This window comes from Oncorhynchus tshawytscha, linkage group LG13 (genome assembly GCF_018296145.1).
Source record: "Oncorhynchus tshawytscha isolate Ot180627B linkage group LG13, Otsh_v2.0, whole genome shotgun sequence".
NCBI lineage: Eukaryota > Metazoa > Chordata > Actinopteri > Salmoniformes > Salmonidae > Oncorhynchus > Oncorhynchus tshawytscha.
Window position 1 is genome coordinate 15817059 of NC_056441.1, and position 71523 is coordinate 15888581.

The window sequence follows — 71523 nt, forward strand, 5'->3', positions numbered from 1 at the left end:
CCACCACAAAACCACATGTTGGTAAAACAGTTCTAGCCTGTCTATAGGTAACAGAGTTGACATGTTATGCCCAACCCGCTCAGTGTTCCACCACAAAACCACATGTTGGTAAAACAGTTCTAGCCTGTCTATAGGTAACAGAGTTGACATGTTATGCCCAACCCGCTCAGTGTTCCACCACAAAACCACATGTTGGTAAAACAGTTCTAGCCTGTCTATAGGTAACAGAGTTGACATGTTATGCCCAACCCGCTCAGTGTTCCACCACAAAACCACATGTTGGTAAAACAGTTCTAGCCTGTCTATAGGTAACAGAGTTGACATGTTATGCCCAACCCGCTCAGTGTTCCACCACAAAACCACATGTTGGTAAAACAGTTCTAGCCTGTCTATAGGTAACAGAGTTGACATGTTATGCCCAACCCGCTCAGTGTTCCACCACAAAACCACATGTTGGTAAAACAGTTCTAGCCTGTCTATAGGTAACAGAGTTGACATGTTATGCCCAACCCGCTCAGTGTTCCACCACAAAACCACATGTTGGTAAAACAGTTCTAGCCTGTCTATAGGTAACAGAGTTGACATGTTATGCCCAACCCGCTCAGTGTTCCACCACAAAACCACATGTTGGTAAAACAGTTCTAGCCTGTCTATAGGTAACAGAGTTGACATGTTATGCCCAACCCGCTCAGTGTTCCACCACAAAACCACATGTTGGTAAAACAGTTCTAGCCTGTCTATAGGTAACAGAGTTGACATGTTATGCCCAACCCGCTCAGTGTTCCACCACAAAACCACATGTTGGTAAAACAGTTCTAGCCTGTCTATAGGTAACAGAGTTGACATGTTATGCCCAACCCGCTCAGTGTTCCACCACAAAACCACATGTTGGTAAAACAGTTCTAGCCTGTCTATAGGTAACAGAGTTGACATGTTATGCCCAACCCGCTCAGTGTTCCACCACAAAACCACATGTTGGTAAAACAGTTCTAGCCTGTCTATAGGTAACAGAGTTGACATGTTATGCCCAACCCGCTCAGTGTTCCACCACAAAACCACATGTTGGTAAAACAGTTCTAGCCTGTCTATAGGTAACAGAGTTGACATGTTATGCCCAACCCGCTCAGTGTTCCACCACAAAACCACATGTTGGTAAAACAGTTCTAGCCTGTCTATAGGTAACAGAGTTGACATGTTATGCCCAACCCGCTCAGTGTTCCACCACAAAACCACATGTTGGTAAAACAGTTCTAGCCTGTCTATAGGTAACAGAGTTGACATGTTATGCCCAACCCGCTCAGTGTTCCACCACAAAACCACATGTTGGTAAAACAGTTCTAGCCTGTCTATAGGTAACAGAGTTGACATGTTATGCCCAACCCGCTCAGTGTTCCACCACAAAACCACATGTTGGTAAAACAGTTCTAGCCTGTCTATAGGTAACAGAGTTGACATGTTATGCCCAACCCGCTCAGTGTTCCACCACAAAACCACATGTTGGTAAAACAGTTCTAGCCTGTCTATAGGTAACAGAGTTGACATGTTATGCCCAACCCGCTCAGTGTTCCACCACAAAACCACATGTTGGTAAAACAGTTCTAGCCTGTCTATAGGTAACAGAGTTGACATGTTATGCCCAACCCGCTCAGTGTTCCACCACAAAACCACATGTTGGTAAAACAGTTCTAGCCTGTCTATAGGTAACAGAGTTGACATGTTATGCCCAACCCGCTCAGTGTTCCACCACAAAACCACATGTTGGTAAAACAGTTCTAGCCTGTCTATGGGTAACAGAGTTGACATGTTATGCCCAACCCGCTCAGTGTTCCACCACAAAACCACATGTTGGTAAAACAGTTCTAGCCTGTCTATAGGTAACAGAGTTGACATGTTATGCCCAACCCGCTCAGTGTTCCACCACAAAACCACATGTTGGTAAAACAGTTCTAGCCTGTCTATAGGTAACAGAGTTGACATGTTATGCCCAACCCGCTCAGTGTTCCACCACAAAACCACATGTTGGTAAAACAGTTCTAGCCTGTCTATAGGTAACAGAGTTGACATGTTATGCCCAACCCGCTCAGTGTTCCACCACAAAACCACATGTTGGTAAAACAGTTCTAGCCTGTCTATAGGTAACAGAGTTGACATGTTATGCCCAACCCGCTCAGTGTTCCACCACAAAACCACATGTTGGTAAAACAGTTCTAGCCTGTCTATAGGTAACAGAGTTGACATGTTATGCCCAACCCGCTCAGTGTTCCACCACAAAACCACATGTTGGTAAAACAGTTCTAGCCTGTCTATAGGTAACAGAGTTGACATGTTATGCCCAACCCGCTCAGTGTTCCACCACAAAACCACATGTTGGTAAAACAGTTCTAGCCTGTCTATAGGTAACAGAGTTGACATGTTATGCCCAACCCGCTCAGTGTTCCACCACAAAACCACATGTTGGTAAAACAGTTCTAGCCTGTCTATAGGTAACAGAGTTGACATGTTATGCCCAACCCGCTCAGTGTTCCACCACAAAACCACATGTTGGTAAAACAGTTCTAGCCTGTCTATAGGTAACAGAGTTGACATGTTATGCCCAACCCGCTCAGTGTTCCACCACAAAACCACATGTTGGTAAAACAGTTCTAGCCTGTCTATAGGTAACAGAGTTGACATGTTATGCCCAACCCGCTCAGTGTTCCACCACAAAACCACATGTTGGTAAAACAGTTCTAGCCTGTCTATAGGTAACAGAGTTGACATGTTATGCCCAACCCGCTCAGTGTTCCACCACAAAACCACATGTTGGTAAAACAGTTCTAGCCTGTCTATAGGTAACAGAGTTGACATGTTATGCCCAACCCGCTCAGTGTTCCACCACAAAACCACATGTTGGTAAAACAGTTCTAGCCTGTCTATGGGTAACAGAGTTGACATGTTATGCCCAACCCGCTCAGTGTTCCACCACAAAACCACATGTTGGTAAAACAGTTCTAGCCTGTCTATGGGTAACAGAGTTGACATGTTATGCCCAACCCGCTCAGTGTTCCACCACAAAACCACATGTTGGTAAAACAGTTCTAGCCTGTCTATAGGTAACAGAGTTGACATGTTATGCCCAACCCGCTCAGTGTTCCACCACAAAACCACATGTTGGTAAAACAGTTCTAGCCTGTCTATAGGTAACAGAGTTGACATGTTATGCCCAACCCGCTCAGTGTTCCACCACAAAACCACATGTTGGTAAAACAGTTCTAGCCTGTCTATAGGTAACAGAGTTGACATGTTATGCCCAACCCGCTCAGTGTTCCACCACAAAACCACATGTTGGTAAAACAGTTCTAGCCTGTCTATAGGTAACAGAGTTGACATGTTATGCCCAACCCGCTCAGTGTTCCACCACAAAACCACATGTTGGTAAAACAGTTCTAGCCTGTCTATAGGTAACAGAGTTGACATGTTATGCCCAACCCGCTCAGTGTTCCACCACAAAACCACATGTTGGTAAAACAGTTCTAGCCTGTCTATAGGTAACAGAGTTGACATGTTATGCCCAACCCGCTCAGTGTTCCACCACAAAACCACATGTTGGTAAAACAGTTCTAGCCTGTCTATAGGTAACAGAGTTGACATGTTATGCCCAACCCGCTCAGTGTTCCACCACAAAACCACATGTTGGTAAAACAGTTCTAGCCTGTCTATGAGTAACAGAGTTGACATGTTATGCTTAACCCACTCAAGTGTTCCACCACAAAACAACACAAAATGTCCAAAAAGAGTCGAATCAGCTCACCTGCTTATACACTAGGATTTGACTATTAGCTATTCAATGTTTCTTTTAGAAAACTAATTTAAAAAAAGAATAGTTTCACCATAAAATGAAGGACAGACATTTGATGTGATTAGATTAATCACTAATCACATGGAATAAATAATATTCTTTGGAAATAACTATGGCAATGATGGTGAAAACTTGTTGTACAATGTTGGGGTTAAGTGGGTTCAAATCTTCCTAGAAGTCACAGAGGGACATGTAACAAATTTGCCATTTTAGCAATTCTTAATTAATATTAATAATCTGATTTATAGAATGTTCTATGTGGTCTATATTAAAGGCCATGTCATTTCATAAAACAGGCTTTTAAAATTCAATATTGGTGCACAATTCCTACTTAAAATATCAAAGGAATGCAAAAAGGTACTAATTTGGTGGAACGACCCATTTGTCTACCTCTGTAGGTGTTGCAGGCCTGCCATGAGTGTCCCAATGCAGTGGAAGTCATGATGAACTCATATGAGCGCATCAAACCCACCAACAAGTGGAGATCATCCATCCCTGAAGCCTCCTACAAGGTAACCCACAAAAATACAGTGTCAAATCTCATTGTTGGACTTTGAAGTATTCTAAAGTTAAACAAATAGAAATGATGCTGATTTAGTTGCACACTAATCAGGACCAGTCTTAGACACATTTATTATGATATAATCACCCCAAAGGGATCATGCACTGACGTTCATGTATGCGTATCCTCCATATTATAGTGAATTTGAACCCGGGTCCAGTGACTGTCAACCCAACACGTTAGTCGTTACGCCCAGAGATCCGAACCTTTTGACAAGGTGTTGGGTTAAGGTCACTGTGTGTTGGGTTAAGGTCGCTGTGTGTTGGGTTAAGGTCACTGTGTGTTGGGTTAAGGTCACTGTGTGTTGGGTTAAGGTCACTGTGTGTTGGGTTAAGGTCGCTGCAATAGGTTTCTGTTTTGTGTCTCCAGCAACATGAGGAATTCTATGAGTCCATGTTTGCTGTGTGCTCCAACACTCCTCGTTGCCTGATGCACCTGGCCCGGTGTGCTGTCAGGAGGGCTATGGAGCACCGCTGTCACACTGGGGTAGGGACCCTCCCCCTACCTCCCCCCATCCAGAGATACCTGCTACTGGAACCTGAGGGGACCTTCTATTGATGGACTTACTGACTAGGTGTTTGACTGAATGATCTACCTTTAGAGAACAGCTACCCCGAGTGATACAAGAGCCAGTATCTGATGCTATTGGTAGTAGTATATATGGTGGGTAGTTTAGGTTAGTTAGTGCTTAACTAGGTGTACAGGTATACAGCACACTGCCACTTCTACACTCTATCCCTAGGTGGCAGCACCAACCGGGTCAGGTGCTAAGCTCTGCCAGGAAGCCTTGATAAACAGTGGATTGCTCCCAGGCGGGGGCAATAAGTGACTGCAGGTGATTGCAAAGAGGGAGGTTGGCCAGCCAGCGTTTGTGTAAAAACTTGTTGTGGGCCTTTTGTATATTATTTTGTATATCACTAGTTGAACGAATGCCAACCACAAGTATAGAGTTGAGACAGAGATTGACCTGAACTTGGTAAGTTTGCTGTCTCCTCGGGTGTATTCAACACCTGGCCCGCTTAGTCTTTCTTGTTAATGCACACATTTAGATGAATTACAGATCATTTAGCCAAGCCTAGGACACCTAGACACAGAGTGTAATGATAAATGAAGTTTGGCCAGGTGCTTTCCTATCACTATCACTTAGGCCCAGTCATTGAAACAGGAAATAACAACAACAACAAAAAAGACTGTACTAAGAGATGCTGTAGCTGAAAGTGGAACCAAAAGAGATGACGATAGCACTGCCTAGCAGTCGAGGCTAACACTGGGTCAAACACACTGTCTGGATATCCTGATCTTACTGTAGACTCCAGTCTATTGTGATAATGACATGTGAGGACATTGGTCTTCTTTAGCCCGACGTGGTGGATTCATGGATGTCTGTTTGACAGATGGATGAATGGATGTATCAGTCTGACAGCTGAAGCTTCTTTCAGACATTAATACTGGATGTCCTGTTCTATGATGTCACTTGTTGGTGTGACACCAAGGATCCACTGCAGCACTGTCTGACTCCCTCTCCCCCACCCTTCCCTCTCCCCCTCCCTTCCCTCTCCCCCTCCTTTCCCTCCCTCTCCCCCACCCTTCTCCCTCACCCTTCCCTCTCCCCCCCACCCTCTCCCTCACCCTTCCCTCTCCCCCTCCCTTCCCTCTCCCCCACCCTTCCCCCCTCCCTCTCCCCTCCCCCCTCTCCCCCACCCTTCCCTCTCCCCCACCCTTCCCCTCCCTTCCCTCTCCCTCCCTTCCTCTCCCCCTCCCTTCCCTTTCCTCTCCCTCTCCCTTTCCTCTCCCCCACCCTTTCCTCTCCTTTCCCTCCCCACCCTTTCCTCTCCCCCACCCCTCCCTTCCCTCCTCTCCCTTCACGCTTTCTTCCCTCTCCCTTTGTATATTTTTCTCCTTCCCTCCCTTCTCTCTTCTCCCCCTCCCTCTTTCTTTATCACTTCCCCTCTTCTCCCTCCCTCTCTCTGTGTGGGTAACCCCATGACTCACCACAGTGGGTTTCACCCAGCAACCAGTGCACCCTGCTCTCACACGCTCCTTTCAAAAGGACAAATACTTGGCAGTTCACTCAAGACATTTCCAGTGTGTTTCCATTCACTTGATAGTGCTGACAGTGTGTTTCACAGACATCATCACAGGGACTCGCTATCTTTAGTTCTAAGACAAATGTTTTTGGAATACTCTGATAATGACTGCGTTGTCAAAGGTTGTGTTATTTTGAATCATTTTTATGCTGCTGCAATCTCTGTGTTTACATCTGCCCAAAGGTAGGCAGTAGACCAGCTGGGGGGGGGGAATGTATGACTTCTTGAAATAATTAGCATTGCATAGATGTACAGTATCCTACAGCATGCACTTGGAGACTTATAAGTTCAATAAAGCATCTATTCAATGGCAACACAGCACACAAGAATGATGTATGGTCTCTAAATAGCTTCCCCCTTTGTGTTGATCCTCTCCAGAGTAGTTAAGATGAAGTAGTTCACTCTTTATGACTGAGCTCCTATCACCATTAAGGCTTCGATGGCTCTGTATATTGTATTAAATGTAACCTTTACCTTCAAGCTCCATACCCAAATGTCTTTATAATGGTGGGTCTATTTCAATCAACATTAGGTATAATTTGCGATGGTGGGAATATAGATAATAGCAGAAAGCATAGAGGGAGCACTTCAGAGACTTAGGCTGAATAAAGCAAACCTTCTAAGCTATTAATCCTTATGTTAGAGAGGAGATCCCGAAGCGCGTCGCTGAGAGAGAGGTGAACTGGCAGCCGTACACTCAGAGGCTGAGCAACAGGGTTCTGTACTTTACATAATGAGGAGAGAACAAACACAATGGGAATGAATGGAGCAGCCAGCAACTCTCCATCTATATAGTCCTGTAGTCTCATAAACCAGGTATTATATATGAACAGATGAATTCTCTATAGAGAAAGAGCAGAGTGGTTTAGGAAGTTACACTAGAAAGGAGAGAGGATGTGGAGTAGTCAATCGTTTTGTTAGTAAGTTTGTGTGTGTAGGGGGATCTTGCAGTAACACGTGTCTTTTGGTCTAACATGTGAAGGGTCACTAGAGTGTGACATGTTCAATCCGCCAGTAGTCAATGGGGCTTCCAATGGTCTGGTAATGGATGGTGATGACTGTGAAAGGAGTCCTAAACAACCCAGTACACAGGGGCAGTGTTGTTATTGAGAATGGACTGTCAATTACTTAAGACGACTACTGACTTTTATATTCATATGTTCTTTATTCTTTAACATCTCTACCTGTGCCGTTTTACAGGACTTTGTTGTGTAATAGGAGCCTTGTTTGTGACAGTCCAGTCCGCGTAACATGCTGTAATGCAGGGATCATCAACTAGATTCAGCCGTGGGCCGTTTTTTATCATGAGCGGATGGTTGGGGGGCCGGAACATCATTACCATTCATTTGTAGACTACAAGGAGGCCTAACAGAGCTCCTACTAAATGATTTGGTGTAAATCTATGCATATCACTAAGAACCGGGGAAGGCAACCCTGTTCCTGGAGTGCCGCAGATACTGCAGGATTTTATCCCAACTAGGCACCACACCTGACCAACTGAGCTAATTGGTCAGTTCAGTGACTGCCTGAATTCAACACGCCTGGTCTTCCAGGTCAGTTTAATCAGAATGTATAAAGTGCCTGTGGCCCTCCAGGACCAGGGTTGCCTACCCGACTTATAATGAACCAATGTATTGAGAATATCCTATTCTTCACAATTCCACCTGGTTAATTGTGACAACTGGTGTTACCAGATGCTGTCCGTAACCCCTGATAAAAGGTCAGTTTTTCTCCATCTCTCTGATGGTTAAGATTGGGGTAGGATAATCTGGTCCTAGATCTGTGTTTCTGTGGGCAATTTCTAGCTCAAGTATTCAGTCGCCTATGTTCTAATTACGTAATGTTATATCTTGTAGCACGTGATGTCTTTGAGGGAGTAATAGCAGGGGACTGAAATTGTCTTGTTGCGTGTGCGTTTGGGGGAGTGTCTGGTAGCTAGCTACCCCCCTGCTCACTCACACACGCCCCCTTCTTTCCCACCTCCTCAGTGTCATCTGGCAGTAATGCTGCCCATATTTCCACTCATTATCATCAGGCCCTGCAGGGAAAACAGAGAACAAACAAGCCCTTCACTAGGGCCTCTCCACTACCATATCCCTTCACTAGGGCCTCTCCACTACCATAGCCCTTCACTAGGGCCTCTCCACTACCATAGCCCTTCACTAGGGCCTCTCCACTACCATAGCCCTTCACTAGGGCCTCTCCACTACCATATCCCTTGATCAGAGCCTCTCCACTATCAAATAAAATTGTATTGGTCACATACATGGTTAGCAGATGTTATTGTGAGTGTAGCGAAATGCTTGTGCTTCCAGTTACGACAGTGCAGCAAAATCTAACAATTCCACAACAAATACCTAGTACACACAACTATAAGTAAAGGAATGGAATAAGAATATATACAAGAATATTGCAGACCGCACCACCCTCTGGATTGCCTTGCTGTTGTGGGCGGTGCATTTGATTTACCAGGCAGTGATACAGCCTGACAGGATGCTCTCAATTCTGCATCCATAAAAGTTTGTCAGGGTTTTAGGTGGCGCTGTTGCGCCTTCTTCACCACACTGTCTGTGTGGGTGGACAATTTCAGTTTGTCCATGATGTGTACGCTGAGGAACTTTCCTTCTCCACTGCTGTCCTGTCGATGTGGATAGGGAGGGTGCTACCATAGCCCTTCACCAGAGCCTCTCCACTACCATAGGGGCTAGAGACTGGGTGGTATTCTGCACTCCCCTTAAGCAACCATCATTGATGTGTGTGTACTGTATAATGTAACAGGCAGGAGAGTTTTAAAAGTCCAGTTAACTGACTATATACACTGCATGACGTGTTAAAACCCCAATGAAACAGAGTGTAGTTCACCTCCGAACACACGTAGTTTAACCCTCCCAGTTAGGCCAGTCATCGCTGTGGCCCAGGTCCCTGTGTTGATGTGGCAGCCTGAGTAAGGTTAGAAGAGGGGATATTGTGTGGAGGAGGGGTCAGACAAGCCTCCATAAGGCCCTAAAATAGAGCAGGGGTTCAGGGGTCAGTGACAGGAACTGTAAATTGTGAGGAGCAGGTTAAACAGTGGTGGGCGGCATGCGTTCTAAAGTACCGGTACATTGGTCAGAAAGGCGGCGTTGAAAGAAAATAGAAAAGCAGCACTGGGGTGACTGGGTGCAGATTAGTGTTTTTTGTCATGAGTCTTGTTCTGGAGGCACCTTCACATAGTGGTCACAAGCTGGCACAGCCACAAAGTTATACAATCTGATGTCAAACCTAACCACACCACACACCGTAACCTAAATTTAAGATCAAAAAGCTAATTTTTGTTTTCATTAAATTTGGACTTTGCAGCTGGCCAGTCTAGCGGAAATCACTCAGTTCTGCCTCCAGGACAAGACTCATCCCAATGAACATCAACCTGCTGACTGGGTTGGCAGCTCTCCAGGAATGGACTCTGTTACTGAAAACAAGTGGTGAAAGGGGGTGGAATGGGGGAGGTCAGAGTCAGGGAGTACAGTGCCTTTGCAAAAGTATTCATCCCCCATGGCGTTTTTCCTATTTTGTTGCATTACAACCTGTAATTTAAATGGATTGTATTTAATGGACATACACAAAATAGTCCAAATTGGTGAAATGAAAAATAAATAAATATTAAAATACAAATACATTTTAAAACTGGGAAAGTGGTGAGTGGATATGTATTCACCCCCTTTGCTATGAATCCCCTAAATAAAATCTGGTGCAACCAATTACCTTCAAAGTCACAAAATTAGTTAAATAAAGTCCACCTGTGTGCAATCTAAGTGTCACATGATCTCAGTATATATACACCTGTTCTGAAAGGCCCCAGAGTCTGCAACACCACAAAGCAAGGAGCACCACCAAGCAAGCGGCACCATGAAGATCAAGGAGCTCTCCAAACAGGTCAGGGACAAAGTTGTGGAGAAGTACAGATCAGGGTTGAGTTATTTAAAAGTATCCTAAACTTTGAACATCCCACAGAGTGCCATTACATCCATTATTTAAAAAAATGGAAAGAATATGGCACCCAAACAAACCTGCCAAGAGAGGGGTGCCCACCAAAACTCACGGACCAGTCAAGGAGGGCATTAATCAGAGAGGCAACAAAGAGACCAAAGATAACCCTGAAGGAGCTGCAAAGCTCCACAGTGGAGATTGGAGTATCTGTCCATAAGACCACTTTAAGCCGTACACTCCACAGACCTGGGCTTTACAGAAGTGTGGGTGGCCAGAAAAAAGCCTTTGGTTAAAGAAAAAATAAGCAAACATGTTTGGTGTTCACCAAAAGGCACGTGGGAGACTCCCCAAAGATATGGAAGAAGGTACTCTGGTAAGATGAGACTAAAATTGAGCTGTTTAGCCATCAAGGAAAACACTCTGTCTGGCACAAACCCAACACCTTTCATCACCCCAAGAACACCATCTCCACAGTGAAGCATGGTGGTAGCAGCATCATGCTGTGGGGATGTTTTTCCATCGGCAGGGACTGGGATACTGGTCAGAATTTAAGTAATGATGGATGGCGCCAATTACAAGGAAATTCTTGAGGGAAACCTGTTTCAGTCTTCCAGAGATTTGAGACTGGGACAGAGGTTCACCTTCCAGCACAACAATTAACCTAAGTATACTGCCAAAGCAACACTTGAGTGGTTAAAATGTCTTGGAATGGCCTGGTCAAAGCCCAGACCTCAATCCAATTGAGAATATGTGGTATGACTTAAAGATTTCTGTACACCAGCAGAACCCATCCAACTTGAAGGAGCTGGAGCAGTTTTGCCTTGAAGAATGGGCAAAAATCCTAGTGCCTAGATGTGCCAAGCTTAAAGAGACATACCCCAAGAGACTTGCAGCTGTAATTGCTGCAAAAGGTGGCTCTACAAAGTATTGACTTTGGGGGGGGTGAATAGTTATAAATCCTCTTTGGGAGGCTGCGAATTTTCGCAGCTTTTTGTTAAAAATCGCGCAACATTTCAGCGCCCTGCTACTCATTCCAGGAATATAGTATATGCATATGATTAGTATGTGTGGATAGAAAACACTCAGACGTTTCTAAAACTGTTTAAATCACGGCTGTGACTATAACAGAACGTCTGTTTCATCGAAAAGCGCAGGAAAATCTGATCACTGGAGATGGAAAAAAATATCCATGCGCCACTTCCATGAATTGTTAAAGGTGAACCGTAATATATGGGGCCGAGCTTGCAGTACCTACAGCTTCCACAGGATGTATAGAGTCTCCTCATTTGAATCTGAATTGATTCTTGGTAGATCCGACCAAAGGGAACCGATTCCCTCCGACCACCAACCCGAGGCATTGTCTTTCTTTTTTTCCGGACATTTTTCCACACGGCAGGCTATCGAATTTACATCGCCCCCTGATGATTTTTATAGCTTATTGACGTGTAGTAATACCTAAAGTTGCATTAGAAAGGTATTTCGAAGTGTTTTGTGAAAGTTTATCGTCGACTTTTTAACTTTTAAAAAATGACGTTACGTTATGAAACGCTATTTTTTCCGTTTATCACACAGTCTTCATAGATCGATATCTAGGCTATATATGGACCGATTTAATCCAAAAAAAGACCCAGTATTGATTATGGGACATCAAGGAGTGCCAAGAAAGAAGATGGTCAAAGGTAATGAATGTTTTATATTTTATTGTGCGGTTTGTGTAGCGCCGACTACGCTAATTATTTTTGTTTACATCCTCTACGGGTCTTTTGGGGTGTTACATGCTATCAGATAATAGCTTCTCATGCTTTCGCCGAAAAGCATTTTACAAATCTGACTCGGTGGCTAGATTCACAACGAGTGTAGCTTTAATTCAATACCTTGCTTGTGTGTTTTAATGAAAGTTTGAATTTTAACGAAAAACGATCAGTGACGCTCTAAAATATCCGCTGACTACCCGCTGATTTGATCCCCCGAGGGAACATCCTCCCTAAGAAGTACGCTCAAGTTTATTTTTTTTGTCTTATTTCTTGTTTAACAAAAAAATATTTTGCAATCTTCAAAGTGCTAGGCATGTTGTGTAAATCAAATGATACCAACCACCCCAAAATCAATTTTAATTCCAGGTTATAAGGAAACAAAATAGGAAAAATACCAAGGGGGGTGAATACTTCTGCAAGACACTGTACAAGCAGTGGTGGAAAAAGTACCCAATTGTCATACTTGAGTAAAAGTAAAGATACCTTAATAGAAAATGACTCATGTAAAAGTCACCCAGTAAATAATACTTGAGTAAAAGTATTTGGTTTTAATTATACTTAAGTATCAAAAGTAAATGTAATTCCTAAAATATACTTATTAAGTAAACTTCAAACCAGATGGCACAAATTTATTTATTTTTATTTACAGATAGCCAGGGGCACACAACACTGACATAATTTACAAAATAAGCATGTGTTTAGTCAATCCACCAGATCAGATGCAGTAGGGATGACCAAAGATTTTCGTGAATTAGACCATGTTTCTGTCCTGCTAAGCATTCAAAATGTAACAAGTATTTTTGGGTGTCAGGGAAAGTGTATGGAGTAGAAAGTACATTATTTTCTCTTGGAATGTAGTGAAGTAAAAGTTGTCAAATATAAATACCCAAAATAACTACTTAAGTAGTACTTATGTATTTTTACACTACTGAGTCATTTTTATTAGGATCCCCATTAGCTAGCGCCGTAACGCTAGCTAATCTTCCTGTGCTCCAACACCAATTAACAAGACATTAAACAACCACAAATCAAGACTTCAAACATTCAACAAGTAGACAATACGGATAATTAAAATACCTGACAGGATGGAAGTACAAGCTGTTAGAACAGGGGGATGGTCTAGAAAGCAGCTCACTACATAACAGGGATAGAAAGGTTATGGACCACAAATAGAAAGGAATTATTGTCTTGAATTTCAGTGAACATTATTTTAATCCATGTAATATATTAACATTTGAAATAGTCAAACACCACTTTATTGTTAAAGGTGATATTGCAAATCTCTATCAAATTGTCAATATATTATTCAGGTTATAACACAAAACAAGGACACGCCAGTCACATTTCCTATTTTGTTTATTGTGGTTTTTAAAGAACTAATCTGGTAGGGTGCACTAGGAAGCATGCTCTCTAACAGAAAGCTCTAGAATAGCTCATAGCGTACTGTAGAACAGGTAGCAGCCAGGGCATTACTATACACATACAAGCAGTGATCATGAAGTTGTTTCATATACATCAGAACAGCTTTCACACGTCTTATTATCCCATACAGTAGATCAACTGATTGCATGTGTGTTGTCAACAAACACTGGGACACACACACTGGCTGCGGGTAGCCTGGCAGTACAGTACTGTAGAGTCCTTTAGAATTCAGGGTACATAGAGGGGACAAGTTCACCACTGACTGTCAGAACAGGATAATAATTGTTACATGCATTATATCAGTGTTCAGCCTGAATGACAGATAACTGTTGACAGTTATCTACAGGTCCATTTGACTGGTAAACTTGACTGTACTGTGAGAACCTTCCCCACGTTCCTAACGATCGGTGGTGAGCGTTTAAGTTGAGAAAAATATAGGATAAAATAACCACGAGGGAAAACACTGATCGTCAACCCTTACATTGGTTCCTTCTTAATGAAAACCTAACAACAAACTAAATCAAGCAAACACATTTGTACAGGAGTGCATTAATAATACTTTAGTTAGTGGATAGGATTATGGTAACAACAATTTTCTGACTAAAGCACATGCAAAAAGGCTGCTAAATGGAAGCACTGCAGGCACATTTGTTTGGCATTGGCACAAAAAGGCAGAGGGAGAACTTCATATTACATAAAGAGATGCATTTTATTGAACCTAAAGACGCTTAAAATATTCACTCAATTCCCTTAAAATTCAAATAGACTGAAATCCTGACATAAGATGGCTGCCCATAAAACAAATACTGTATATTAGTAAATCATCATTCATGTCAACAGGAATAGGTTATGTGCACCAGTCAGGACGTCGGCCCACAGCGTCAAGATGTCAAATCAACAGCTTCAGCTGATTGATAGCTCCTCCCATGTCAGTTTAATGACATCACACAGCACTTATGGTGATACCAGAAAAAATATGAAATGCCTTCAACATCCTGAGAACGTGTGATTTAAAACCAGATGGTAAAAAAAAAAAACATTTTGAAAACAGTTCAGCGTTGAAGACGTTTCCACTTCAGTGTTCGTTTTGTCTCAAACCATCATTTTTTTCTATGCACAAAAAGACTGATTACAATTTAAGTGCCTTCAGAAAGTATTCACAACCATTGAGTTTTTGCAAATTTTGTTGTTACAGCCTGAATTTAACATGGATTAAATGTTGATTTTGTGTCTACACACACTACACCATAATGTCAAAGTGGAAATGTGTTTTTAGAAATGTTTATAAATATGAAAAACTGAAATGTCTCGAGTCAATAAGTATTCAACCCCTTTGTTATGGCAAGCCTAAAGTTCAGGAGTAAACATTTGCTTAGTCACAATAAGTTGCATGGACTCACTCTGTGTGCAATAATAGTGTTTAACATGATTTTTGAGTGACTACCCCATCTCTGTACCTCACACATACAGATAATTGTAAGATCCCTCAGTCGAGCAATGAATTTCAAACACAGATTCAAGACCAGGCAGGTTTTCCAATGCCTCACAAAGAAGGGCAACTATTGGTAAAAATAAAGAAATGCAGACATTGAATATCCCTTTGAGCATGGCGAAGTTATTAATAATTACACTTTGGATGGTGTATCAATACACCCAGTCACTACAAAGATACAGGCATCCTTCCTAACTCAGTTGACTGAGAGGAAGGAAACCACTCAGGTATTTCACCATGAAGCCAACACAATTACTGAGTACCACTCTTCATATTTTCAAGCATGGTGGTGGCTGTATCATGTTATGGGTATGCTTGTCATCGGCAAGGACTAGGGAGTTTTTTAGGATAAAAAAAGGAACAGAGCACAGGCAAAATCCTATAGGAAAACCTGGTTGTCTGCTTTCCAACAGACACTGGGAGACAAATCCACCTTTCAGCAGGACAATAACCTAAAATGCAAGGCCAAATATACACTTACTAAGACAACATTGAGCTTGACAAATTTTAAAATGAATAATGGGCAAATATTGTACAATCCGGTTTGCAAAGCATTTACAGACTTACCCAGAAAAACACAGCTGTAATTGCTGCCAAAAGGTGATTCTGACATGTATTGACTCAGGGTTGAATACTTATCTAATAATGTATTTTGTGATCATTGACGGTTAAATACACTTGAAACCCACTTTGTAGCGTATCAAATGTGGAAAAAGTCAAGGGGTGTGAGTACTGTCTGAAGGCACTGTACATAGCCGTTATTGGGTTAAATGTAAGTAAGTGTACATATTGTCTTATGCAAGTTTTTCTTAGAGAATACCAGGGAATGAAATTCATTAATTTAATGACAAACAGTTGATTCAACTCAGTCTTACTGTATCCCTAATCACAGAAATGAGATAATACTCCCATTTTGCTCTCTGACACATTATTCAATAAATACTTCATGCATGGAAGACCTAGCCGGCCTCTAAAATTAAATCATTTTAGTAAATCTACAAAATTGAGTTAACTTTAATATTTCTAACATTTCTCTCAATATTCACATAACTTATATTTTAAAAGTCAGTTGGACTCAATAAGTACAGAATAGAATACTAGAATACTTCAATCGCTTCAATATTTACTTTCTTTATAGGAATCCTTGAATGGACCTTGGATTTCATCTCATCTTATTAAACAAGCCAGGGTGTAACTCAAAATGGCACCAAGAAAAACAGTTGATGGGGGGGAACCCAAATAAAATCCCTTTAGGATAAATACAATCCCAAATAAAATCCCTTTTGTAGATAAACTTTGTCTAAAGTTCGAGGTGGACAAATATTTGTGAGGGGTAAAAAAAAGTGACATGCTCAGAGCTGAAACTAAACAGAGTCTACGAGTCGGAGGCCACTATGTACCCCACAACCCCCACCCCATCTACAGAACAATCTGTAGTAGAAGGGTAATCAAAGAAAATCCATTGACTGACAGCATGGTCTTATCTGTTTCTGACTGACACACTATCTGTCTGTGTCCATAGAGCTCAGTGTCCAAGCTGCAAACCGTAGCTGTGAGTGAAGAGTTAAGAACTAAATTCACATTTTAAAAATGTAGTATCACAGATTATAGTGCTGTGACATTAGCTGTACTAACCTAATTCAGTCGATTGATAAATTCAATTATCGTTAAACATTCACCTTTTTAATAATAAGCGAAAAAAACTAGCTTACACTGTGTAATAACGTTCAAATAAGTGATCGGAATAAATAACTGAAACCTGTGGTTAAATTAGAACCAGAAGAAAAGATGATTGTGAGTAGTGTACGACCCTGTTTCTAACATTCATGAAGTCACTTATTGAATTGAGATCCTGGTATTGCCATTGAAACGCCTCCGACAGTGATGTGTTTTTCCACTTCAAGTGAATGTATGAGAATATCCATTGAGAGAGGAATCCACATCTCTCTCTCACACACGGTAATAGCTGTGGGTACAACTGTGTGCCTTCTATCAGTTTGATCCTCCTTTCGGTCTTCCTCCTTTGTTCTTCCTGCTAGCTCAGTCTGTTTGGTTAACTTCTAGGGGTGTAACGGTTCACCAAATCCACGGTTCAGTATGTTTTGGGGTCACGGTTTGGTTTCGGTACAGCAGGAAAATTACATTTTCACACTGATGCTGCATTTGTAACCATGTGAGAGATGGGAATTTACCAGTTGTGAAGTCATACATTTAGTCCCAGATGCACACTTGTGATTTCTCATAAAGGGTGAGTGTCTGTAGCGCGGTACGTCTCCCACTCCGGGGTAAGGTGATGGGCTGTCACTTTTAAGTAATCGCAACACAGGGTGCATTGGCCAATTCCTAGAAAACTGTGGCTTGCTTATATAGAGCGGGTATAACCTGACATGGGTGCAAGAGGGAAGTTCACAACGTGGATCGAGCATTTTTACAAGGTGCTGGAATTCCCTATTCTCAACCACTGAGAACGGGCGCGGCTTTAAACCAAAGACTGTAAAAAATATAAACACAGCCTACCGATTGCTCGTGTCATTTTTGGCCGGTCAGAACCAGTTCCCAAGGGCTGCTTGAATGCAGAGGGGAGGTGATTTTGGGTTGTTTCTTTCCGTTTCTGTCTTGTGACGTCGACATATTGGAGGTGTTGGCAGCTGGATAGCCTATTCTCGTTGAGTTGTGGCGACATACGGTTAACGTCTTATCCACAACTCTCTGTCCATCACCAATGTGATTTACTGGGAAGACAAAACATTCCCAAACTGGAGATTTAAACGACGGAGCATCCTGCTGGTTTATCCACCCCACCACTCGCCATCGTACAGAACTAGTTCCTGGATGCGCCTCACAAGAGGACAGTTTGAAATGTGCCAATTAAGATTTGAATTTAGATTACAATGTGCATATAGGCTCTAGTTTTAACAGAATAGCCCTAAAAAAAACTAATTCAGCTCAAATTTACTCGAGGCACCGGCCCACAACGCAGCGTAGGCATAGCCTATAGGCCTTTATTTTGTATATATTTTATTAAATGTATTCATTCTAGTTGAGTGCAGACTTAAATGAGGCCCCCTACCGAACGGTTTGGTACGAACACCTGTACCGTTACACCCCTATTGACTTCTCCTCTCATACTTCCCCAGCTTCTTGGGATCCTTGCTGGGCATGCACCAGTCATCCGCCTCGTTGCTTGTCTGGTAATGCCTTATAGCTGACTGGTTGTACACAGGAAGTCTTTCCACAGAATCTGAGGACAAGGCCTGTTAACGAAGCACAGAGTGGAGTGGTAGGTTAGATGTAATCTTGGTTAACTCAAAACTAAAATCTCACGGAATTTGGTGAGCTAGGCGATTTAGTTCTGGGTCCATCCGTGTTAGAAATTGAGAGTTCTGATTTGCGAAGTCTCCACCCTCGCAAAAGAGAACTCTCAGCCAAAGTCCTCCCCCCTCCCACTAATTTCAACACGTGCAAAGCAGTCCGTCTAAGCAAGCCTTCGCCAAATCCTGATACGTCCAAATAACCAGTGACGAAAACCCAAACACCGGAAATACTGCTGCTCATTATCCTACATATTCTCTCCTGTTGCAACAGATTCTGACGATTATGAGGACAAGGCTCTATTTATATCACATGCTGGTCACATTAGTCTTCCACCATTCAGAGAATGAACCTTTACATACTTATTTCAGACGTTGAAAAATGTTGTATAGAGCAGGGATAACCAACTTGATTCAGCCGTGGGACCATTTTTCCGTGAGCGGATGGTCGGGGGGCCGGAACACAATTACAAATCCTTTGTAGACTCAATTTGACCACAAGAAGGCCAAACAGATATTTGACAAAAACATGAATTTCAAACATTTGTATACGATCACGTACCTCTCTATTAGGCTTGGGAATACTTGGGTAGTTTTTTAAAAATAAAATAACTGCCGTTTTTACAGTCTTATGTCCAACAACGAAAATTGTACGTTTTCTGAGCAAAAATAAATACAAATTGAGGGCCAAAATGGGGAATCCCTGGTTTAGAGGTTCAATTATCTAGAATAAGACAACTGTTGAAGTAACACATTCCATTCGTAGAAGTGTTTACCTTCAGGTAGATGACAGCTGACGTCCCATATCCCTCCATGGAGTAGAGCTGCAGGTCTCCCTGGAAGTACTTGGCATAGAGACGGGAGATGGGAAGACCGTAGCCGAAACCAGCCTACAGAGAGCCAGGGACACAAAGGGTTAAACTCACTCTGAACTGACTGTCACAGTACTGTAGTAGACAAGCATTCAGTTACACTTTAAACCTTGGGCAACATATGACTGGTCCAGTTTGTAATTCTGCTAATTTACAACCATGTTCGCTCACAGTTTACACTTTAGTCAGTATAAAATGATCACGATTTACATTTGAGCTGAAATAAAATAAACAGGCTTGCATGCCTCTAACATGTGATCAAACTGCAGTCATAGATCATGTCCTACCAAATGTTGTGCTCCAATGTATTAAATCTGACTTATTAACCTGACTGCCAGGAAAATCTTTAATGTTCAGTGGCACCAGGACAGGGTCTCACCAGTGGAGCGTTGCGTGAGTTGTCAATATCGACGGGGCTGGGGGCGGTGGAGTACATGTAGCTGAACAAACGCTCGATCTTCCTCAGGGGAACTCCTCCACCTCGATCTGATATCTAGAAACAACACCAACAACGTTACAGCTCTGTTCCACTCTCTGATCTTCCTGTTGTCTCCCCAAATATCATGGTATAGGACCTACAGAACAACCACGGGAGGAAATCTATGGTACTATGTATTCATACACATTAAACTGTACAGGCTTCTACATCCCATGGCATTATTTCCACCCTGCATCTGTGGAAGTGTGTTGGATGGGCATACACTACTTTTGAACAAATATATATTGTTGGGGCTCAGAGCTGAAGGTTTTCACTGTACTCAATTCAATGGCTTTATTAGCATGGGAAACATGGTAACATTGCCAACGCAACTGAAGTAGACAATAAACAAAGGTGGAAAAACAAAAATTAACAGTAAACTTTACACACAGACATTCCAAAAGAATAAAGACATTTAAAATGTAATGTCTATACTCTCTAATTACTCCTGTGACTATTAAACTTCTCATTTAAAAATAAAAGTCAATGTACTGCAATGAGCACAATGCATATCATTCATTGTAAGGGTGAATACTCTGAGCCTGTGTTTACCTTGATTGTCAGGTCTTCACTGCCCAGTGAGACTCGAACTTTGACCGGTGGGAGATGCAGGGCCATTTCATGAGTCTCCACTGTTGCTCTCATGGCGTTCTGGAAACAAAACAAAACATTGCTTGAGGAAATGACAAAGTAATATAAATCAGATTGAGCTTAATGTAATTGAATCGTGTGTAGTAGTGTCTGCCGTAGTCACCCTCACACGTGTAATGAAATGTTTATACAGTAGAAGGTAAATGTTTGGTGTACCTTGAAGAGCTCAAACAGCATGTGGTAGAGATGGGAAGGCACATAGACAATACGAAGAGGCTGGTCAGGACCTTTGGCTGAGGAAACACTGAGGATTACTCCAAACCAAACATGACTGCAAATGTATTGCATACACAACTGACGATAGAAGTTACTAGAAACAAAAACAACTTTCCCTTCTTATTGCAAATGCACAACTGAACTCAATAGTCACTATGAAACACATAGTTTACTATTCTACCAACGTAGTCACGTCCCCAGACACTTCTGATAGCCTATAGCCTGGGGATGACGTTGCTACCAACTAAACCCATGAAGAGACATCGTTTTTTTTTTTTTTAAGGCTTATGTAACAGGGTGACTGTTAAACAGCTGAATGTGGGTGAACGGAGGTTTGTTACTGAGAGTTAGACTTCGACGGATCACTGAGAGAGGAGAAATATGCCCGGCGACAAGACTAAGCCTGTAGCAAGGGGCTTGTTGCTGTTCTGTTCCGCTGCTGACTGGAGAGATAAGAGGCTGATGGGTAACATTGGATAACATGGATAACATTTTTGATGACTCATTATGCCTGATGTGACTGTCCACACCCCCTGTAATGCATCAGATGTAGGCTAGACTGTGCAGCCCATTGATATTTTATGGCTGGCGCATTTTGAAAGTTTGGGCACCAAATGATGTCTGGATCTGTTCTTGTTTTAGCAATGATTATCATTTCCCTCTACCTACAATAAAATATTTATCAAAGTCATGGTTTGACCTGTCAAGTGGTGCTATTGTCCTGTTCATAAAATACACACAGTGTACAAAACATTAAAAACACCTGCTTTTTCCATGGCAAACTGACCAGGTGAAAGCTATCACATTCATCAGTTTCCAATGTGTATCAAGAATAGTCCACCAAATTAAAAGACATCCTGCCAAATTATCACAACTATGCATTGGAGTCAACGTGAGCCAGCATCCCTGTGGAACGCTCTCAACACCTTGTAGAGTCCCTGTGGAACGCACTCAACACCTTGTAGAGTCCCTGTGGAACACTCTCAACACCTTGTAGAGTCCCTGTGGAACACTCTCAACACCTTGTAGAGTCCCTGTGGAACACTCTCAACACCTTGTAGAGTCCCTGTGGAACGCTCTCAACACCTTGTAGAGTCCCTGTGGAACACTCTCAACACCTTGTAGAGTCCCTGTGGAACACTCTCAACACCTTGTAGAGTCCCTGTGGAACGCTCTCAACACCTTGTAGAGTCCCTGTGGAACGCTCTCAACACCTTGTAGAGTCCCTGTGGAGTTCATTGCTAAAACGCTCTCAACACCTTGTAGAGTCCCTGTGGAACGCTCTCAACACCTTGTAGAGTCCCTGTGGAACGCTCTCAACACCTTGTAGAGTCCCTGTGGAACGCTCTCAACACCTTGTAGAGTCCCTGTGGAACGCTCTCAACACCTTGTAGAGTCCCTGTGGAACGCTCTCAACACCTTGTAGAGTCCCTGTGGAACGCTCTCAACACCTTGTAGAGTCCCTGTGGAACGCTCTCAACACCTTGTAGAGTCCCTGTGGAACGCTCTCAACACCTTGTAGAGTCCCTGTGGAACGCTCTCAACACCTTGTAGAGTCCCTGTGGAACGCTCTCAACACCTTGTAGAGTCCCTGTGGAACGCTCTCAACACCTTGTAGAGTCCCTGTGGAACGCTCTCAACACCTTGTAGAGTCCCTGTGGAACACTCTCAACACCTTGTAGAGTCCCTGTGGAACGCTCTCAACACCTTGTAGAGTCCCTGTGGAACGCTCTCAACACCTTGTAGACCTGTGGAACGCTCTCAACACCTTGTAGAGTCCCTGTGGAACACTCTCAACACCTTGTAGAGTCCCTGTGGAACACTCTCAACACCTTGTAGAGTCCCTGTGGAACACTCTCAACACCTTGTAGAGTCCCTGTGGAACACTCTCAACACCTTGTAGAGTCCCTGTGGAACACTCTCAACACCTTGTAGAGTCCCTGTGGAACGCTCTCAACACCTTGTAGAGTCCATGCCCCGACATATTGAGGCTGTTCTGAAAAAAAGGGGTTGCAACTCAATAGTAGGAAGGTGTTCCTAATGTTTTGTACACTCAGTGTATAACCTAGACCTGCACAGTTTAACGTTTTTTTAAACTCAGGACGATACACAGAAGTGAATATTTATACCTGTGTAAGTGAGGTGTATGAAATAATGGTTCTCTATAGACATGGCTCCTGGCAACCCTAGCTGAGAGTAAACAGTCGTCGCACGCTGTTCAACTAAAGCAACAGAGTTCATTGCTAAAAATGGTTCAGCTAAATATCTCCTAACACCACTCACACAAGCTAGCCACACACAAACACACACACTTTACAAATTGCGAACCCCGAATTGAGTAGACTAGAGGAATTGAATGAGAGATCAAGAATACTCAACCCACGGGCAGAGAAAGTCAAATCAAACCTGGCCAAACAACTCACAATGCAAATAGAACCTCACAAATCGTTTCTGTAAACCTAATCTTCTCTAACAACCCCGGCCTAAAACTCACTTGCAAACCAAATGGTACTATTTGGAAATAGGAGAACAAAAAACGTCTTCAAGCTGCTCTGGTCCTTCTCCCTTCCCTTGGTGCAATGTTGTATCAAACAGATTTGGCTCCAAATAGTATTTACAATCTTTCAAATACTTTGCGTGTTTGAAAAAGCTCATCAACAGTGTCAGTTGGGCCAGGTTGCACTTCTGGGACTATTCTATTGGGTCAATTGAGCCAGGCCAGCTCAACCAAGCGCAGCTGAAATATTTGAAAACAAATACCTTCCAGAAGCCAGGTCTATAACCCTGTATAGAATGCGATTTACCGTTGACTTGTGTGATGTCAATCTCTGGCGAGGTCAGGTAGTACTGCTCACAGAGCATCTTGGAACTATCGAAGGCATCTGGGGATGAAACAGTCAAAACAAAGACAAGGACTGTAGCACAGGAGGAAAATACTGACTTTCAATCTAGTTACCATAACAGCTAATGACCACTGATTAGCCGTTATGGTGATTAGCTGTTATTCTGACTTCTAAACCTGAAATATTGTTAATTATCAGGTATCCTATAGAAATGAGAAGGGCCACAGTCTGGTTTATACACCAGAAGTTAATGGTTATCTGTATGAACAATGTATAGGGTGGGGTCAATTAAGGCTGGATATGAACCAGAGGAATGCACTGAGTAAAGGAAAGGCAATCAATCGCATGGTTACAGTCACTGATAAGGTTGGAGATCTGTGGATTAGTGAGGAATGTGATCTGATGTGTGTCAGATTAAGGGAGAAGGAACAGCTTATTACCCACATCACTTAACTTCCTGCCTAGCAATAAAGATGTTTTAGAGGGAAGGAGGAGACTTCACCTAAATTGGGGTATATCCACTTGTGCTGGTAGGAACATGTTTTTATCTGTTCTGCTGTCTGACCCTTTGAGTGAATGAACTTGGTTTAACACCACTGACTTTCAATCTAGTCACCATAACAGCTAATGTACAGTGACTACAGAGAGTAGATCAACTAAAACTACACAGAGACATGTTGAAATAGGTGGGTGAAGAACAGTCTGCCTCTGTTTAAAAGGCATTACGATTACACATAATTTAGTTCTATTCTTATTATGAGAATTAATGTGAAACTGTGCAGATCGAGGAGAAAAGGACATACCTACTGTAGCAGTGAAAAGGGTTAAATAATGATACCACCTGTAAATCATAAGTGTGTGTGCGCGTCTCTGTCTCTGTGTGCGCGTCTCTGTCTCTGTGTGCGCGTCTCTGTGTGCGCGTCTCTGTGTGCGCGTCTCTGTGTGCGCGTCTCTGTCTCTGTGTGCGCGTCTCTGTCTCTGTGTGCGCGTCTCTGTCTCTGTGTGCGCGTCTCTGTCTCTGTGTGCGCGTCTCTGTCTCTGTGTGCGCGTCTCTGTCTCTGTGTGCGCGTCTCTCTGTCTCTGTCTGCGCGTCTCTGTGTGCGCGTCTCTGTCTCTGTGTGCGCGTCTGTCTCTGTGTGCGCGTCTCTGTCTCTGTGTGCGCGTCTCTGTCTCTGTGTGCGCGTCTCTGTCTCTGTCTCTGTGTGCGCGTCTCTGTCTCTGTCTCTGTGTGCGCGTCTCTGTCTCTGTCTCTGTGTGCGCGTCTCTGTCTCTGTCTCTGTGTGCGCGTCTCTGTCTCTGTCTCTGTGTGCGCGTCTGTCTCTGTGTGCGCGTCTCTGTCTCTGTGTGCGCGTCTCTGTCTCTGTGTGCGCGTCTCTGTCTCTGTCTCTGTGTGCGCGTCTCTGTCTCTGTGTGCGCGTCTCTGTCTCTGTGTGCGCGTCTCTGTCTCTGTGTGCGCGTCTCTGTCTCTGTGTGCGCGTCTCTGTGTGCGCGTCTCTGTCTCTGTGTGCGCGTCTGTCTCTGTGTGCGCGTCTCTGTCTCTGTGTGCGCGTCTCTGTCTCTGTGTGCGCGTCTCTGTCTCTGTGTGCGCGTCTCTGTCTCTGTGTGCGCGTCTCTGTCTCTGTGTGCGCGTCTCTGTCTCTGTGTGCGCGTCTCTGTCTCTGTGTGCGCGTCTCTGTCTCTGTGTGCGCGTCTCTGTCTCTGTGTGCGCGTCTCTGTCTCTGTGTGCGCGTCTCTGTCTCTGTGTGCGCGTCTCTGTCTCTGTGTGCGCGTCTCTGTCTCTGTGTGCGCGTCTCTGTCTCTGTGTGCGCGTCTCTGTCTCTGTGTGCGCGTCTCTGTCTCTGTGTGCGCGTCTCTGTCTCTGTGTGCGCGTCTCTGTCTCTGTGTGCGCGTCTCTGTCTCTGTGTGCGCGTCTCTGTGTCTCTGTGTGCGCGTCTCTGTCTCTGTGTGCGTCTCTGTCTCTGTGTGCGCGTCTCTGTCTCTGTGTGCGCGTCTCTGTCTCTGTGTGCGCGTCTCTGTCTCTGTGTGCGCGTCTCTGTCTCTGTGTGCGCGTCTCTGTCTCTGTGTGCGCGTCTCTGTCTCTGTGTGCGCGTCTCTGTCTCTGTGTGCGCGTCTCTGTCTCTGTGTGCGCGTCTCTGTCTCTGTGTGCGCGTCTCTGTCTCTGTGTGCGCGTCTCTGTCTCTGTGTGCGCGTCTCTGTCTCTGTGTGCGCGTCTCTGTCTCTGTGTGCGCGTCTCTGTCTCTGTGTGCGCGTCTCTGTCTCTGTGTGCGCGTCTCTGTCTCTGTGTGCGCGTCTCTGTCTCTGTGTGCGCGTCTCTGTCTCTGTGTGCGCGTCTCTGTCTCTGTGTGCGCGTCTCTGTCTCTGTGTGCGTCTCTGTCTCTGTGTGCGCGTCTCTGTCTCTGTGTGCGCGTCTCTGTCTCTGTGTGCGCGTCTCTGTCTCTGTGTGCGCGTCTCTGTCTCTGTGTGCGCGTCTCTGTGTGCGCGTCTCTGTGTGCGCGTCTCTGTGTGCGCGTCTCTGTGTGCGCGTCTCTGTGTGCGCGTCTCTGTGTGCGCGGGTCTCTGTGTGTAGCTGATGAGGGACAGCACCTTTTACCACCTCTGTCACATCACAGTCGGGGTCGATGGTGCCAATGTGCTTGGGATGGGCGGGGTTGGCACTTCCATCAAAGATGAGAGCTGAAGAGGTACATAACAACAACAAATTCAGACTCATTGGGTAACTACACTTGCATGCTGCATGTATTTTGTGTACGCAGCCCTACTGTGACTCGTGCTGTTTCAGGAGCATGGTGATGTACAGTCGTGGCCAAAAGTTTTGAGAATGACACAAATATTAATTTTCACAAAGTCTGCTGCCTCAGTGTCTTTAGATATTATTGTCAGATGTTACTATTGAACACTGAAGTATAATTACAAGCATTTCATAAGTGTCAATGGCTTTTATTGACAATTACATTAGGGTTGATGCAAAGAGTCAATATTTGCAGTGTTGACCCTTCTTTTTCAAGACCTCTGCAATCCGCCCTGTCATGCTGTCAATTAACTTCTGGGCCACATCTTCACTGATGGCAGCCCATTCTTGCATAATCAATGCTTGGAGTTTGTCAGAATTTGTGGGTTTTTGTTTGTCCACCCGCCTATTGAGGATTGACCACAAGTTCTCAATGGGATTAAGGTCTGGGGAGTTTCCTGGCCATGGACCCAAAATATCGATGTTTTGTTCCCCGAGCCACTTAGTTATCACTTTTGCCTTATGGCAAATCATTCTGGAAAATGCATTTTTCATCACCAAACTGTTCCTGGATGGTTGGGAGAAGTTGCTCTCGGAGGATGTGTTGGTACCATTCTTTATTCATGGCTGTGTTCTTAGGCAAAATTGTGGGTGAGCCCACTCCCTTGGCTGAGAAGCAACCCCACACATGAATGGTCTCAGGATGCTTTACTGTTGGCATGACACAGGACTGATGGTAGCGCTCACCTTGTCTTCTCCAGACAAGCTTTTTTCCGGATGCCCCAAACAATCGGAAAGGGGATTCATCAGAGAAAATTACTTTGCCCCAGTCCTCAGCAGTTCAATCCCTGTACCTTTTGCAGAATATCAGTCTGTCCCTGATGTTTTTCCTGGAGAGAAGTGGCTTCTTTGCTGCCCCTCATGACACCATACATCCTCCAAAAGTCTTCGCCCCACTGTGCATGCAGATGCACTCACACCTGCCTGCTGCCATTCCTGAGCAAGCTCTATACTGGTGGTGCCCCGATCCCGCAGCTGAATCAACTTTAGGAGACGTTCCTGGCGCTTGCTGGACTTTCTTGGGCGCCCTGAAGCCTTCTTCACAACAATTGAACCGCTTTCCTTGAAGTTCTTAATGATCCGATAAATGGTTGATTTAGGTGCAATCTTACTGGCAGCAATGTCCTTGCCTGTGAAGCCCTTTTTGTGCAAAGCATTGATGACGGCACGTTTTTCCATGCAGATAACCATGGTGACAGAGGAAGAACAATGATTCCAAGCACCACCCTCCTTTTGAAGCTTCCAGTCTGTTATTCGAACTCAATCAGCATGACAGAGTGATCTCTAGCCTTGTCCTCGTCAACATTCACACCTGTGTTAACAAGAGAATCACTGACATGATGTCAGCTGGTCCATTGGTGGCAGGGTTGAAATGCAGTGGAATTTTTTGGGGGGGATTCAGTTCATTTGCATGGCAAGGAGGGACTTTGCAATTAATTGCAATTCATCTGATCACTTTTCTTAACATTCTGGAGTATATGCAAATTGCCATCATACAAACTGAGGCAGCAGACTTTGAAAATGAATGTGTCATTCTCAACTTTTGGCCACGACTGTAGTATAGTATTTATGTAGTATAGTATATATGTAGTATAGTATATATGTAGTATAGTTACTGACAGTGCTGGTTCATGAGCATGCGGGTGGAGATGCGGCTCATGTAGAAGCGATCCAGGAAGTATTGGACGTTCTGATTGGTCACGGGGTCAGAGCCAAAAGCCTCCTTGTACTCCACTACGCCCTGGGCCATGGTGGGGACCACGTTGTTGTGACGGTTCCTGACGTTCACCAGCGTCTCAGTGAACCTGAGGAGACAGGGAAAAGGCTGGGTCGAAAGTTCACAATTCCACACATTCTATACCAATAGTCTGCAATCCTAATTTTCCCTCTGGGTATAAATAAAGTAGCTATAGTCATTAACTCACTAACATCTGCAAGGTTGCTACCAGCTCAAAATATGATTGATCTAATTCCGCAGCAGCAGAGGTATGGTGGATGTGGTAATCCATCATATCCCCTTCCATTTCAGATCAAGATTAAAACCATAATCTATTATTCAGTTAGAAGAGGTAGCTATTATTAGGCAGAGATTAGAGAAATGTTATCTTTCCTTACCTGAATTAACTATGACTCACTTTGGAGAGTCCATCTAATGAGATGTAGGCCTATCTGCTGGATATGACTGTGTAATTGACTTACTTCTTTAGGATCGTTTTATTATCAGGATCTTTCTCCAGGAAGCCCACAAGCTCCATCAGACTTGTTGCATACCTGTAGGAATAGATCACAGAAGACAGGCTAGTTTACACGGGGAAACAATACTACTACTTTAAACTACATTTATAAAGGCCTTGTTGGGCATTCACAAAGATTATTCTTAGGCTTTACAGAGCATTCATAAAGAGTATTCTTAGGCTTTACAGAGCATTCAGTATTTATATAGTATTTATATAGTATTTATAAGCAAAATGCTTGGGAGTGTAGCACGAAATTTGCTTATGAATTACATAGGCATAATGAAAGGTTTATGAGTGCTTCTTTAAACCTTTATATCAGTCCCATGGTGAAAGAAACCAAAGGTATGTGTAGAAACCAGGGCAAAGATCACTTCTTTCCGCAAATCACTTTTGACTCATGGAGTTCCACCTTTAAAAATCTCAGACTTCTATTTTGGAACGGACTCCGACTCTCGTGGTGATCATGAAAACCACATGGGGGTATTTATACATGCTACAATAACTAGGGCGACTTGTGGCTGGAGATAGGCCTATTATGCATCCCAAATGGCAACCTATTCCCTATATAGTGCACTACTTTTGGCCAGAGCCCTATGAGCCCTGGGGAATAGAGTGCCGTTTGGGCAGTTATGTTCCTTCTGATGTTGAAACATTCCTCACCATTTTCAACCTCTCAAAACGTGAATATTCTCTGTACAGCACACACTAAACACTTCTGACCTAGTGGAAGCAGGCCTAACACGTTAACACTAAGCATTTCAGTAGCTTACTTATTAGCCTACTAGCTTGTTCAGAGGAGTCACTATTATGGCCTAGTTAAGAGGCTGTAGGCTAAATTGTCCCGACTTCAGTGACGTGCAGATTGAGTCTGGAAGCTAGGTGAGAGATCAGTGGCTGACTGTTTTCAAACCCTCTTTGTCCACCAACTGACCTTGAACCCTCCCACTTGACTAACACAGCTGCTGCATAAGCTACATAACAGATACAACTAGGCTAACTAGCTTGAATTACAAAGTTTAACTGTAACGTTTGTTGTTGCCCTCAGGCCACTACTCTACCACTAGCCAAGTCAAATAAATGGTGCCAAATCAATATTGTGGATGGAAAAACCCCACGGCCTAAAGCGGAACATAACCCCTAATAGAGTAGCGATGACGCAGAATGCTAACTTTAGACCAAGTTTAGAAATATATATCTGCCATATCATTACATTGATAATAAAGCTGGAACATAGAGTTCTGTACTGGCCACCTATCAGAGAGACACTGATAGTTATTGGCCTAGTTCAGAGTTTCAACTGTGCTGTACTTTCCCTGACATTACACTCTAGTTAGCTGATGGTTTTCCAGACAATTCCTTCAGAGGCCTAGCACTCAGCAATCAACTCCATTTATTTTTGGGAAAGTATTCCGTTTAAATAAGAGAACATATTTGCGAGTACCCATTTTAACTGACAAAATATCTCTGACTATCACTAATAAAGACTTGATGCACATTGTAGTCCTCCATTTTTCTAGGCTACACTTCTGATGATTGTCAAACAACATCGCGCACAGCCCCTGTTCCACTGAGGATACATGGTGTTCCAGCCCACATCGTCCCAGTATTTTGTATTTATTAAGGATCCCCATTAGTTCCTGCAAAGGCAGCAGCTACTCTTCCTGGGGTCCAGCAAATTAAAGGCAGTTTATATAATTTAAAAAACATTACATTCATAACAGATTTCACAACACATTAAATGTGTGCCCTCAGGCCACTACATCTACAACACAAAATCCATTTGTATGAGTGTGTAGAGTGAGTATGTTATTGTGTGTGTGTAAGCATGTCTGTGTACACCTGTGCAGCCTGCCTGACAGACAGACAGAGATATGAGACTGAGGCTGCAGGCTACTTGGCAGGGTAGGCCTGCATCTCATCCCTAGAAATGAGATGTACCACTCCGTTTAAGGGACGTGGTGCTTTGATTTGAGACCCCCATAACTCTCTCATCCCCCATACCCCTCACTAGGGCAGAGTAGTTCAGTAAGATAGTCTATGCACTGTTATGGTTGCCAGGATAATAACATCCTATTGGCTCTGTCAGGATAGGCAATATCACCTACAGTAAATGGCTCTTCAAGATAAGACATTTTACAACTGCTGATGTAAAAAGGGCTTTATAAAATACATGTGATTGGTTTGATCATATACACGTTTCGCCGAGAGCAACGTACAAGTTCAATAATCATTTCTGACAACTATGAAGGAACAAACATACTGGAGCAGAGAGTTGGCGAAAAGGTACAAACAGATCTTTATGTTTTAATCCCAACAGGAGGCCTTTTGCCTCTTGCCAGGCAGTCATTGTAAATAAGAATTTGTTCTTAATTGATTTGCCTGGTAAAATAAATGGATGGAATAACTAAGGGGAAAGATATACTCTGGGAGTGATCCAATTCTTCCCCATTCTATGCAAACGGTCCTACTGAATGCATGAATCAGTGTAATGTTTACAGTTGGGTCAGCTCTCTTTATGAGGAGCACACAGTACTCAGTAAAATACAAGGAGGGGTCAAGAATATTTACGCTTTTGCTAGAAGACACCCTTCCAGGAACTAAGTTATTCTACTCCCAGTCCATTCAAGGGATTCTAAAATATCTGACCTGTGCCGTGACCCTACATCAGTGGTAAGGTAACTATTCCACACACACACAGCTACACGATGAAATTAAGTTGTTTCTTCAGCCTGGAATGGGATTGGACTCATCTACATAGTACATCCTCTACATCTCACAATGTACTATCCACACACACACTCATGCAGCTTGTGAGGTGAGGTGTGTGTCTGCAGCCTGGAGGGGGATTGGCCAGTATTCAGTGAAATTAGGGTCAAGGTTCATAATAGGTGACATAGCCACTGCTGTAGTAAGGGGGAGCACAGATTCACTGAGATATAGAGATGTATAAGCTACAGCTGTATTTACCAGCTCTGTAGCAGCTGTAGTGAGGGGGTGCTGAGAAGCTTGTCAGGGAGGAAGTCGATCTCCTTCATGATGTTGGCCAGCCGGACAGGAAGCTCCTGACGCAGGAACACAAAGGACGTCTTCTCACAGGCATTGGCTGAGCCTGCAGTCGCATGACACAGGAACACATCTGGGTTGTTCTCATTAGGTGCACACCACAGCAAAACGTTTTGCAATGGAAAACAAAAACGTTGTTTTCTCATTGGACCAGGTCAGGTAGTCCCTCCCTGTTTCAGTCTCAGGGATAAGCTACTGACTGGAAATCTCAAGACAGGGCGTCATACAGTACACACACTGCTGTGTAAATGTTTAAGACAATGTGAGGACATTGAACTGGTTTGTTTTGGCAGAAGGATTACGTCACGTTTTCACCTAAGAACAGGACCAAGTGCTATCTAGCAGAAAAGCATGATAGGGAGTAAGGTTTTAATTTCCCCCTTTTAGGTGACTTGTTAGAACTGAATCTAACTAACAGTGGCCGTGAGTGTCACGAGGGATTTGATTCAATATCACAGTCTCTGCTTTACATTTGATAGATACCTTTGCTTGGTATCTATCGCATTATAATACGTCGCTTAGTCCTACAACGAGACATTGTTTCGTCTCGCAGCTAGCCGTAAACAATCTATTGTCAGGAGAGAGGCAATACAATGGGTGCCATCCCCGTTGTTGTGAATGCAGCCATACCCCCCAATATCATGATACAATTGAATACAATAATGTTTATCAACGCTTCAGCAGAGAGTGATCAGAGAGGACACCTACTGCAGTACTCTGGGAACACTGACAGCTGTCAGTTACTTAGCTACCCTACTTTCACAATGCAACCAGTGGCACTTGTTTTGCACGTAGCTGCTATGGACTCAGAATTAACGTTAGGCAAGCTACAATGTTGCACAGTGACGTCATTGTAACGTTTAGCTAGCTACATTTTTGAACAGTATTGTAATGTTTAGCTATGTTATTATGACTGGACAGGGATGAAAACTTACCAAAGTCTATGAATTGTTTCATTGACAGCGGCGAAGGTGAGAACTTGGAAAACCTATCCACTAGTGCTTGTTTCGGTATGGAGCTGTTCTTTAGCAAAAACTGCGTTAACTTCATAGTTGCAACAAATTAAAATTGAAGTCCCGAGACAGTCCGATTGTTGTCAGCCAGGATGCCCTTTCTCTTCACCAGCAGCACGCTCCAGTCTCTCAGACGTAAAGACGCTAGCTGGCTAATGCTAGCCACCAAGGGCAATATCAATGCGTTAAATTGACATTATTCAAAACAATTGTCAATGAAACACAGTCACATTCCTGAACAGTGCCGAATGTCTTTGCATCACCTAAACTTTTAACAAGCAACAATATTCCAGAATTCACGAATGCTCTTCACAAGACCGACCTCTGTGTTGAGTTGTTGTTGGTGAAGTTTGGATTTGATTGGCATTGGCATTGACCAATGAAAGAACACTACGCTTTGGTTTTGGGGAAGGTGGTTGTTTAGAAAGAAAGAAACATGTGCAAACAAAACAATATACAATGAAAATATTAATGACTGTATTATATAAAAAAACAGGTTTCGTTGAGTTAAATAATACATGTAAATCTGAGAACGCCGTTTACCCGTACACTTCTCTAAATGGCCTGTAGATGGCGACATTACCCGCTAATTCAAAGCGGCACATTGCTCTGACAGGATGTGTAGGGAAAGAAGGTGGGATTTCCTCTGATATTCTGAAGGGGGAGATGCTGCATCATGGCATGCACTTGTTTTATATTTGCTTTTGGTCATCTGGCGCGAATATGTTTAATTTTTAGCCATTGACAGCAATACCATCTAAACTGAAACAACCTGTTTTTTACCATACATCCGAGGTTTGTTGCTCCAATATCATTAGAGCAGGACAATAATGTGGTGATTTGCGGAGGGTGTAGGCAGTTGCATGATACAGTATCTTTGCAAGTGACCATTACCATCATCATCATCCTCATCATTATCATCCATATGGAAAGAAAGAGCAGGTATGACAAGTCTTTACAAGGCAATAGAATAACTAATTGTATACATTTGTAGCATGTCATTTGCGTGGTGTTTCTGTATGGTTTTGGATAAAGCGAAGAAGCGCACTGAATAATGACGTCATTGCTAATGATACCCAATTTATCCTTTACCTTACCCACCTCAGTGCAGTACTGTAGGCATCATCACCATACTGTAGATCAGTGGTTCCCAACCTTTTTCGGTTACTGTACCATCAACTAAATTTCGCTCTGCCCGGAGTACCCCCAACCCCCCCATGTGCATTTTAAACACCCCCTGTGGATAGGCCAAGTACTCCCAGGGGTTCTAGTACCCGGGGTTTGTGAACCACTGCTGTAGATAGTGTGTTAAGGCTCTGTCCTAAGCATAGAATAGTAATATCTCAGGCTAGGTCTTCATGCTTTGCCATTTTTGTTTTTATTATTATTAATTTTTCACCTTTTATTCAACCAGGTAGGCTAGTTGAGAACAAGTTCTCATTTACATCTGCGACCTGGCCTAGATAAAGCAAAGCAGTTTGACACATACAACAACACAGAGTTACACATGGAGTAAACAAACATACAATCAATAATACAGTAGAAAAATCTATATACAGCATGTGCAAATGAGGTAGGATAAGAGAGGTAAGGCAATAAATAGGCCATGTTGGCGAAGTAATTACAATATAGCAATTAAACACTGGAATGGTAGGATGTGCAGAAGATGAATGTGCAAGTAGAGAAACTGGGGTGCAAAGGAGCAAGATAAATAAATAAATACAGTATGGGGATGAGGTAGATTGTATGGCTATTTACAGATGAGCTATGTACAGGTGTAGTGATCTGTGAGCTGCTCTGACAGCTGGTGCTTTAAGCTAGTGAGGGAGATATGAGTCTCCAGCTTCAGAGATTTTTGCAGTTCGTTCCAGTCATTGGCAGCAGAGAACTGGAAGGAGAGGCGGCCAATGGAAGAATTGGCTTTGGGGGTGTCCAGTGAGATATACCTGCTGGAGCGTGTACCACGGGTGGGTGCTGCTATGGTGACCAGTGAGCTGAGATAAGGCGGGGCTTTACCTAGCAGAGACTTGTAATTTTTTTTGCTTATTTGACTATTTTTGTCTTCATTTAAATTGTATTGTCAAGTATTTCAATAAAGTAATAAAATTTATTTATCCTTCCATGTTTGTTCAGTACATATTTTATTTGTATGTAATTCCCTCCTTTGTGCTCAGCCCAGCATTCCCTTACCAAGGAGACATTTGCCTTCATCAATTATGCTGTCTGTTTATGTCACAAACTGTAGTTGGACGTGTTTTGGAAGTATCAATTTGATGCAATGCCTTGCTTATGTTGTCATTGTCCTTTTACTATAATTTAATGTTCACATTTTTTATATTGATCCCAAATTAGCCACCCTTTGCCCTTGCATTGGGGACTTCAAGTGAAGCATGATTATTGAGTATTGACCCTACCACAATACATTGACAGGGAGATGCAGATAGATTATGCACTTAGACATGGATGTTGATTAAGGCTATCCTCTGCACCTCTCTGATTCAGAGGGGTTGGGTTAAATGCAGAAGACACATTTCAGTTGAATTCATTCAGTTGTACAACTGACTAGGTATCCCCCTTTCCTTTATTTATCCCCTACACTGTTATTTATTATGGAGCATGTTACAGGCCAAAAAGAAAGCAACTTAACCTAAGGCCACACCCAGTAGAAGTTATCTAGTGCAGAACAGTAGGCATACCAACATCACCTAGACAGACATCATCTTAAATTGTGACCATATTACAATATGAAATATGAAATATTACATTCCTTCTTTCCCAGCTCAATAGGAAACAATGGCGGACAACAGTGACCTAAAAGCCCAGCTAGAGCGCAAAAAGCAGCGGCTAGCTCAGATCAGGGAGGAGAAGAAGAGGAAACAGGAGGAGAAGAAGAGGAAACAGGAGGAGAAGAAGAGGAAACAGGAGGAGAAGAAGAGGAAACAGGAGGAGAAGAAGGAGGTAAGGAGGAAAAATGTGAGTAGACACACTCGTTCAAGCTCATCCCTGTCTGTCCACAGACAAAAACGTAATCCTACATCTCACTAACATACTATTACAAAGCTAATATAATGTGTATTTGTGTGTGTGTGTGTGTGTGTGTAGACAGAGACACAGCAGAAGGCTGAAGCTGCCTCAGTGGACTAGGACCGTGACTTGGACCGGAAGCGCAGAGAGACAGAGGCTCTCCTACAGAGCATCGGCATCTCCCCAGAACCACCACTAGGTACACACACTGCACATCTCCCAAGAACCCCCACTAGATACACACACTGCACATTTCCCCAGAACCCCTACTAGGTACACACTGCACATTTCCCCAGAACCCCACTAGATGCACACACACACACATCTCCCCAGAACCACCACTAGGTACACACACACACACACACACACACATCTCCCCAGAACCACCACTAGATGCACACACACACATCTCCCCAGAACCACCACTAGGTACACACACACACACACATCTCCCCAGAACCACCACTAGGTACACACACACACATCTCCCCAGAACCCCCACTAGATACACACACTGCAAATTTCCCCAGAACCACCACTAGGTACACACACACACACACACATCTCCCCAGAACCTCCACTAGGTACACAGACACTGCAAATCTCCCCAGAACCTCCACTAGATACACACACTGCACATCTCCCAGAACCCCCACTAGATACACACACTGCAAATTTCCCCAGAACCACCACTAGGTACACACACACACACACATCTCCCCATAACCTCCACTAGGTACACAGACACTGCACATCTCCCCAGAACCTCCACTAGGTACACACACACTGCACATCTCTCCAGAAACCCCACTAGGTACACAGATTAGCTCAACTCAAATTAGCATGTCACACACAGTTATTCACTTGAGGCAGAAATTACCACCACCTCATAGTAGTAAAATTACTAGAAGGGGCATTGCGCATCAGACCACAGCAATTTGGCTGCTCCAGAAATTATATTTCTATGCACTAAATCCAGTAGATGATGAGCCAGGATGGAGCAAATGTCATGTCCATTTTATCAAGTTAGCAGTGTACTGCATGTCTGCTACTATTTGATTGCATGCAACAATATTTGCAAGTTTTACTTTTACTCATCTCTAATATAAATCTGCAATCATGATTATGATCATTATCTGTTTCACATTTCACTGTTCTATGTCTTCACAATGTCTATTCCAAAATAAATTAAAATGTTTTGAATTGACATGAGTATAGTATATCTTAAAAATGCATACAATTCATTTAATTTCTGTGAAAGTTCATCCTTCATGTTTTGCACATTCTAGCCTAGGCAGAAACGTATGTATTACTGGCTGGGCATATAAAGCCTAGACAATACTGGCGCCCACTAGTGGCTGCCTAGGCTATGTACATTCTCTCAAATGAATTTCTAACCATATCATACATATCCCATTTCATCCTATCTTTCCCATGTTTTGTAAATGTATGTATTTCCTCACGTGTGGCTTAGTATTATATTAGTACTTAATCTATGCCCAGGTGTTTCCCCAAGCCCATGATATTGAGGTGGATTTGTTGTATGCAAATACATGTGGAGAACATCGACAATTCATATTGAAATGATGGGCTTAACAACAGTTGAAAACATATCTCACTACCCAAATACAGTGGTGGAAAAAGCACCCAATTGTCATACTTGAGTAAAAGGAAAGATACCTTCATTGAAAATGACTCAAGTAAAAGTGTCACCCAGTAAAATACTACTTGAGTAAAAGTCTACATTTTTTTGGTTTTAAATATACTTAAGATTCAAAAGTAAATGTAATCTATAAAATACACTTAAGTTTCAAAGTAAAAGTATAAATAAGTTCAAATTCCTTATACAAACCAGTCGGCACAATTTTCTTGTTTTATTTATTTACGGATAGTCAGGGACACTCTCCAAAACTCAGACATAATTTACAAACAAAACATTTGTATTTAGTGAGTCCACCAGATCAGAGGCAGTAGGGATGACCAGGGATGTTCTCTGTTTAGTGAGTCCACCAGATCAGAGGCAGTAGGGATGACCAGGGATGTTCTCTGTTTAGTGAGTCCACCAGATCAGAGGCAGTAGGGATGACCAGGGATGTTCTCTGTTTAGTGAGTCCACCAGATCAGAGGCAGTAGGGATGACCAGGGATGTTCTCTGTTTAGTGAGTCCACCAGATCAGAGGCAGTAGGGATGACCAGGGATGTTCTCTGTTTAGTGAGTCCACCAGATCAGAGGCAGTAGGGATGACCAGGGATGTTCTCTGTTTAGTGAGTCCACCAGATCAGAGGCAAGGGATGACCAGGGATGTTCTCTGCTTAGTGAGTCCACCAGATCAGAGGCAGTAGGGTTGACCAGGGATGTTCTCTGTTTAGTGAGTCCACCAGATCAGAGGCAGTAGGGTTGACCAGGGATGTTCTCTGTTTAGTGAGTCCACCAGATCAGAGGCAGTAGGGATGACCAGGGATGTTCTCTGTTTAGTGAGTCCACCAGATCAGAGGCAGTAGGGATGACCAGGGATGTTCTCTGCTTAGTGAGTCCACCAGATCAGAGGCAGTAGGGTTGACCAGGGATGTTCTCTGTTTAGTGAGTCCACCAGATCAGAGGCAGTAGGGTTGACCAGGGATGTTCTCTGTTTAGTGAGTCCACCAGATCAGAGGCAGTAGGGTTGACCAGGGATGTTCTCTGTTTAGTGAGTCCACCAGATCAGAGGCAGTATGGTTGACCAGGGATGTTCTCTGTTTAGTGAGTCCACCAGATCAGAGGCAGTATGGTTGACCAGGGATGTTCTCTGTTTAGTGAGTCCACCAGATCAGAGGCAGTATGGTTGACCAGGGATGTTCTCTGTTTAGTGAGTCCACCAGATCAGAGGCAGTAGGGATGACCAGGGATGTTCTCTGTTTAGTGAGTCCACCAGATCAGAGGCAGTAGGGATGACCAGGGATGTTCTCTGTTTAGTGAGTCCTCCAGATCAGAGGCAGTAGGGATGACCAGGGATGTTCTCTGTTTAGTGAGTCCACCAGATCAGAGGCAGTAGGGATGACCAGGGATGTTCTCTGTTTAGTGAGTCCACCAGATCAGAGGCAGTAGGGATGACCAGGGATGTTCTCTGTTTAGTGAGTCCACCAGATCAGAGGCAGTAGGGATGACCAGGGATGTTCTCTGTTTAGTGAGTCCACCAGATCAGAGGCAGTAGGGATGACCAGGGATGTTCTCTGTTTAGTGAGTCCTCCAGATCAGAGGCAGTAGGGATGACCAGGGATGTTCTCTGTTTAGTGAGTCCACCAGATCAGAGGCAGTAGGGATGACCAGGGATGTTCTCTGTTTAGTGAGTCCACCAGATCAGAGGCAGTAGGGATGACCAGGGATGTTCTCTGTTTAGTGAGTCCACCAGATCAGAGGCAGTAGGGATGACCAGGGATGTTCTCTGTTTAGTGAGTCCACCACATCAGAGGCAGTAGGGATGACCAGGGATGTTCTCTGTTTAGTGAGTCCTCCAGATCAGAGGCAGTAGGGATGACCAGGGATGTTCTCTGTTTAGTGAGTCCACCAGATCAGAGGCAGTAGGGATGACCAGGGATGTTCTCTGTTTAATGAGTCCACCAGATCAGAGGCAGTAGGCATGACCAGGGATGTTCTCTGCTTAGTGAGTCCACCAGATCAGAGGCAGTAGGGATGACCAGGGATGTTCTCTGCTTAGTGAGTCCACCAGATCAGAGGCAGTAGGGATGACCAGGGATGTTCTCTGTTTAGTGAGTCCACCAGATCAGAGGCAGTAGGGATGACCAGGGATGTTCTCTGTTTAGTGAGTCCACCAGATCAGAGGCAGTAGGCATGACCAGGGATGTTCTCTGCTTAGTGAGTCCACCAGATCAGAGGCAGTAGGGATGACCAGGGCTGTTCTCTGTTTAGTGAGTCCTTCAGATCACAGGCTGTAGGGATGACCAGAGATGTTCTCTGTTTAGTGAGTCCTCCAGATCAGAGGCAGTAGGGATGACCAGGGATGTTCTCTGTTTAGTGAGTCCACCAGATCAGAGGCAGTAGGGATGACCAGGGATGTTCTCTGTTTAGTGAGTCCACCAGATCAGAGGCAGTAGGCATGACCAGGGATGTTCTCTGCTTAGTGAGTCCACCAGATCAGAGGCAGTAGGCATGACCAGGGATGTTCTCTGCTTAGTGAGTCCACCAGATCAGAGGCAGTAGGGATGACCAGGGATGTTCTCTGCTTAGTGAGTCCACCAGATCAGAGGCAGTAGGGATGACCAGGGATGTTCTCTGTTTAGTGAGTCCACCAGATCAAAGGCAGTAGGGATGACCAGGGATGTTCTCTGTTTAGTGAGTCCACCAGATCAGAGGCAGTAGGCATGACCAGGGATGTTCTCTGCTTAGTGAGTCCACCAGATCAGAGGCAGTAGGGATGACCAGGGCTGTTCTCTGTTTAGTGAGTCCTCCAGATCACAGGCTGTAGGGATGACCAGAGATGTTCTCTGTTTAGTGAGTCCACCAGATCAGAGGCAGTAGGGATGACCAGGGATGTTCTCTTAATAAGTGTGTGAATTAGACCATTTTCCTGTCCTGCTAAGCATTCAAAATGTAACGAGTACTTTTGGGCGTTACAGACAATGTATGCTGTAAAAAGTACATTATTTTCTTTAGGAATGTAGTGAAGTAAAAGTAGTCAAACATATCAATAGTAAAGTGCAGATAGCCCAAAAAACGACATAAGTAGTACTTTAAAGTATTTTTACTTAAGTACTTTACACCACTGCCCAAATACTGTACATGTAAAAAGGTATTTGTCAATGTTCTCTGGTGGTACAAATTTGTAACAACATCCTATTGCAATATTACTTTTTGGTTATTGTACAAGAGTGGCTTTTGTTAATTAACCTACCAATGACCAATGAAAGCCATTATTGCTTTGACTTGAATGGTAAATGAGCAATCCATTTGACTTTCTGTCCCGTTTTTACATTTTTATTTGATCATTATTTTTCATCACTCATTTGTTTTTAACCATTTCACCCTGTTTTTACTTTTGGGCACCTCTCTCATTGGCATTGCTTGGGTTGACCAGCCAATCCGCTGCAACCTTTAATATTGGAAACGTGTTATTTTCATTATTTAGTCCCCATCCAAATGAGTGAGCCGACACAGCACCCCCAGTGAGACGAGAAGCCAGGACTCAGCCGATGGGGCATCAGCCGGCAGGTAGCTGCCATCTTGTTTATATTACTGTTATTATACCGCATTTTTAAACAAGCAGCATTCAGGATTAGACCCACCCGTTGTATAATTAAGTGATAATGCCCGAGAAGCCAGTGTTTAGAGGATTTATTGCCACAGGTATTGTTAGGTCCAAGACTAAGTCATAGATTTAGCCGGTGGTTTAGTCGGTGGTAACTTGTGGAATAGACACCGGCTGGAATGCCGTTTTAACCAATCAGCATTCAGGATTAGACCCACCCATTGTATAATTTATTGTAACATATGGCTGAGTTGGAGTTACTGACCCAAACTAAGGCCAGGCCAAGATAAACTGGAATATTGACTAGATGATAATATAATGAGTATGGTTCTTAACATCGCTGATGTGATGGATGATTTCTGAAAGAAAATCCTTGACTGTTTAGATTCAGTAGTATTAAAGTAGTATTACTGTAGTATTATAGGCCCCTTTGGCTTTATGGATTGCTACACGCAAAATGCATCTTATGATGCATTAAGGTGTCAGTGTATGCGCTACTGGTGTTGAAGTCAGGTGCAGGAGACCAGAGAGTTGTGCTCTACTGGTGTTGAAGTCAGGTGCAGGAGAGCAGAGAGTTGTGCTCTACTGGTGTTGAAGCCAGGTGCAGGAGAGCAGAGAGTTGTGCTCTACTGGTGTTGAAGTCAGGTGCAGGAGAGCAGAGAGTTGTGCTCTACTGGTGTTGAAGTCAGGTGCAGGAGAGCAGAGAGTTGTGCTCTACTGGTGTTGAAGTCAGGTGCAGGAGAGCAGAGAGTTGTGCTCTACTGGTGTTGAAGTCAGGTGCAGGAGAGCAGAGAGTTGTGCTCTACTGGTGTTGAAGTCAGGTGCAGGAGAGCAGAGAGTTGTGCTCTACTGGTGTTGAAGTCAGGTGTAGGAGAGCAGAGAGTTGTGCTCTACTGGTGTTGAAGTCAGGTGCAGGAGAGCAGAAGTTGTGCTCTACTGGTGTTGAAGTCAGGTGCAGGAGAGCAGAGAGTTGTGCTCTACTGGTGTTGAAGTCAGGTGCAGGAGAGCAGAGAGTTGTGCTCTACTGGTGTTGAAGTCAGGTGTAGGAGAGCAGAGAGTTGTGCTCTACTGGTGTTGAAGTCAGGTGCAGGAGAGCAGAGAGTTGTGCTCTACTGGTGTTGAAGTCAGGTGTAGGAGACCAGAGAGTTGTGCTCTACTGGTGTTGAAGTCAGGTGCAGGAGACCAGAGAGTTGTGCTCTACTGGTGTTGAAGTCAGGTGCAGGAGACCAGAGAGTTGTGCTCTACTGGTGTTGAAGTCAGGTGTAGGAGACCAGAGAGTTGTGCTCTACTGGTGTTGAAGTCAGGTGCAGGAGAGCAGAGAGTTGTGCTCTACTGGTGTTGAAGTCAGGTGCAGGAGAGCAGAGAGTTGTGCTCTACTGGTGTTGGAGTCAGGTGTAGGAGAGCAGAGAGTTGTGCTCTACTGGTGTTGAAGTCAGGTGCAGGAGAGCAGAGAGTTGTGCTCTACTGGTGTTGAAGTCAGGTGCAGGAGAGCAGAGAGTTGTGCTCTACTGGTGTTGAAGTCAGGTGTAGGAGAGCAGAGAGTTTTGCTCTACTGGTGTTGAAGTCAGGTGTAGGAGAGCAGAGAGTTGTGCTCTACTGGTGTTGAAGTCAGGTGCAGGAGAGCAGAGAGTTGTGCTCTACTGGTGTTGAAGTCAGGTGCAGGAGAGCAGAGAGTTGTGCTCTACTGGTGTTGAAGTCAGGTGTAGGAGAGCAGAGAGTTGTGCTCTACTGGTGTTGAAGTCAGGTGCAGGAGACCAGAGAGTTGTGCTCTACTGGTGTTGAAGTCAGGTGCAGGAGAGAAGAGAGTTGTGCTCTACTGGTGTTGAAGTCAGGTGTAGGAGACCAGAGAGTTGTGCTCTACTGGTGTTGAAGTCAGGTGCAGGAGAGCAGAGAGTTGTGCTCTACTGGTGTTGAAGTCAGGTGCAGGAGAGCAGAGAGTTGTGCTCTACTGGTGTTGAAGTCAGGTGCAGGAGAGCAGAGAGTTGTGCTCTACTGGTGTTGAAGTCAGGTGCAGGAGAGCAGAGAGTTGTGCTCTACTGGTGTTGAAGTCAGGTGCAGGAGAGCAGAGAGTTGTGATCAGGTGAACACTTTATTCGGCAGAAGCAAACAACAGACGAACGCAACAGTGTCCAACAAACCTCCAGCCAAAGGCAAAAGTGCAAAGCGCGACAAAGTCACAAATAAGCAAAAATGTTTAACAATTAAACCTACTCCGGGTTGAAACATAGTACCTGGGGGAAAAACCAGCTTGGCGCGTCAATACAAAACACGTAACAAAACAATCCCACACAAAGACATTGGGGGGGAACAGAGGAATATATATATGCAGTTGATTAGGGAATGTAAACCAGGTGAACAAGACAAAACAATCCCACACAAAGACATTGGGGGGGAACAGAGGAATATATATATGCAGTTGATTAGGGAATGTAAACCAGGTGAACAAGACAAAACAATCCCACACAAAGACATTGGGGGGGAACAGAGGAATATATACATTTGTATATCCAATTGTCAGATTTCTGTCACTGAAAAGAACCGCTAGAACTGCAATAGAATACAATCTCTATCAATCATTATTTGACTCTGTCATCTGTTAGCTAAGCAGGCTGCCATTGCCGATGTGAATACAATGTGTTTCAGAGGAGGCTGGTGTTTGGATATATAAGAGGACAGGGTCATTGCTATGGCTGGAATGGAATAAATGGAACGGTATGAAACACATCAAACACATGGAAACCTACTATGAACCTGTCCTCCTATATGTCCACCCAACCAACCTCCTCTGGTGTGTGAGGCTGCTGTCCCCATTAGGCATGATGTGTTGGCCATGTTGAGTGTGTCCATTTATGACTGTGTCCCATCTCAAGTCAGCGTTGTCTGGCATTAGTAAGCATCAGGCTCAGAGCGACGGGTAACATTTTCCACTCAAAGCAAGCAATGGCCCAAGCTTGTTGCCTAGAGACAAGACACACAAACAGACAGACAGAAAGACACAGTGATACAGACAGGAAGAAAATATTATGGCAGGTGTGTTTTTTTTAAAAAGATGAAAAAAGCTATGAAGGGTTGTTCCTTACCTCCTGGGTGACTGCTGCCTGATGCCCGCTGTTTCCCTAAATCACTGGCTTGAAAGATTTCTACTTGCATGGTTCAATGGAAATCATTTCTCTGTGATGGGACTGACAATAGAGTCCTTCAGGGTGTCATCCCAGTTCAGACAGTCAGTCTGTCAGGGTGGGCGACGCGGTTGACGCTTTACCGCGCTCTACTGGAATTATGTGTCCGTTAAAGTGTTATGGACATGTTCACCATTCCTGAAACGTATTATTGAGAGGTTTAGCGGGTCAAAAACGCTAGCTACCCTGTCACAATGTGCACTTTGGGGGAGAACTTTAGAGAAAGCTCCAGTTTGTTTATACTGTAAGCAGCCCTGAATGATGGTTCCACAAACAAAAGCAAACACAGCTTTATCATGAATGATATATAAATATAATATGTTCTTAATACATGACACATTGGTGTCATATACAGTACCAGTCAAAAGGACTCATTCAAGGTATTTTCTTTTTCTTTCTTTTTTAAAACTATTTTCTACGTTGTAGAATAATAGTGAAGACATAAACACTATGAAATAACACACATGGAATCATGTAGTAACTAAAACAGTTTTAAACAAATCCAAATATTTTTTAGATTTGAGATTCTTCAAAGTAGCCACCCTTTGCCTTGATGACAGCTCTGCACACTCTTGGCATTTTCTCAACCAGCTTCATGAGGTAGTCACCTGGAATGCATTTCAATTAATAGGTGTGCCTTGTTCAAAGTTAATTTGTGGAATTTCTTTCCTTCTTAATGCGATTGAGCATCAGTTGTGTTGTGACAAGGTAGGGGTGGTATACAGAAGATAGCCCTATTTTGTAAAAGACCAAATCCATATTATGGCAAGAACAGCTCAAATAAGCAAAGACATATGACAGTCCATCATTACTTTAAGATATGAAGGTCAATCCGGAAAATTGAAAGAACTTTGAAAGTTTCTTCAAGTGCAGTCGCAAAAACCATCAAGCGCTATGGTGAGGACCAGCACAGGAATTTGAAGAGCCAGAGTTACCTCTGCTGCAGAGGATAAGTTCATTAGAGTTAGCTGCACCTCAGATTGCAGCCCAAATAAATGCTTCGCAGAGTTCAAGTAACAGACACATCTCAACATCAACTGTTCAGAGGAGACTGCATGAATCAAGCCTTCATGGTCGAATTGCTGCAAAGAAACCACTACTAAAGGACACCAATAAGAGGAAGAGACTTGCTTGGGCCAAGAAACACAAGCAATAGACATTAGACCGGTGGAAATCTGTCCTTTGGTTTGATGAGTCCAAATTTGTGAGATTTTGTTCCAACCGCCCTGTGTTTGTGAGATGCAGAGTAGGTGAACAGATGATCTCTACATGTGTGGTTCCCACCGTGAAGCATGGAGGAGGTGTGATGGTGTGAGGTGCTTTGCTGGTGACACTGTCTGTGATTTATTTAGCATTCAAGGCACACTTAACCAGCATGGCTACCACAGCATTCTGCAACGATACGCCATCCCATCTGGTTTGTGCTTAGTGGGACTATCATTTGTTTTTCAACAAGACAATGACCCAAAACACACCTCCGGGCTATGTAAGGGATATTTGACCAAGGAGAGTGGTGGATTGCTGTATAAGAAGACCTGGCCTCCACAATCACCCAATCTCAACCCAATTGAGATGGTTTGGGATGAGTTGAACTGCAGAGTGAAAGAAAATCAGCCAACAAGTGCTCAGCATATGTAGGAAGTCCTTCAAGTCTGTTGGAAAAGCATTCCTCATGAAGCTGGTTGAGAAAATGCCAAATGTGTGCCAAGCTGTCATCAAGGCAAAAGGGTGGCTACTTTGAAGAATCTAAAATTAAAATTTGTTTTGATTTGTTTAACACTTTTTTTGTTTACTAAACTCAGCAATAAAAGAAACGTCCTCTCACTGTCAACTGCGTTTATTTTCAGCAAACTTAACATGTAAATATTTGTATGAACATAAAAAGATTCAACAACTGAGACATAAACTGAACATGTTCCACAGACATGTGACTAACAGAAATGAAATAATGTGTCCCTGAACAAAGGGAGGGGAGTGGTCAAAATAAAAAATAACAATCAGTATCTGGTGTGGCCACCAGCTGCATTAAGTACTGCAGTTTATCTCCTCCTCATGGCCTGTACCAGATTTGCCAGGTCTTGCTGTGAGATGTTACTCCACTCTTCCACCAAGGCACCTGCAAGTTCCCGGACATTTCTGGGGGGAATGGCCCTAGCCCTCACCCTCCAATCCAACAATTCCCAGACGTGCTCAGTGGGATTGATATCCGGGCTCTTTGCTGGCCAAGGCAGAACACTGACATTCCTGCCTTGCAGGAAATCACGCACAGAATGAGCAGTATGGCTGGTGGCATTGTCTTGCTGCAGGATCATGTCAGGATGAGCCTGCAGGAAGGGTACCACATGAACGCACAGCATTGAGATTGCCTGCAATGACAACAAGCTCAGTCCGATGATGCTGTGACACACTACCCCAGACCATGATGGACCCTCCACCTCCAAATCGATCCCGCTCCAGAGTACAGGCCTCGGTGTAATGCTCATTCCTCAGACGATAAACGCAAATCTGACCGTCCCCCCTGGTGAGACAAAACCACGACTTGTCAGTGAAGAACACTTTTTGCCAGCCCTGTCTGTGGTGTGTGTGGTCCCCTGGTGAGACAAAACCACGAAGCCCTTGTCAGTGAAGAACACTCGGGCAGTTTTTTTCTGTTTGTGTGTTTTTCAGAGTCAGTCTACCACTAGAAAGGCCTCTTTTGTGTCCTAAGTTTTCATCTAACTGTGACCTTCACGCAGATGATTGCCTTTTGGTGTTTTTCAGAGCCGTCTGTAAGCTGTTAGTGTCTTAAGCTGTTAGTGTCTTAACGACCGTTTCACATGTTCATTCATTGTTTATGGTTCATTGAACAAGCATGGGGAACAGTGTTTAAACCCTTTACAATGAAGAGCTGTGAATTTATTTGGATGTTTACACATTTTTATGAATTATCTTTGAAAGAAATGGGTCCTGAAAAAGGGATGTTTACATGATTCCATATGTATTATTTCATAGTGTTGATGTCTTCATTATTATTCTACAATGTAGAAAATAGTAAAAATAAAGGAAAACCCTTGAATGAGTAGGTGTGCCCAAACTTTTGACTGGCACTGTATGTCATAGAACTGCTTGCATATAGTGAATGTGATTGTGTACATGTATTGTGCCTTGTGTATGATATGTCAAGATGCATACATTGTGCGCTGGTGAAATGTATTGTTGGCATAAACTGGCATATATGAAAGATGGTAATACAACACAACTGTTTGTAAAGCTTCTGGCACCCTGTGCCTCATTTCACAGTTATGATTCATTGTGTTGCATTGTGTGGCAATATGTCCAACATAATAGGGATTATTTTATATTTAGATAATTCACATTTCTACACATAAGCATATCTTCCCATAATCATATAATACCTCATACATTGTGGGTCACCAAGTATTGTTTTTCCATACATAGTTATTAATCCATTTTCATATTTCCCATGACATGTTGTAAAAATGTTGTACATTTGTCCCACCATAACAAATGTTATCTTCCTCAAATAGATATTCAGATATTTTGTCAAGAATCTATAACAGGGATATAATAAATATATATATATAATATATAAATAATATACAATATATATATAAATATAATATATATATAATATATATTAATATATATATATATAATATATATATATTAAAATATATTAAAATATATATATATCTGTATAATAGTTTACATTTTTATATATATATATAAATGTAAACTTCTGCCTTCAACTGTATATACAGTGCCTTGCGAAAGTATTCAGCCCCCTTGAACTTTGCGACCTTTTGCCACATTTCAGGCTTCAAACATAAAGATATAAAACTGTATTTTTTTGTGAAGAATCAACAACAAGTGGGACACAATCATGAAGTGGAACGACATTTATTGGATATTTCAAACTTTTTTAACAAATCAAAAACTGAAAAATTGGGTGTGCAAAATTATTCAGCCCCCTTAAGTTAATACTTTTTAGCGCCACCTTTTGCTGCGATTACAGCTGTAAGTCGCTTGGGGTATGTCTCTATCAGTTTTGCACATCGAGAGACTGACATTTTTCCCATTCCTCCTTGCAAAACAGCTCGAGCTCAGTGAGGTTGGATGGAGAGCATTTGTGAACAGCAGTTTTCAGTTCTTTCCACAGATTCTCGATTGGATTCAGGTCTGGACTTTGACTTGGCCATTCTAACACCTGAATATGTTTATTTTTTAACCATTCCATTGTAGATTTTGCTTTATGTTTTGGATCATTGTCTTGTTGGAAGACAAATCTCCGTCCCAGTCTCAGGTCTTTTGCTCCATCAGACTCCATCAGGTTTTCTTCCAGAATGGTCCTGTATTTGGCTCCATCCATCTTCCCATCAATTTTAACCATCTTCCCTGTCCCTGCTGAAGAAAAGCAGGCCCAAACCATGATGCTGCCACCACCATGTTTGACAGTGGGGATGGTGTGTTCAGGGTGATGAGCTGTGTTGCTTTTACGCCAGACATAACGTTTTGCATTGTTGCCAAAAAGTTCAATTTTGGGTTCATCTGACCAGAGCACCTTCTTCCACATGTTTGGTGTGTCTCCCAGGTGGCTTGTGGCAAACTTTAAACAACACTTTTTATGGATATCTTTAAGAAATGGCTTTCTTCTTGCCACTCTTCCATAAAGGCCAGATTTGTGCAATATACGACTGATTGTTGTCCTATGGACAGAGTCTCCCACCTCAGCTGTAGATCTCTGCAGTTCATCCAGAGTGATCATGGGCCTCTTGGCTGCATCTCTGATCAGTCTTCTCCTTGTATGAGCTGAAAGTTTAGAGGGACGGCCAGGTCTTGGTAGATTTGCAGTGGTCTGATACTCCTTCCATTTCAATATTATCGCTTGCACAGTGCTCCTTGGGATGTTTAAAGCTTTGGAAATCTTTTTGTATCCAAATCCGGCTTTAAACTTCTACACAACAGTATCTCGGACCTGCCTGGTGTGTTCTTTGTTCTTCATGATGCTCTCTGCGCTTTTAACGGACCTCTGAGACTATCACAGTGCAGGTGCATTTATACGGAGACTTGATTACACACAGGTGGATTGTATTTATCATCATTAGTCATTTAGGACAACATTGGATCAATCAGAGATCCTCACTGAACTTCTGGAGAGAGTTTGCTGCACTGAAAGTAAAGGGGCTGAATAATTTTGCACACCCAATTTTTCAGTTTTTGATTTGTTAAAAAAGTTTGAAATATCCAATAAATGTCATTCCACTTCATGATTGTGTCCCACTTGTTGTTGATTCTTCACAAAAAAATACAGTTTTATATCTTTATGTTTGAAGCCTGAAATGTGGCAAAAGGTCGCAAAGTTAAAGGGGGCCGAATACTTTCGCAAGGCACTGTATGTATACAGTTGTAGGAGGAAGTTTACATACACCTTAGCCAAATACATTTAAACTCAGTTCTTCACAATTCCTGACATTTAATCCTAGTAAAAATTCCCTGTCTTGGGTCAGTTAGGATCACCTATTTTAAGAATGTGAAATGTCAGAATAATAAAATTATTTATTTCAGCTTTTATTTCTTTCATCACATTCCCAGTGGGTCAGAAGTTTACATACAGGCCATTAGTATTTGGTAGCATTGCCTTTAAATTATTTATCTTGGGTCAAACATTTCGGGTAGACTTCCACAAGCTTCCCACAATAAGTTGGGTGAATTTTGGCCCATTCCTCCTGACAGAGCTGGTGTAACTGAGTCAGGTTTGTAGGCCTCCTTGCTCGCATATGCTTTTTCAGTTCTGCCCACAAATTTTCTATAGGAGTGAGGTCAGGGCTTTGTGATGGCACTCCAATACCTTGACTTTGTTGTCCTTAAGCCATTTTGCCACAACTTTGGAAGCACGCTTGGGGTCATTGTCCATTTGGAAGACCCATTTGCGAACAAGCTTTAACTTCCTGGCTGATGTCTTGAGATGTTGCTTCAATATATCCACCTAATTTTCCATCCTCATGAAGCCATCTATTTTGTGAAGTGCACCAGCCCCTCCTGCAGCAAAGCACCACCACAACATGCCGCTGCCACCCCCGTGCTTCACGGTTGGGATGATGTTCTTCGGCTTGCAAGCATCCCCCTTTTTCCTCCAAACTTAACGATGGTCATTATGGCCAAACAGTTCTATTTTTGTTTCATCAGACCAGAGGACATTTCTCCAAAAAGTACGATCTTTGTCCCCATTTGCAGTTGCAAACCGTAGTTTGTCTTTTTTTATGGTGGTTTTGGAGCAGTGGCTTCTTCCTTATTGAGCGGCCTTTCAGGTTATGTCAATATAGGACTCGTTTTACTGTGGATATAGATACTTTTGTACCTGTTTCCTCCAGCATCTTCACAAGGTCATTTGCTGTTGTTCTGGGATTGATTTGCACTTTTCGCACCAATGTACATTCACCTCTAGGAGACAGAACACGTCTCCTTCCTGAGCGGTATGACGGCTGCGTGGTCCCATGGTGTTTATACTTGCGTACTATTGTTTATACAGATGAACGTGGTACTTTCAGGCGTTTGGAAATTGTTCTCCAGGATGAACCAGACTTGTGGAGGTCTACAATTTTTTTCTGAGGTCTTGGCTGATTTCTTTTGATTTCCCCCATGATGTCAAGCAAAGAGGCACTGAGTTTGAAGGTAGGCCTTGAAATACATCCACAGACACACCTCAAATTTACTCAAATGATGTCAATTAGCCTATCAGAAGCTTCTAAAGACATGACATAATTTTCTAAAATTTTCCAAGCTGTTTAAAGCACAGTCAACTTAGTGTATGTGAACTTCTGACCCACTGGAATTGTGATACAGTGAATTATATGTGAAATTGTCTGAAAAATTTGTTGGAAAAACTACTTGTGTCATGCACAAAGTAGATGTCCTAACCAACTTGCCAAAACTATAGTTTGTTAACAAGAAATGTGTGGAGTGGTTGAAAAACGAGTTTTAAGGACTCCTTGTGAAGACTTACAGAAAACGTTTGACCTCTGTCATTGCCAACAAAGGGTATAGAACAAAGTATTGAGATAAACTTTTGTTATTGACCAAATACTTATTTTCCACCATAATTTGCAAATTAATTAATTAAAAATCCTTCAATGTGATTTTCTGGATTTTTTTCCTTCTCATTTTGTCTGTCATAGTTGAAGTGTACCTATGATGAAAATTACAGGCCTCTCTCATCTTTTTAAGTGGGAGAACTTGCACAATTGGTGGCTGACTAAATACTCTTTTGCCCCACAGTATATATATATATATACACACACACACATTTAAAAATGTGAACATTTTCCACATTGAATTGCCCAACAGTCATGTCCCCTTGTTACAACAAATGATTATGTGTTCCCTTTCTCAATGTTGTTGCATGTTTATTTGTGTCTAAAGTTATTCCGTTGTGTGTGTGTTGTTTGTCAATTCTGTTGAAATTCAGTCAATCAAGGAATTTATTTGAAATTCCAAGTCAAGAATGGAAAAATCCTAATTGAAAAGAAAGGTCACTTATCTGTGAGTTACTGCAGTGGCTAACCTCCTAACCTGGCATCTTTTCTCCCTTCCTCCCTTGTGCCGCCTTCTGCCCACCCGAGGACCCTGCAGCGGGACACTGGTCTGCAGCTGCAGGCTGACTCCGAGCTAGCGTACTTACCGGTTCCTCTCCTCTCTCTCCTTCTCTTTTTCCTTCTCTTTATCCTTGCTCCTCTTGGGTCTGTGTGGTTCAATCAGAACGTCTGTCTGAACACCAGGGGCGTATTCAGAGATGTGAAACACGCAGAGCATTGCATATAGAAATGCCCTTAACAGAGCTCCTACTTGAGTCCTTACTCTACATTATCACATTGACATGTCTGCTCTACGCAGGTGTGCAACTTTCACTGGGGACGGGGGGGACGGAAACATTCTGGAATTGCATTTATTATTGGAATGTGATACAAAACAAGGCCACTGTGTGCTTTAGGACCATGTGGACGCCTCCGAGCGGTCGGGTAGGCTGTTTGGAGTGTTTATCCCCCACTTCTAAAACCAAAGTTGCACCCCTGGCTCTACGCAACATGTTTCACATCTCTGAATGTTCCACAACATGATGCCCTACTGAATGAAGCCCTGAGGAGGTACTGCAGACATAAAAGGAGTGAATCACCATATTAAATGTCCCAGTGTAATGCTCTGTGGCCCACTACTTCCTGTCTGTCTCCATCCAGGCGCAGGATACATAGACTGGGGGCGTCTAAGATCACACAGGTAGACTTCCTACCCAGAGAGGTGGTGTCGTACTGCAAAGAGACTCAGACGGCCATCACCCATCTATCTGAGGGTGAGTGTGTAAGGTGCGCCTGTGTGCGTGCCTGTGAGTATTTTATCATTACCGTTCTCTCAATTGCTCCCTCTATAACCTTCTCTCTAAAAAACAACATACACTTTTAAATGTTTTTATGATTCCATTAAAACCATCAAAAGCAGAGTTCACATTAATCTGATCGTCATTACTGCTGTAGTGTGCTTTACCACCTGCTTTGAAAACATGGAGCGCTTTAAATCCATTTGACTGGCACAGCCCTCCATTTCCTGAGAGAGGGAGGGGAGAGAGAGAGAGAGAGGGAGAGAGAGAGGAGAGAGAGGGAGGTAGGGGGAGAGAGAGAGGGGAGGGAGGGGGAGAGAGAGAGAGAGGGAGGTAGGGGGAGAGAGGGAGGTAGGGGGAGAGAGAGAGGGGAGGGAGGGGGGAGAGAGGGAGGGAGGGGGAGAGGGGAGAGAGAGAGGGGGAGGGAGGGAGAGAGAGAGGGGGAGGGAGGGGAGAGAGAGAGAGGGATGGAGGGGGAGAGAGAGAGAGAGGGAGGGGGGAGGGAGAGAGAGAGAGGGAGGAGAGGGGAGGGGGGGAGGGGGGGGGGGAGAGAGGGAGGGAGGGGGAGAGGGGGGGGAGGGAGGGGGGAGGGAGGGAGGGAGGGAGGGGGAGGGGGGAGAGAGAGGGAGGGAGGGAGGGAGGGGGGAGGGAGGGAGGGAGGGAGGGAGGGAGGGAGGGAGGGAGGGGGAGGGGGAGGGAGGGAGGGAGGGAGGGGGGAGGGGGAGGGGGGAGAGAGAGAGGGGGAGGGAGGGGGGGGAGAGAGAGAGAGGGGGGAGAGAGGAGAGGGAGAGGAGAGGGAGGGAGGGGGAGAGAGAGAAGGATGAAGGGGAGAGCGAGAGAGGGAGGGAGGGGGAGAGAGGAGAGAGAGGGAGGGAGGGGGAGAGAGAGAGAGCGAGAGAGACAGAGCAGGAGGGTTTTTAAAAGAGATGCCTGCCTGCCTGCCTGCTTGTCAGTGTCTACTCTAGATGCCTGAGTTAGAGAGAACAGACACCACATTGACTGCTCTAGGTGGAAGCAGACTGATTGTCTGGGGGTAGTACAAGATGGCTGCCACTGTCAGAGGAGAGGAGCATCACCTGGAATAGTGCCTGACTCTCTCCCGCTGTATCTTCCTCTGTCTGTCTGTCTGTCTCCTCAGACTGAATGGGAACTGAGACACTACATTTGGATTATGTTTAGTCTGGATTTGGTTTCAAAGAAAATGTTTTGGAATATTTGATACATTTAATGTGACATTGGTCAATTTCATTTAATTATACTTGTTTGATAGTGTTAATTGCTTTGTTATCGATATCATTATTCATCATTCTCAGCACGATGTGGCTAGGGATTTAGGAAGTATTTGTCATCCACTTAATTTCACATTCACAACTAAAGAAGTTGTCTTAGTTACTGCTTTGTGACCAACAGTTACTGTTACTTCGCCGTTGTTATTAACATGTGCTGGGATATAATATATATATAATAATATATAATACTCAACCCAATCATATTTAAAGCATCTAATTTCAATTATTTTAGAAATGTAGGGCCTTGTTAAAAAGGAGTCCTCACAGAGCCCTGCTAATTTGATTGCTTCCTCCAGAACTCTCCGAAAACGATTGTCACGAACGTTGTTGTAAGAATCGGACCAAAATGCAGCGTGGTTTGGGTTCATCATCTTTATTATGTGAACCGGCAAAAAACAATAAAGAACAAAAGGAGCATGAAGCTATGCAGTGCTCAAGGCAACTATACACAAACAAGATCCCACAACCAACAGGTGGGAAAAGGCTGCCTAAGTATGATCCCCAATCAGAGACAATGATAGACAGCTGCCTCTGATTGGGAACCATACCAGGCCAACCTAGAAATAAAGAACCTAGAATACCCACCCTAGTCACACCCTGACCTAAGCAAAATAGAGAATAAAGGTTCTCTAAGGTCAGGGGGTGACAATGATAGGGAGAGAGAAAGAGACAGTGGAAGATCGAGAGAGAAGGACCGACGAGAAAGTAGGAGGGAGAGAATGAGAGAAGGAGACCAAGAGAGAGCACTAAACATATCCATGTGTACCAAGCCCATAACAAGGCCTGCATAGTGTTAGCATTTGTATACCACTGTGGTAGCTAGCCGTAATGTAAAGCATCGGTTCTATCACCCTTATATAGCCCTGCTCTGGTCCTCCTTACCTTACCCTCCCCCCTCTTCCCTTTTTTTTCTTCTTCTCCTGGTTCCTTGATCCCTCTGTTGGCTCCAGCTGGTGGCCATGTGATCTCAGACTTCCTGTCATTATAATGGATGTGTTTTTATTCTTTCCACTTCCTTGAAGCCTGATCAGAATTAAAAAGGCTGTTTGGAATTTCCTGTCAAGGCTGGATCATTTATTCAGCAAGTGCAACTGCTGACAGACCCTTTGATTGGCCGTTACTCCGTGCAGTAGGCAGAGGTGTGTGTGTGTGTGTTTATGTGTGTGTCGTGGGTCGACATCTGTAAACTAGCGCAGGTTGTCCGTGGGGAGGTGACCTCGGCCTTAGGAGACCCTGCAGTGGAGGAGATGTGAGAGGGTCTGAGTAGGTTACTCTGGCCACCTGCTACATAACAGGGTTCTCTCCTGACTGTGTGTTTGTTCAGGCAACGCCAGGAGTTCCTCTCGCTGATTGGTAAACCTAAACAGACACTGCACGTGTTGGCCGCATTCTCCGTAAGCTGGCGTTCTCAGTGGTTAGAACCGGGGTCAGACAGGTGCTGCTTGGTCTTGGAACTGGGTTCTGATGTTCTAGGTGCGGCGGTGGAATATTGGAATGTTCTTAGAATTTCTCGCTGGTGTTGGAGGCGATTACGATTTGACCCCTTGTGCCAAACAGTGGTCGTTCCGAACCATTGCTCAGACAGATTAGGCAGGGCTGTCTTTAAGTGTTTTCAGATCTAGCGTACTGTAATGTCTCCCCAAGGGTTTGTGTGAACTACAGTGTCAGGGTCATTATGTGGGTGGGTGAAAGCATGGTCAACACTGGTCATGCTCTGGAGATGCAGAAACTCAGAATTAAGATATGAAATATTCTTGTTTATTGTTCCTTTCTCTCTCTCTCTCTCATTCTCTCTCCATCTCTCTGCCCTCTGGGCCTGAGAAAGGCCTTATTATCCGGGTCGGCAAGCCAAACAATTCAGCCTAATTTCCCTGGGCTGGTGTCTCTGTGTTGTGTTAAAACTGGGAAAAGAGAGACAGAGACAAAGAGAGTGAAAGAGGGATAAACACAGCTGCCGGCTTGCTGGGGGAATAGAGGTGTAATTACGCTTTTTAATTGTGGTGCTCTGTCCTTTTAATTGTGGTGCTGTTGGCTAAGCTAATTCTCTATGGTGTGACCTGGGCTCCGTCCCAAATGACACCCTATTCCCCACACAGTGCACTACTTTTGACCAGAGCCCCATGGGCTCTCCTTTAGATTTGCTGCTGTTCACGGTTCGGGTGCGCTGGTTTCAAACGATGGAATTGGCTCATGCTGGGGTTCCTACTGTGAGTGGTTGTCAAGGCGACTGTGGTGTAACTGATCTTTTTCAGTTGAGTTTTATTGTTATCAGTGAGGCTGCTGCTGGGCAGTTAAGGGCAGTAGTGGGTCAATGGTTAAAGTATGTGTTTCACCAATAAAACATCTGGTCGTAGTCAGATCTCATTGGCCTGTCCAGACAACTTATATATATGCTTTTTGTTTTATACTTATTTTATTATTTGATATGACATTTTATATTGAGTGGCACCAGTAATGGCCCTGAAATGCAGAATAGAACAGAAAAAATGTCTCTTGGTGAAACTGAAGGTCTGTGGAGTTATTGAATTGCCCAGTAATGTCGCATTAAAGGTGGTCTGAATTTGAATCATGAAGCGTTTGTAAGGACATGACGATATTCAAAATGGTGGATGTCTGTGTGTGTGACAGGAACTGAAACTCTTCTCGCTCGCTAAATACTGTGAATGTGGACGGATGACTCAGTGATTATCACATTATTTTTCAACGTCTTGAACTCTTGACCGCCCGTTTTTCTCAGAGTTCCACCTCCTTCCTTCTCTCCATGATTGGCCCTGGGGTGTCTTGTTTTGGGTGTCTGGTAGCAGTAGTAGTGTGTGTCTCTCATTTAACTTAATGCAATAAAGCTTTTCATTCCCAAAAGTGCTTTTTCCATAATGACTATGTGTTGTGTGAGGTCCCCTGACCCATTGATTCCCATTGAGGGGTCAGTGGATCTGTTTGTCCTTAGTGTGCATTGTGTCACATAATCAGATTAAGGCCTAGTCATTGGAGCTTCATAAAGATGGCTCCAGATCCTGATTGGCCTCATTATATATATGAATGAGCAGGTTGTGGTCGGCCTGTATAACTACACATTGCTGGGTGACATAGCAGAGACATACTGTAGCCTTTCCTGTGGACTACAGACTAACAGTTCCCAGCAAACTCAGCGAGGCTACTTTACCATGTTTCTTTGTAGGATTTCACTCATTACTCTTACAGTTACATGCGTGGCTGGCCAGTGTGTTACGGTGTAGGGTGAAGTTGCCCCTAGATGCTGATCTTGGGTCAGTTTAACATTTTCCCCACTAATGGTTAAGGTTAGGATTGGGGGAGGGGCTGCTGGTCCTAGCTCTTTACCTAGGGGAAACTTCACCCCGTGCGTGTACTATCGCATTTGGGATCCAGGTAGTGGAATAGCCCTTTAAAGTAGGCTGAAGCAACTAACCACTGATACAAGGTCAGATATTATTTTCCTCCCACTGATAGTTAAGGGTAGCATTTAGAGAAGGGTGATCTGATTCTAGAGCTGTGGTAAAGGGCTATAAGTCTACACTCGTAGGGTTTTTTCGGCTGTCACCATAGGAGAACCCTTTTTGGTTCCAAGTAGAACCCTTTTTGTTTCCAGGTAAGACCCTTTCCACAGAAGGTTCTACATGGAACCAAAAATGGTTCTCCCTGGAACCAAAAAGGGTTCTTCAAAGGTTTCTCCTATGGGGACAGCCAAAGAACCATTTTAGATTCTAGATAGATCCTTTTTGTAATATAGTTTAGTGAGGTGATTGCCAAGTTGTATGCTGGGAAGTCAGTCTCAACATAAACTCAGCAAAACAATAAACGTCCTCTCACTGTCAACTGTGTTATTTTCAGCAAACTTAACATGTTTAAATATTTGTATGAACATAACAAGATTCAACAACTGAGACATAAACTGAACAAGTTCCACAGACATGTGACTAACAGAAATGGAATAATGTGTTCCTGAACAAAGGGGGGGTCAAAATTAAAAGTAACAGTCAGTATCTGGTGTGGCCACTAGCTGCATTAAGTACTGCAGTGCATCTCCTCCTCATGGACTGCACCAGATTTGCCAGGTCTTGCTGTGAGATGTTACCCCACTCTTCCACCAAGGCACCTGCAAGTTCATGGACATTTCTGGGTGGAATGGCCCTAGCCCTCACCCTCCAATCCAACAGGTCCCAGACGTGCTCAGTGGGATTGATATCCGGGCTCTTGCAGGAAATCACGCACAGAACGAGCAGTATGGCTGGTGGCATTGTCTTGCTGGAGGGTCATGTCAGGATGAGCCTGCAGGAAGGGTACCACATGAGGGAGGAGGATGTCTTCCCTGTAACGCACAGCGTTGAGATTGCCTGCAATGACAATAAGCTCAGTCCGATGATGCTGTGACACACCGTTCAAGGCCATGACGGACCCTACACCTGCAAATCGATCACACTCCAGAGTACAGGCCTCGGTGTAACGCTCATTCCTTCAACGATAACGCAAATCCGACCATCACCCCTGGTGAGACAAAACCATGACTCGTCAGTAAAGAGCACTTTTTGCAAGTCCTGTCTGGTCCAGCGATGATGGGTTTGTGGCCATAGACAACGTTGTTGCCGGTGATGTCTGGTGAGGACCTGCCTTACAACAGGCCTACAAGCCCTCAGTCCAGCCTCTCAGCCTATTACGGACAGTCTGAGCACTGATGGAGGGATTATGCCTTCCTGATGTAACTCGGGCAGTTGTTGCCATCCTGTACCTGTCCCGCAGGTGTGTGGTGTTCGAATGTACCGATTCAGTACAGGATCGTGTTACACGTGGTCTACCACTGTGAGGACAATCAGCTGTCCACCCTGTCTCCCCGTAGTGCTGTCTTAGGCGTCTCACAGTACGGACATTGCAATTTATTGGCCTGGCCACATCTGCAGTCCTCATGCCTCCTTGCAGCATGCCTAAGGCACATTCATGCAGATGAGCAGGGCCCCTGGGCATCTTTCTTTTGGTGTTTTTCAGAGTCAGTAGAAAGGCCTCTTCAGTGTCCTAGGTTTTCTTAACTGTGACATTATTTGCCTACCGTCTGTAAGCTGTTAGTGTCTTAACGACCGTTCCACAGGTGCATGTTCATTAATTGTTTATGGTTCATTGAACAAGCATGGGAAACAGTGTTTAAACCCTTTACAGTGAAGATCTGTGAAGTTATTTGGATTTTTAATAATTATCTTTGAAAGACAGGGTCCTGAAAAAGGGACGTTTCTGTTTTTGCTGAGTTTAGTTCCAGACAGTCAGCCCAGGGCCGTATTCACAAAGAGTCTCCAAGTGCTGATCTCGGATCAGTTTTGCCTTTTTAGATCATAATGAATGAGATTTATAAGAACAAGTGAGATCTGATCTATACTCTTAGAAAAAATGTGCTATCTAGAACCAAACGGTTTCTTCGGCTGTCCCCATAGGATAACTCTTTGAATAGCCCATTTTGGTTCCATATAGAACCCTTTCCACAGAACCAAAAAGTGTTCTCCCAGCCGCCGAACCCTTTTGGAAGCCTTTTTTTGTAAGTGTAGATCAGCCCTCCTGTTCTGAGATGCTTTTACAACACGGGCCAAGATCTCTCTCTCTCTCCACCCCTCCCCTCTCTTTGAGGTTAGTCCCCCTCTCGCTCACCCTGAGCCCAGCCTAACCAACACAACCAGGAAGGGATTCTGGGAAGGCCAGAGTGCTGACACAGCACCCCATCCTCTGTTCGCCCTCTTTGCTGATTTCCATCAGGGATATAAGTATCCATTTTAAACGTATTAAAAAGGAACCCTTCATGGCTGAATGACTGTGTGTGTGTGTCCACTTTCGTGGGTGTGTGTGTCCGCGTTCGTGTGTGCTTGTATGCGTGTGTGTGTATGTATTATGTGCTTTTGCCTGATATGTTTGGACCAGGATCAGTTTGACTTAGGCTCAGTAAGGGCCCAGGTCCAGCCCAGTCCATTCCAAAGCCCAGGCATTGGTTTTGCTCAATGGTGCCTTACAAGGCTAGTATTGAGCCGCAGTGGAAAGATGGCCAGAGGGAGAGCTACCGAGTGGTGCAGCGGTCTATGGCACTGCATCTCAGTGCTAGAGGCGTCACTACAGACACCCTGGTTTGATTCCAGGCTGTATCACAACCGACCGTGATTGGGAGTCCCATAGGGCGGCACACAATTGGCACAGCTTCCTCCGGGATTGGCCGGTGTAGGCCGTCATTTGTCAATCATAATTTGTTCTGAACTGACTTCCCGAGTTAAATAAAGGTTCAATAAAAAAAGAGAGAATGAGAGAGAGAGAGAATTCTGGAGCAGTAGAGAGAAGAGTAGTTTGGTCCAGGGCTGCCGGGAGACTTCAAATGTGCCTTGATAAGTGCAGTTTCTTCTCCACTGGGTGGATGTTACCACTCTGGAAACCACCTCAACTGGGTTACAAGTTGACAGGGTCGTGTGTGTGTGTGTGTGATTGTGTGTGTGTGTGTGTGTGTGTGTGTGTGTGTACATAGTCTGTATTTTCTTTCCTACAGCATTGTTCTGGACCATTAGCTCCCAGGGACTGTATTGTTTGTGTGTGTGTCTCTGCATGTGTGTAGAAGGGGTTTCATTCATTCGAAGTGATACACTTACTGGTTGTTGTTTTTGTACGGTTGTGCTTTTCTCTGACTTGTTGTGGTCTGGTAATTAGTGGCTGGCTGGCTTGTGGTGGTCTGGTAATTAATGGCTGGCTGGCTTGTGGTGGTCTGGTAATTAGTGGCTGGCTGGCTTCTGTTGGTCTGGTAAATAATGGCTGGGTTGTGATGGTCTGGTAAATAATGGCTGGTTTGTAATGGTCTGGTAATTAATGGATTCGTTGTGGTGGTCTGGTAATTAATGGCTGGCTGGCTTGTGGTCTGGTAATTAATGGCTCGGTTGTGATGGTCTGGTAATTAATGGCTGGTTTGTAATGGTCTCGTAATTAATGGCTGGGTTGTGGTGGTCTGGTACTTAATGGCTGGCTGGCTTGTTGTGGTCTGGTAATTAATGGCTGGCTGGGTTGTGGTGGTCTGGTAATAAATGGCTGGCTGGCTTTATGTGGTCTGGTAATTAATGGCTGGGTTGTGGTGGTCTGGTAAGTAATGGCTGGGTTGTGGTGGTCTGGTAATTAATGGCTGGGTTGTGATGGTCTGGTAATTAATGGCTGGGTTGTGGTGGTCTGGTAATTAATGGCTGGCTGGCTTGTGGTGGTCTGGTAATTAATGGCTGACTGGCTTGTGGTGGTCTGGTAATTAATGGCTGGCTGGCTTGTGGTGGTCTGGTAATTAATGGCTGGCTGGCTTGTGGTGGTCTGGTAATTAATGGCTGACTGGCTTCTGGTGGTCTGGTAATTAATGGCTGACTGGCTTCTGGTGGTCTGGTAATTAATGGCTGTCTGGCTTGTGGTGGTCTGGTAATGGCTGTCTGGCTTGTGGTGGTCTGGTAATGGCTGGCTGGCTTGTTGTGGTCTGGTAATTAGTGGCTGGCTAGCTTGTGGTGGTCTGGTAATTAGTGGCTGGCTGGCTTGTGGTGGTCTGGTAATTAATGGCCGGCTGGCTTGTTGTGGTCTGGTAATTAATGGTTGGGTTGTGGTGGTATGGTAATTAATGGCTGGCTGGCTTGTTGTGGTCTGATAATTAGTGGCTGGCTGGCTTGTGGTGGTCTGGTAATTAATGGCTGACTGGCTTGTGGTGGTCTGGTAATTAATGGCTGGCTTGTGGTGGTCTGGTAATTCATGGCTGGCTTGTTGTGGTCTGGTAATGGCTGGCTGGCTTATTGTGGTCTGGTAATTAATGGCTGACTGGCTTGTGGTGGTCTGGTAATTAATGGCTGGCTGTGGTGGTCTGGTAATGGCTGGCTGGCTTGTTGTGGTCTGGTAATTAGTGGCTGGCTAGCTTGTGGTGGTCTGGTAATTAGTGGCTGGCTGGCTTGTGGTGGTCTGGTAATTAATGGCCGGCTGGCTTATTGTGGTCTGGTAATTAATGGCTGACTGGCTTGTGGTGGTCTGGTAATTAATGGCTGGCTGTGGTGGTCTGGTAATTTATGGCTTTCTTGTGGTGGTCTGGTAATTAGTGGCTGACTGGCTTGTGGTGGTTCGGTAATGGCTGGCTGGCTGGCTTGTGGTGTTCTGGTAATGGCTGACTGGCTTGTGGTGGTCTGGTAATTAATGGCTGGCTGGCTCGTTGTGGTCTGGTAATTAGTGGCTGGCTGGCTTGTGGTGGTCTGGTAATTAGTGGCTGGCTGGCTTGTGGTGGTCTGGTAATTAGTGGCTGGCTGGCTTGTGTGGTCTGGTCGTTAGTGGCTGGCTTGTGGTTGTCTGGTAATGGCTGGCTGGCTTGTGGTGGTCTGGTAATTAGTGGCTGGCTGGCTTGTGGTGGTTCGGTAATGGCTGGCTGGCTTGTGGTGGTCTGGTAATGGCTGGCTGGCTTGTTGTGGTCTGGTAATTAATGGCTGGGTATTGATGGTCTGGTAATTAATGGCTTCGTTGTGGTGGTCTGGTAATTAATGGCTGGCTGGCTTGTGGTGGTCTGGTAATTAGTGGCTGGCTAGCTTGTGGTAGTCTGGTAATTAGTGGCTGGCTTGTGGTGGTCTGGTAATTAGTGGCTGGCTAGCTTGTGGTGGTCTGGTAATTAGTGGCTGGCTTGTGGTGGTCTGGTCATTAGTGGCTGGCTTGTAGTGGTCTGGTAATGGCTGGCTGGCTTGTGGTGGTCTGGTAATGGCTGTCTAGCTTGTGGTGGTCTGGTAATGGCTGGCTGGCTCGTTGTGGTCTGGTAATTAATGGTTGGCTGGCTTGTGGTGGTCTGGTAATTAGTGGCTGGCTGGCTTGTGGTGGTCTGGTAATTAATGGCTGGCTTGTGGTGGTCTGGTAATTAATGGCTGGCTTGTTGTAGTCTGGTAATGGCTGGCTGGCTTGTTGTGGTCTGGTAATTAATGACTGACTGGCTTGTGGTGGTCTGGTGACTGACTGGCTTGTGGTGGTCTGGTAATTGATGGCTGGCTGTGGTGGTCTGGTAATGGCTGGCTGGCTTGTTGTGGTCTGGTAATTAGTGCCTGGCTGACTTGTGGTGGTCTGGTAATTAGTGGCTGGCTTGTGGTGGTCTGGTAATGGCTGGCTGGCTTGTGGTGGTCTGGTAATTAATGGCTGGCTGGCTCGTTGTGGTCTGGTAATTAGTGGCTGGCTGGCTTGTGGTGGTCTGGTAATTAGTGGCTGGCTGGCTTGTGGTGGTCTGGTAATTAGTGGCTGGCTGGCTTGTGTGGTCTGGTCGTTAGTGGCTGGCTTGTGGTTGTCTGGTAATGGCTGGCTGGCTTGTGGTGGTCTGGTAATTAGTGGCTGGCTGGCTTGTGGTGGTTCGGTAATGGCTGGCTGGCTTGTGGTGGTCTGGTAATGGCTGGCTGGCTTGTTGTGGTCTGGTAATTAATGGCTGGGTATTGATGGTCTGGTAATTAATGGCTTCATTGTGGTGGTCTGGTAATTAATGGCTGGCTGGCTTGTGGTGGTCTGGTAATTAGTGGCTGGCTAGCTTGTGGTAGTCTGGTAATTAGTGGCTGGCTTGTGGTGGTCTGGTAATTAGTGGCTGGCTAGCTTGTGGTGGTCTGGTAATTAGTGGCTGGCTTGTGGTGGTCTGGTCATTAGTGGCTGGCTTGTAGTGGTCTGGTAATGGCTGGCTGGCTTGTGGTGGTCTGGTAATGGCTGTCTAGCTTGTGGTGGTCTGGTAATGGCTGGCTGGCTCATTGTGGTCTGGTAATTAATGGTTGGCTGGCTTGTGGTGGTCTAATTAGTGGCTGGCTGGCTTGTGGTGGTCTGGTAATTAATGGCTGGCTTGTGGTGGTCTGGTAATTAATGGCTGGCTTGTTGTAGTCTGGTAATGGCTGGCTGGCTTGTTGTGGTCTGGTAATTAATGACTGACTGGCTTGTGGTGGTCTGGTAATGGCTGGCTGGCTTGTTGTGGTCTGGTAATTAGTGGCTGGCTAGCTTGTGGTGGTCTGGTAATTAGTGGCTGGCTGGCTTGTGGTGGTCTGGTAATTAATGGCCGGCTGGCTTGTTGTGGTCTGGTAATTAATGGTTGGGTTGTGGTGGTATGGTAATTAATGGCTGGCTGGCTTGTTGTGGTCTGATAATTAGTGGCTGGCTGGCTTGTGGTGGTCTGGTAATTAATGGCTGACTGGCTTGTGGTGGTCTGGTAATTAATGGCTGGCTTGTGGTGGTCTGGTAATTCATGGCTGGCTTGTTGTGGTCTGGTAATGGCTGGCTGGCTTATTGTGGTCTGGTAATTAATGGCTGACTGGCTTGTGGTGGTCTGGTAATTAATGGCTGGCTGTGGTGGTCTGGTAATTTATGGCTTTCTTGTGGTGGTCTGGTAATTAGTGGCTGACTGGCTTGTGGTGGTTCGGTAATGGCTGGCTGGCTGGCTTGTGGTGTTCTGGTAATGGCTGACTGGCTTGTGGTGGTCTGGTAATTAATGGCTGGCTGGCTCGTTGTGGTCTGGTAATTAGTGGCTGGCTGGCTTGTGGTGGTCTGGTAATTAGTGGCTGGCTGGCTTGTGGTGGTCTGGTAATTAGTGGCTGGCTGGCTTGTGTGGTCTGGTCGTTAGTGGCTGGCTTGTGGTTGTCTGGTAATGGCTGGCTGGCTTGTGGTGGTCTGGTAATTAGTGGCTGGCTGGCTTGTGGTGGTTCGGTAATGGCTGGCTGGCTTGTGGTGGTCTGGTAATGGCTGGCTGGCTTGTTGTGGTCTGGTAATTAATGGCTGGGTATTGATGGTCTGGTAATTAATGGCTTCGTTGTGGTGGTCTGGTAATTAATGGCTGGCTGGCTTGTGGTGGTCTGGTAATTAGTGGCTGGCTAGCTTGTGGTAGTCTGGTAATTAGTGGCTGGCTTGTGGTGGTCTGGTAATTAGTGGCTGGCTAGCTTGTGGTGGTCTGGTAATTAGTGGCTGGCTTGTGGTGGTCTGGTCATTAGTGGCTGGCTTGTAGTGGTCTGGTAATGGCTGGCTGGCTTGTGGTGGTCTGGTAATGGCTGTCTAGCTTGTGGTGGTCTGGTAATGGCTGGCTGGCTCGTTGTGGTCTGGTAATTAATGGTTGGCTGGCTTGTGGTGGTCTGGTAATTAGTGGCTGGCTGGCTTGTGGTGGTCTGGTAATTAATGGCTGGCTTGTGGTGGTCTGGTAATTAATGGCTGGCTTGTTGTAGTCTGGTAATGGCTGGCTGGCTTGTTGTGGTCTGGTAATTAATGACTGACTGGCTTGTGGTGGTCTGGTGACTGACTGGCTTGTGGTGGTCTGGTAATTGATGGCTGGCTGTGGTGGTCTGGTAATGGCTGGCTGGCTTGTTGTGGTCTGGTAATTAGTGCCTGGCTGACTTGTGGTGGTCTGGTAATTAGTGGCTGGCTTGTGGTGGTCTGGTAATGGCTGGCTGGCTTGTGGTGGTCTGGTAATTAATGGCTGGCTGGCTCGTTGTGGTCTGGTAATTAGTGGCTGGCTGGCTTGTGGTGGTCTGGTAATTAGTGGCTGGCTGGCTTGTGGTGGTCTGGTAATTAGTGGCTGGCTGGCTTGTGTGGTCTGGTCGTTAGTGGCTGGCTTGTGGTTGTCTGGTAATGGCTGGCTGGCTTGTGGTGGTCTGGTAATTAGTGGCTGGCTGGCTTGTGGTGGTTCGGTAATGGCTGGCTGGCTTGTGGTGGTCTGGTAATGGCTGGCTGGCTTGTTGTGGTCTGGTAATTAATGGCTGGGTATTGATGGTCTGGTAATTAATGGCTTCATTGTGGTGGTCTGGTAATTAATGGCTGGCTGGCTTGTGGTGGTCTGGTAATTAGTGGCTGGCTAGCTTGTGGTAGTCTGGTAATTAGTGGCTGGCTTGTGGTGGTCTGGTAATTAGTGGCTGGCTAGCTTGTGGTGGTCTGGTAATTAGTGGCTGGCTTGTGGTGGTCTGGTCATTAGTGGCTGGCTTGTAGTGGTCTGGTAATGGCTGGCTGGCTTGTGGTGGTCTGGTAATGGCTGTCTAGCTTGTGGTGGTCTGGTAATGGCTGGCTGGCTCATTGTGGTCTGGTAATTAATGGTTGGCTGGCTTGTGGTGGTCTGGTAATTAGTGGCTGGCTGGCTTGTGGTGGTCTGGTAATTAATGGCTGGCTTGTGGTGGTCTGGTAATTAATGGCTGGCTTGTTGTAGTCTGGTAATGGCTGGCTGGCTTGTTGTGGTCTGGTAATTAATGACTGACTGGCTTGTGGTGGTCTGGTAATGGCTGGCTGGCTTGTTGTGGTCTGTAATTAGTGGCTGGCTAGCTTGTGGTGGTCTGGTAATTAGTGGCTGGCTGGCTTGTGGTGGTCTGGTAATTAATGGCCGGCTGGCTTGTTGTGGTCTGGTAATTAATGGTTGGGTTGTGGTGGTATGGTAATTAATGGCTGGCTGGCTTGTTGTGGTCTGATAATTAGTGGCTGGCTGGCTTGTGGTGGTCTGGTAATTAATGGCTGACTGGCTTGTGGTGGTCTGGTAATTAATGGCTGGCTTGTGGTGGTCTGGTAATTCATGGCTGGCTTGTTGTGGTCTGGTAATGGCTGGCTGGCTTATTGTGGTCTGGTAATTAATGGCTGACTGGCTTGTGGTGGTCTGGTAATTAATGGCTGGCTGTGGTGGTCTGGTAATTTATGGCTTTCTTGTGGTGGTCTGGTAATTAGTGGCTGACTGGCTTGTGGTGGTTCGGTAATGGCTGGCTGGCTGGCTTGTGGTGTTCTGGTAATGGCTGACTGGCTTGTGGTGGTCTGGTAATTAATGGCTGGCTGGCTGTTGTGGTCTGGTAATTAGTGGCTGGCTGGCTTGTGGTGGTCTGGTAATTAGTGGCTGGCTGGCTTGTGGTGGTCTGGTAATTAGTGGCTGGCTGGCTTGTGTGGTCTGGTCGTTAGTGGCTGGCTTGTGGTTGTCTGGTAATGGCTGGCTGGCTTGTGGTGGTCTGGTAATTAGTGGCTGGCTGGCTTGTGGTGGTTCGGTAATGGCTGGCTGGCTTGTGGTGGTCTGGTAATGGCTGGCTGGCTTGTTGTGGTCTGGTAATTAATGGCTGGGTATTGATGGTCTGGTAATTAATGGCTTCGTTGTGGTGGTCTGGTAATTAATGGCTGGCTGGCTTGTGGTGGTCTGGTAATTAGTGGCTGGCTAGCTTGTGGTAGTCTGGTAATTAGTGGCTGGCTTGTGGTGGTCTGGTAATTAGTGGCTGGCTAGCTTGTGGTGGTCTGGTAATTAGTGGCTGGCTTGTGGTGGTCTGGTCATTAGTGGCTGGCTTGTAGTGGTCTGGTAATGGCTGGCTGGCTTGTGGTGGTCTGGTAATGGCTGTCTAGCTTGTGGTGGTCTGGTAATGGCTGGCTGGCTCGTTGTGGTCTGGTAATTAATGGTTGGCTGGCTTGTGGTGGTCTGGTAATTAGTGGCTGGCTGGCTTGTGGTGGTCTGGTAATTAATGGCTGGCTTGTGGTGGTCTGGTAATTAATGGCTGGCTTGTTGTAGTCTGGTAATGGCTGGCTGGCTTGTTGTGGTCTGGTAATTAATGACTGACTGGCTTGTGGTGGTCTGGTGACTGACTGGCTTGTGGTGGTCTGGTAATTGATGGCTGGCTGTGGTGGTCTGGTAATGGCTGGCTGTCTTGTTGTGGTCTGGTAATTAGTGCCTGGCTGACTTGTGGTGGTCTGGTAATTAGTGGCTGGCTTGTGGTGGTCTGGTAATGGCTGGCTGGCTTGTGGTGGTCTGGTAATTAATGGCTGGCTGGCTCGTTGTGGTCTGGTAATTAGTGGCTGGCTGGCTTGTGGTGGTCTGGTAATTAGTGGCTGGCTGGCTTGTGGTGGTCTGGTAATTAGTGGCTGGCTGGCTTGTGTGGTCTGGTCGTTAGTGGCTGGCTTGTGGTTGTCTGGTAATGGCTGGCTGGCTTGTGGTGGTCTGGTAATTAGTGGCTGGCTGGCTTGTGGTGGTTCGGTAATGGCTGGCTGGCTTGTGGTGGTCTGGTAATGGCTGGCTGGCTTGTTGTGGTCTGGTAATTAATGGCTGGGTATTGATGGTCTGGTAATTAATGGCTTCGTTGTGGTGGTCTGGTAATTAATGGCTGGCTGGCTTGTGGTGGTCTGGTAATTAGTGGCTGGCTAGCTTGTGGTAGTCTGGTAATTAGTGGCTGGCTTGTGGTGGTCTGGTAATTAGTGGCTGGCTGGCTTGTGGTGGTCTGGTAATTAGTGGCTGGCTTGTGGTGGTCTGGTCATTAGTGGCTGGCTTGTAGTGGTCTGGTAATGGCTGGCTGGCTTGTGGTGGTCTGGTAATGGCTGTCTAGCTTGTGGTGGTCTGGTAATGGCTGGCTGGCTCGTTGTGGTCTGGTAATTAATGGTTGGCTGGCTTGTGGTGGTCTGGTAATTAGTGGCTGGCTGGCTTGTGGTGGTCTGGTAATTAATGGCTGGCTTGTGGTGGTCTGGTAATTAATGGCTGGCTTGTTGTAGTCTGGTAATGGCTGGCTGGCTTGTTGTGGTCTGGTAATTAATGACTGACTGGCTTGTGGTGGTCTGGTGACTGACTGGCTTGTGGTGGTCTGGTAATTGATGGCTGGCTGTGGTGGTCTGGTAATGGCTGGCTGGCTTGTTGTGGTCTGGTAATTAGTGCCTGGCTGACTTGTGGTGGTCTGGTAATTAGTGGCTGGCTTGTGGTGGTCTGGTAATGGCTGGCTGGCTTGTGGTGGTCTGGTAATTAATGGCTGGCTGGCTTGTTGTGGTCTGGTAATTAATGGCTGTCTGGCTTGTGGTGGTCTGGTAATTAATGGCTGACTGGCTTGTGGTGGTCTGGTAATTAATGGCTGGCTCGCTTGTGGTGGTCTGGTAATTAGTGGCTGGCTGGCTTGTGGTGGTTCGGTAATGGCTGGCTGGCTTGTGGTGGTCTGGTAATGGCTGGCTGGCTTGTGGTGGTCTGGTAATTAGTGGCTGGCTGGCTTGTGGTGGTCTGGTAATTAGTGGCTGGCTGGCTTGTGGTGGTCTGGTAATTAATGGCTGGGTTGTGATGGTCTGGTAATTAATGGCTGGGTTGTGATGGTCTGGTAATTAGTGGCTGGCTGGCTTGTGGTGGTCTGGTAATTAATGGCTTCGTTGTGGTGGTCTGGTAATTAATGGCTGGCTGGCTTGTGGTGGTCTGGTAATTAGTGGCTGGCTAGCTTGTGGTGGTCTGGTAATTAGTGGCTGGCTTGTGGTGGTCTGGTAATTAGTGGCTGGCTAGCTTGTGGTGGTCTGGTCATTAGTGGCTGGCTTGTGGTGGTCTGGTAATGGCTGGCTGGCTTGTGGTGGTCTGGTAATGGCTGTCTAGCTTGTGGTGGTCTGGTAATTAATGGCTGGCTTTTGGTGGTCTGGTAATTAATGGCTGGCTGGCTTGTGGTGCTCTGGTAATTAATGGCTGGCTGGCTTGTTGTGGTCTGGTAATTAATGGCTGGCTTGTGGTGGTCTGGTCATTAGTGGCTGGCTTGTAGTGGTCTGGTAATGGCTGGCTGGCTTGTGGTGGTCTGGTAATGGCTGTCTAGCTTGTGGTGGTCTGGTAATGGCTGGCTGGCTCGTTGTGGTCTGGTAATTAGTGGTTGGCTGGCTTGTGGTGGTCTGATAATTAGTGGCTGGCTGGCTTGTGGTGGTCTGGTCATTAATGGCTGGCTTGTGGTGGTCTGGTAATTAATGGCTGGCTTGTTGTAGTCTGGTAATGGCTGGCTGGCTTGTTGTGGTCTGGTAATTAATGACTGACTGGCTTGTGGTGGTCTGGTAATTGATGGCTGGCTGTGGTGGTCTTGTAATGGCTGGCTGACTTGTGGTGGTCTGGTAATTAGTGGCTGGCTTGTGGTGGTCTGGTAATGGCTGGCTGGCTTGCGGTGGTCTGGTAATGGCTGTCTGGCTTGTGGTGGTCTGGTAATGGCTGGCTGGCTTGTTGTGGTCTGGTAATTAGTGGCTGGCTGACTTGTGGTGGTCTGGTAATTAGTGGCTGGCTTGTGGTGGTCTGGTAATTAGTGGCTGGCTTGTTGTGGTCTAGAAGCTGGCTGGCTTGTTGTGGTCTGGTAATTAATGGCTGGCTTGTTGTGGTCTGGTAATTAATGGCTGGCTTGTGGTGGTCTGGTAATTAATGGCTGACTGGCTTGTGGTGGTCTGGTAATTAATGGCTGGCTGGCTTGTGGTGGTCTGGTAATTAATGGCTGACTGGCTTGTGGTGGTCTGGTAAATAATGGCTGGCTCGCTTGTGGTGGTCTGGTAATTAGTGGCTGGCTGGCTTGTGGTGGTTCGGTAATGGCTGGCTGGCTTGTGGTGGTCTGGTAATGGCTGGCTGGCTTGTTGTGGTCTGGTAATTAGTGGCTGGCTTGTGGTGGTCTGGTAATTAGTGGCTGGCTGGCTTGTGGTTGTCTGGTAATTAATGGCTGGGTTGTGATGGTCTGGTAATTAATGGCTTCGTTGTGGTAGTCTGGTAATTAATGGCTGGCTGGCTTGTGGTCTGGTAATTAATGGCTGGGTTGTGATGGTCTGGTAATTAATGGCTGGTTTGTAATGGTCTGGTAATTAATGGCTGGGTTGTAGTGGTCTGGTAATTAATGGCTGGGTTTTGATGGTCTGGTAATTAATGGCTGGGTTGTGGTGGTCTGGTAATTAATGGCTGTCTTATGGTGGTCTGGTAATGGCTGGCTGGCGTGTAGTGTTCTGGTAATGGCTGTCTGGCTTGTGGTTGTCTGGTAATGGCTGGCTGGCTTGTGGTGGTCTTGTAATGGCTGTCTGGCTTGTGGTGGTCTGGTAATTAATGGCTGGGTTGTGGTGGTCTGGTAATGGCTGGCTGGCTTGTTGTGGTCTGGTAATTAATGGCTGACAGGCTTGTGGTGGTCTGGTAATTGATGGCTGGCTGTGGTGTTCTGGTAATGGCTGGCTGGCTTGTTGTGGTCTGGTAATTAGTGGCTGGCTGACTTGTGGTGGTCTGGTAATTAGTGGCTGGCTTGTGGTGGTCTGGTAATGGCTGGCTGGCTTGTGGTGGTCTGGTAATGGCTGTCTGGCTTGTGGTGGTCTGGTAATGGCTTGTTGGCTTGTTGTGGTCTGGTAATTTTTGGCTGGCTGACTTGTGGTGGTCTGGTAATTAGTGGCTGGCTTGTTGTGGTCTGTTAATTAGTGGCTGGCTGGCTTGTTGTGGTCTGGTAATTAATGACTGACTGGCTTGTGGTGGTCTGGTAATTGATGGCTGGCTGTGGTGGTCTGGTAATGGCTGGCTGGCTTGTTGTGGTCTGGTAATTAGTGGCTGGCTGACTTGTGGTGGTCTGGTAATTAGTGGCTGGCTTGTGGTGGTCTGGTAATGGCTGTCTGGCTTGTGGTGGTCTGGTAAAGGCTGACTGGCTTGTTGTGGTCTGGTAATTAGTGGCTGGCTGACTTGTGGTGGTCTGGTAATTAGTGGCTGGCTTGTGGTGGTCTGGTAATTAGTGGCTGGCTTGTTGTGGTCTGGTAATTAGAAGCTGGCTGTCTTGTTGTGGTCTGGTAATTAATGGATGGCTTGTTGTGGTCTGGTAATTAATGGCTGGCTTGTGGTGGTCTGGTAATTAATGGCTGACTGGCTTGTGGTGGTCTGGTAATTAATGGCTGGCTGGCTTGTGGTGGTCTGGTAATTAATGGCTGGCTGCTTGTGGTGGTCTGGTAATTAATGGCTGGCTGGCTTGAGGTGGTCTGGTAATTAATGGCTGGCTGGCTTGTGGTGGTCTGGTAATTAATGGCTGGGGATGTTGTGGTATGGTAATTAATGGCTGGCTGACTTGTTGTGGTCTGTTAATTAATGGCTGGGATGTTGTGGTCTGGTAATTAATGGCTGGGTTGTGGTGGTCTG

General features: G+C 44.9%; 2 protein-coding genes and 1 long non-coding RNA gene across 5 annotated transcripts in view; 2 read left to right on the forward strand and 1 right to left on the reverse strand.

The window, feature by feature from the left end:
• asb4 (ankyrin repeat and SOCS box containing 4) overlaps nt 1-5954 on the forward strand; it is a 15180-nt gene extending 9226 nt beyond the window's left edge. Inside the window, exons 5-6 of the mRNA XM_042295236.1 lie at nt 4237-4350; nt 4770-5954. Coding sequence (XP_042151170.1) covers nt 4237-4350; nt 4770-4958 — 303 coding nt within the window. The 3' untranslated portion in view covers nt 4959-5954. The remainder of the gene's footprint in view (nt 1-4236; nt 4351-4769) is intronic.
• A 10853-nt stretch (nt 5955-16807) lies between these two features.
• Nucleotides 16808-32961, reverse strand: pdk4 (pyruvate dehydrogenase kinase, isozyme 4). The gene is made up of 11 exons (XM_024440899.2): nt 32516-32961; nt 31485-31626; nt 28480-28551; nt 27901-28085; nt 26076-26165; nt 23454-23531; nt 20590-20666; nt 20335-20433; nt 19684-19797; nt 19209-19322; nt 16808-18375 (listed from the first exon to the last, which is right to left on the reverse strand). Exons 1-11 carry the CDS (start codon nt 32628-32630, stop codon nt 18229-18231), a joined length of 1233 nt encoding a protein of 410 aa, XP_024296667.1. The 5' UTR covers nt 32631-32961; the 3' UTR covers nt 16808-18228.
• Nucleotides 30623-52664, forward strand: LOC121839043. 3 transcript variants are annotated; one of them, XR_006078562.1, is made up of 5 exons: nt 30623-30800; nt 35373-35551; nt 35696-35816; nt 40741-40823; nt 52271-52664. It is a non-coding gene; the product is annotated as an uncharacterized LOC121839043 (long non-coding RNA). The 3 variants fall into 3 exon arrangements; XR_006078564.1 differs by lacking the exon at nt 30623-30800 and adding an exon at nt 33253-33535; XR_006078563.1 differs by lacking the exon at nt 40741-40823 and having other exon boundaries at nt 30625-30800.
• Nucleotides 52665-71523: the final 18859 nt, after the last annotated feature.

Coding starts and splice junctions, on each gene's coding strand:
- pdk4 (XM_024440899.2), bottom strand. CDS start 32,630: ATGAAGTTAACGCAGTTTTTGCTAAAGAACAGCTCCATACCGAAACAA. Junction 19,798..20,334: donor GTGAAGACCTGACAATCAAG/GTAAACACAGGC, acceptor TGTTGTTTCTAG/ATATCAGATCGAGGTGGAGG. Junction 18,376..19,208: donor CAGCTGTCATCTACCTGAAG/GTAAACACTTCT, acceptor CTTCGTTAACAG/GCCTTGTCCTCAGATTCTGT.